At 36.0% G+C, this 72,089-nt stretch overlaps 2 protein-coding genes and 2 long non-coding RNA genes across 4 annotated transcripts; 3 read left to right on the top strand and 1 right to left on the bottom strand.

Moving 5' to 3' along the window:
- Positions 1-19,786: 19,786 nt before the first annotated feature.
- On the bottom strand, positions 19,787-30,198 carry LOC115418193 (uncharacterized). Its single transcript, XR_003935269.1, has 3 exons — positions 29,939-30,198; positions 20,163-20,169; positions 19,787-19,797 (listed from the first exon to the last, which is right to left on the bottom strand). It is a non-coding gene; the product is annotated as an uncharacterized LOC115418193 (long non-coding RNA).
- On the top strand, positions 27,675-37,621 carry LOC115418194 (uncharacterized). Its single transcript, XR_003935270.1, has 3 exons — positions 27,675-27,773; positions 31,226-31,230; positions 37,610-37,621. It is a non-coding gene; the product is annotated as an uncharacterized LOC115418194 (long non-coding RNA).
- On the top strand, positions 32,118-34,253 carry LOC115418192 (uncharacterized). The gene is made up of 3 exons (XM_030132586.1): positions 32,118-32,588; positions 33,351-33,455; positions 33,600-34,253. Exons 1-3 carry the CDS (start codon positions 32,195-32,197, stop codon positions 33,800-33,802), a joined length of 702 nt encoding a protein of 233 aa, XP_029988446.1. The 5' UTR covers positions 32,118-32,194; the 3' UTR covers positions 33,803-34,253.
- A 15,160-nt stretch (positions 37,622-52,781) lies between the features above and the next one.
- Positions 52,782-64,447, top strand: LOC115418435 (desmoglein-2-like). The gene is made up of 14 exons (XM_030132913.1): positions 52,782-52,909; positions 56,443-56,562; positions 56,785-56,943; positions 57,069-57,210; positions 57,991-58,151; positions 58,656-58,790; positions 58,898-59,083; positions 59,374-59,915; positions 60,027-60,169; positions 60,537-60,758; positions 61,207-61,449; positions 61,947-62,077; positions 62,455-62,748; positions 62,851-64,447. The coding sequence occupies exons 1-14, from the start codon at positions 52,865-52,867 to the stop codon at positions 63,958-63,960; spliced, it is 3,633 nt and encodes a 1,210-aa protein (XP_029988773.1). The 5' UTR covers positions 52,782-52,864; the 3' UTR covers positions 63,961-64,447.
- The last annotated feature ends 7,642 nt before the right edge of the window (positions 64,448-72,089 follow it).

Below are 72,089 nucleotides of genomic sequence, written 5' to 3'. Positions count from 1 at the left end.
AATCAAATTATTAAAGTGCACACTGTCTGAGTCTGTCCGATAAGCCTGTAGGCGCCGGGGGGCCGGGGGAGTGTGTCGAGCAGGCTCCAGTTAAATTTATGAACAAATCACAGTGCATGACATAGGGTTATGGTAGCATACTGCTGAGGCCAGCAGTTACTTTACAGACACACACACACCCGCTGTGAATTGGGAATAGACAGATAAATTGGGACTGATATTGTTCTTTGATCAGAAAAGAACCTGGTCAGGTCTGATATGATAGAGCTTTTTATTAACAAAAAAAAAAAGAAAAAAAAATCCTGCTGTTTTTTTTTTTTTTTCTGGGTTGTGGGTTGTGTTTAATTTTCACCGCTCTGACCCCTCAGTTTTATCAGCTGTGATACCAGATGATTACTGTAAACAAACCTCTAGGTCAGGCAAACTCATTTGGCAGGAAAAAGGAGATGAGCAGCCCAATTATTACCTGGATCATCAGTTTGTAGGCCCGTGTTCTGGTTCAGGTCCTGCAAAAAGGAAAATAAACTAAAACAGTCTTGTTACTGGGGAAGTCTTTTTTTTATCTTATCAAACATGGTGTTCATTGAAAAACAATCTCATTTAAAAAAAAAACACACATCTTTGTGTTACTAACAAATTCAGCAGACACTGAGCTACCTTTAACCAGTAATAAGCTAAAACAGTGGTTGATGCCACCTACACAGCTTCCTAATTTACAGATATTATGTCTGTATAAATAAGATAACAAGGATTTTTTGTGTTTGTTAGTGGTTTGCAATGAACTGGATTTTTTTAGTTTTCAATCTCTGCATGTATGTTTCATTCTTTGTATGTTCTGAGCCCTTGAAGAAGAAGAATAGACTTGCAATGGCAGACGAAGCAGTAAAATAGATTATATATCTGTCAAATAAAACACTAATGGATAACAGAATCACCCTCCAAATAGACTAAAGAGAAATAACTGAAGCTTTAGAGTGATGATGGATTCCTGCTTTTAGGCTCTTAGGTTTACATACAGTATAATCATAATCTATTCTGATCTGTCTTCATCCATACATAGTGGGTAACCCCACCCCCACCCCACCACCCACCACCACCATTATAATGCTACACCTCTCCCACCTCTAATAAACCAAGCCTGTCAGGTCTGTCAATCTGTCATGTGACCTGCCAACGTGTTCCCTTATCTAATGATTGACCAAGCTCCCTTTGGTGTCACAACACCCTCCCCACATTCCTCAGTGGCCTCCATACTGACAGCACATCAGCATATTGCTTATAAAAGCAGAAAGTGCTGCCCTCCCCCCACACCAATCCTTCACATTTTTATTGTGAGCCAGCTGATTATCTCCACTGACTTCTTATCAGTCCAAACCAGTGGGTGGAGGGTTAGAGCTTGACGGGGCAAACAGTCCCGGAATTTCATGAGTTGAATTTTTGGGGAGTCACCAACCATAAAAGATGGTAACATAACTTCTAAAAAAAATAATGCCCTGTTGCTGATATGTTAGATTTTTCTACCTGATATGGATAAATCAGACATGGGCATTTAATCTGAAACATTCACATAGTAAGAATACAGTTCACTGCTTTTTGTGTGCATCCACGTAACCTCCAGGTAGGTGTTGAAAGATCATGTAACTTCAGATTTTTAACAAGAACACCAGCAATTTGTTATTGATGTCCAATATAAAATTAAAAGGTGCAGGCCCAAATAAAGATGAATTCAATCAACAATTTAGCAAAAGGTATAAAATGAGTAAATGCATAAATTAAAAACAATCCCAAATTAGTAAAATCCAAATTTATTTGTGTAAAAATTACAGTCATGACAAAAGTTTTTGAAATGACACAAGTTTTGTTTTTACAAAATTTGCCAGCTACATTTATTTATTTCTCCGCCCCCCCAAAGGGGAGACAAGGGGTTGTTTTTGGTTTGGTTTGTTTCTTTGTTGACACTTTAGCAGCAAAACCACTGGTTCAATTCATACCAAATTGGGTTTATAGACTGCAAGTAATCCAGAATACATGTCATTACATTTTGGGAAAGGTAGGTCAAAGTTCAAAATTTTTAAGAATTTTTAAAACCTTCCCATTTACTTATACAGGGCGATATTTGCATTAGGGTTGGGGTTTTGGTGTGCCTGGCACCATTTGTTTATTTATTTATTTTTATTTCCAAATGATTTTGTGCTTTAGAATCAGCAAAGAATCTATTTGTGTCAAAACTTTTGGACACAACTGTAGGTGCCTGCTTACCTCAAAATATGAAAATAAATACATAAATGTTGGTCCAGTCATGGCTTACTTAGTATAGTAGAAAAAAAAATATTCATCTGCTCTGTTTTCCTTAGTAAAACAGTAGATTGTTTGCAAACCAGCTAAAACAAGGTCATAATAGAGCAGTGTTTTTCAGCCTTGGGATCAGGACCCCACATGGGGTCGCTTGGAATTCATTTGGGGTTGCCTGAAATTTCTAGAAATTGATAAAAAAATAAAATAAAATAAAAACAATTACTAATACAAATATGTCTTTATGATTCAATGTGTTTCATTATTATTAAAACACCACACATTTTTCCTAATAAAAATCAAGAAAAAAAGCAGGATATAATATCTGAGAGGGCATATCTTGAGTGACCCAATCCACTGTAATAGAGTAATAGAAAAGCTCTACTTTCTTATCTTTTGAGAAAAAAAATCTTTGGTCAATGAATTAAAAATAACCACCCATCAGTTTTTTTTCAAGGAACTCTATTATAATGTTCACTCATTCTGTTTTCTTCTGCAGATGTAACCTTGAAGCATAATGTGCATGTTATTGCTTTATATACATGAATATCTGAAAATATTTTTGTAAGTTACAAAGCATGAATAAAGTTATATTTATTTATGCAGCGAAAGTCTCAATGTTCTGCTCTGCTCTAGAAAACTGGGTTTTTTATCAAACTTTGTCAAATTACATCACATAAGGGAGTCTTCTCTCTGATCGGTTACATTACACTGTATGAGACAGTAAACAAACACAAGCAAACCACTCTCAACACTGTAAATCCACTCTCATTTTTCCTGCAAACTAAAAAGTTAGGGCAAAAATTCAGCCAAATATCAAACATATACTGAGATGAAGTTAAAAGCTGCATTTCCCCATACATTAAAGATACATTACCCAGCAAGTTGCACTGTAATAAACATGGAAATATCTTCTTTACCAAAATATAATGAATAATAAACAATAAAGAAAGTACTTGGTATTGGTTTATTGTTGTTATTTTGTTGTTGTTTTTAATTGTACAGCTTTTTGTGTTTTTAATCTATTCTTGTATTTTATTCTTTTATTTAGGTTTTATCTATTCTTCTGTATTTTTATTTATTTATTTTGTCTTTCTTTTTTAATTTTTATTTTTTTATTTATTTATTTATTTATTTTTTTTTACAATTGTTCAATGTCTTTCAATCTATTCTTGTATTTTACTCTGTTTTTTGTTTTTTTATTTATTTCTCTGTACAGCTGTTTGGTTCACTGTGTTTTTTTTAAAGTGCTTTATAAATAAAGTTGGATTGGATTGTAAAGTACATTTGCATGGTGTTGGGGTGTACTCAGCATTAACCCTTTCATGCATAGTGGTCACTACAGTGGACAGTTATTCTACAGCTGTTGTCTTGTATATTCATGGATTTTATTGTTTTAGTTTCATATCAGCCAACACAGTGGATCATCCCATACACTGACATTCATACCATTACTGTAATTTTGCTGTTCTTGATAAACCTGATCTGCACTAACATGTTTGAGTCTAAATCAATTGCTTGTTGTTATTATTAGACTGTAATTAATTTTCTTAAGCAAAAACTTTTTTTTTTTTTTTTTTTGCATATTATCTTCATAAAGTGAGCAAAAACTAGTATTAGAGTATGTTAAAATGTAACAAAACATCAGATTAGTGGCATTAAAAAAAATATTTCATACTTTTCACACAGTATGTCAGTAAATACATGTTTCTTTGCTTCAAAAATTAAATGCATGGTGTCCGGGTGAGTGGACATTTTTGCAACTCCATGAAAAATAGGTTCATAAAAAAAAAATTTCAGTGCCATTGTTTTTGTCATGCCTAAAGAGGAATAAAAACACTCAGGAAAAAATCTTGATTAAGGTTCTCCTAACTCATGCATGAAAGGGTTAAATAGGTATCCTTTATGAAACAGCAGCATCCACTGGTGAATATTTAGCAAAGAAGCCAAGTTCTAACTTAATGGAGCTGCATGGAAAAATATCAGAAAAGAAAATGTCTTTTCCTTCACCTTCTACAGAGATCTTGATTATTTTATTAAATATCTAATTAATCTAAAGCAGCATTTTCAAAACTGAACCTCCTCAAGTGTCATTTAGATCCACTGAGTCAAAATTTTGCTGCAAAAGAAATAACTTCAATCCAGGTTTTGGGTAAAAACTAAAATGAGGTTAACCCTTTCATGCATACAGGTCACTACAGTTATTCTCCAGCTCTTCTCTTTTATATTCATGGGTTTTGTTGTTTTAGTTCCATATCAGCCGACACAGTGGACACTTATGCATCATCCCATAATACATTGTAATTCATACCATTACTGTAGCTTTGCAGATCAGGTTGATAATCCTGATCTGCAGTAACATGTTAAATCGATTGCTAATTGTTATTAGACTGTAATCAACAGTTTTCATAATCAGAAAGGGTTTTTTTTTGCATATTGTCTGCATGAAGTTAGTAATAACTAGAATTAGACTATGATAAAATGTCAGAAAACATCAGATTAGTTGCATGAAAAATGTTTTTATGTCATAGTTTTCACACAGTATATCACTCTCTGATGATGGGTTTTAAATACATGTTTTTCCTTCAAAAATTGGTGTCCAGCTGAGTGGACATTTTTGTAACTCCATGAAAAATAGGTTCATATAAAAATTTCAATCACATTGTTTTTTTCATGCCTAAAGACGAATAAAAACACTCAGGAGAAAAACTGAACTAAGGTTCTCATAATTCATGCATGAAAGGGTTAAATTTAAGTCTAAGTATTAAAATGTTTTGTAAACTATAGCAAGATTTAACAATCAATCTGTCTTGGTGCAACACAGCTAAGTCCCGTTTGCAGAAGAAAAAAAAAAAAGCACAAATACAGGAATATGCAAACCTTAACTGTGGTGAGCCATCTGAAAGGCTCTGACATCATCTAGTGGCTGACAGATGAACTACAGGTGCAGGCATGCGGTAGATAAATCACACGTCCTTAAGCGACAGAGAGAAGCTGCATAAAGTCTCATAAAGTGTCTTATAATATTAGAAAATAATTTCTCAGAATGGAAACAGTGGAGATTAGAATGATGCTGAAATGCAGATGGTGGATGAACACAACACTCATTCCATCATTTCTCACTTTGAGCTCATCTGGTGCGTTTTAATGAATGTGGTTTAAGTCATAAATATATTAACTACAGGTAGAAGTGGTTCATTTCTCCGATGATTCAATGGCTGACAGATTCTCCTACAGCACATGACCGAGTCAAGGTCACACACCATATGGACCATTAGGTGTAACTCAGAGCTGAACAGAGGATCAATAAGAACGTGACTGATGCCTGAGTTTGCACTGAGTCAGGCCCTTTTCAGAATGAAACTCGGAGCAACTCGTCACTGAAGCCACCGACGCAGAAAACTGATGTCTCTATATCTGTGTAATTTATACTGGATGTCACAACACAGCATACAAGTGGAACAGAAAATGGATTTATGGCAATAATAGAACTCAACAACCTGGTTAGTGATACAAAATCATCAAGTTCACAGCGAGATGAAAAAATATATACGATGACTGTAAAATAGAGGTACCTGAAGAAAGAGAGGGGGGGAAAAAACAGTTATAAGTCAAAGTAAAACATAACTTTAATTTATTAAACCAAACAGCTTACAGTTTCAATCCATAATAGTGTTTTTACTGAGCAAATACTCCATGATGCCCTTTCAAGATATTACATTTCAAGTGCCTACAGGGTTGAAAAAGAGGTGAAGAAGGGTTTAATTCTCCAAACCAGCAGACAAATTTTGAGCCGATGTGCCCTTGAGCAAGACACTTAACCCCTTATTTGCTGCAGATGCCTGACATGGCGGCCCACTGCTACTAGTCTGCAGAGTGTGGTGTATTCCTTCATGTCTCAGCTAATGATGAGGAGGTGAGGTTCAGTTTCAGAGTGTGTTGCATGTGGGCGACACAGTGGTATAGTGGTGAGCACCCACTCCTCACAGCAAGAAGTTTCCAGTTTGACACTTAGATGGGATGGAGCCTTGCTGCGTTGAGTTTACCTGTTCTCCTCAGGGGCTCTGGTTTCCCGTGCTATCAACCCTTTAAACCACAGGTGTCAAACATGCAGTCCGGGGGCCAAATCCGGCCCACTAAAGGGTCCAGTCCGGCCCTTGGGATGAATTTGTGAAATGCAAAAATTACACTAAGATATTAACAATCCTTTTAGTTCAGGTTCCCCATTCAGACTAATTCAATCTCAAGTGGGTCAGATGAGTAAAATACTATTATAATAATCTATAAATACTCACAACCCCATATTTCTCTCTTTGTAAATGTAAATATTTTCATGTATTTACACTAAAACAAAGTAAAATTATACAAAAAATGTGAATAACCTTAAATGTTTTAAGAGAAGTAAGTACAATTTTAACAATATTCAGTCTGTTATTAAATGTTTTGTGTATTTGTAGACCTGCTGTGATCTGTAAGTTATAATGAACATGTGGAAATGACAAACTGAAGCAGAATATGGTTAAAATTACACTTATTTTTTCAGTTTGTTCATGTTATTCGTGTTGTTTGAAAGGATAGTTTGTAGATGCAAACATTTTCATAGTTTAATTTTACTTTTTTCACAATAAAACACAGAGAAAATTTTGGAGTTGTATTATTATATATCATTATGTTGTTATTTTACTGGCACGGCCCATTTCAGATCAAATTTAGCTGAATGTGGCCTGTGAACGAAAATGAGTTTGACACCCCTGCTTTAACCCTTTCATGCACACTGGTCACTACAGTGGACAGCTGTTCAAAAGTGTTCTCTTGTATATTCATGGATTTTGTGGTTTTAGTTCCATATCAGCCAACACAGTGGGTGCTAATGCATCATCCCATACACTGCAATTCATACCATTATTGTAACTTTGCTGTTCTAGATAAACCTGATCTGCAGTAAGATGTTTGAGAGTAAAAAAAACTGCTTATTGTTACTAGACTGTAATTAACAGTTGTTGTTTTTTTACACATTATCTCCATGCAGGTATGTTAAAATGTGAGAAAACATCAGATTAGCAGCATTAAAAATGTTTGTATTCCATAGTTTTCACACAGTATATCAGTAAATACAAGTTTCTTTGGTTCTAAAACTAAACGTATGGTGTCCAGCTGAGTGGACATTTTTGTAACTCCATAAAAAATAGGCTAAAAAAATCAATAGAATAGTTATTTTTATACCTAAAGAGGGATAAAAACACTCAGAAAAAAATCTTGATTAAGGTTCTCATAATTCATGCATGAAAGGGTTAAACCCAAAGCCTAAAATGGTTCGCCTGGACTTTTTTCCTTATTTTGACTAAATAGAAGTTTAGAAAATATGCTGTGAGTGAGTCTGTTTGCCCATTTTTCCAGAGCACTTTTTTTTTTTTTAGAATAGAATAGAATAGAATAGAATAGAATAGAATAGAATAGAATAGAATAGAATAGAATAGAATAGAATAGATCTTTATTGTCACTGTCACAGGAACAATGAAAATCAGTTTAGCAGCTCAGTTCTATTTAGCAGCAAGACACTTAGTGCAAAAGGGGACTGCATAGGAACCATAAAATAAAATACGAATGTCACCGTGTTAAGAAAAGTGAACTGTGCAAGGGATTCAGCATAAAATATTAATACATATGTGCTACTAAGTAATCCTAGAACTCTGAAATGAACAAAATATACAGAAAGAGTATACAAAAACTGACTCTATACTACAGTTGAGAGATATGTACAACAAATAGGATATATACAGTGGAAATAAGGTGCATGTGTTGTGGCTATTGCACTGAGGTAGGGTGAGTATTGTACTGTCCATTACTCTGGGGGTGGAGATTGTTCATTCTTGGGGGGGCACATTTAACTGCCTGTGGTGCTTGAGTCTGTTTGTCTTAGTCTTGAATGTCCTGAATCTCTTTCCGGAAGGGAGGTGAGGGAAGAGGGGGTGTCCAGGGTGGGAGGGGTCTGCAATTATTTTCCTTGCTTTCTTTTGGAGTCTGCCAGTGTATACATTCATTCATTCATTCATTTTCTGAACCCGCTTTATCCTCACTAGGGTCACAGGGGTCGCTTGGAGCCTATCCCAGCTACATAGGGGCGAAGGCGGGGTACACCCTGGACAAGTCGCCAGTTCATCACAGGGCTGAACATACAGAGACAAACAATCACTCTCACATTCCCACCTATGGGCAATTTAGATTAACCATGCATGTCTTTGGATGGTGGGAGGAAGCCGGAGTACCCGGAGAGAACCCATGCAGACACGGGGAGAACGTGCAAACTCCACACATAAAGGTCCCACCCCCCGTCGACTGGTGTTGGAATCGAACCCAGGACCTTCTTGCTATGAGGCACAAGTGCTATCCACTGCACCACCGTGTTGCCCTCTGCCAGTGTAGATGTTTCAAAATCTAGCAGTCATTTACAATATACTGTATGTTATAATACTGATAAAACAGCTTATTCTCCAGCTTCTACTACAGCCGTGAGAGAAATTACCATAATGACCCAATAAAATCTATAAAGCACAATGTCTCAGGTTTCAGAAACCGTTGGAATTTTTCCAATTGCACAAACAGCGGAAGAGTTTCAGACATCCAAACTGCATATGCACAGGGTGTGTCAGCGATTACACGTCAGGTTTTAAAGAGTTAAAAACAGGCCTTTAACCCTTTATCGGGCAAGTAACTATTTTTGGTCATTTCCACACACATTACAAGACAGTGACAGCCACAGTTACAGTGAGGACAGTGAGTCAACGCTCTCAGGTCCAATGTGGTCTACAGGGTCTGTAAGGTCCACCTCTGCATGAACAGTGAGTGTACCTGCTTTGTTAGGTACCATGAAGTAATGGTACTAATGTAAGGAATGATGTTCAAAGGGATCATGTGGATGTGGACAGGGGTCTGGAACAGCCCTGATGTTGGTCTAATGTTCTAAAAGTGATGTTCTAATGTTTTAAAATACATGTTCCTTTGACATTACATGTGTTTTTCTTGTGTTTTTAATTATTCCTTGTTGTATTTATTTATTTATTTATGCCACTTATGGGTAAGGAACCAAATATGGTAAATTCATTGATCTTGATTTTCTATGTAACAATAAACATTTTTGAAAATTTTCACAAAAGTAATAAAGCCTTGTTATGTCCTCCAGTAACACCCTCAGGTTGAACTCTCGAATTTCATGTGTGGTCTATAAAGGGTTAATGGCATCTCACTGCTTCTAGCGTATGCGTGCTAATGCTAAAGCTAGGTACTGTGTGTATATATTATGGGTAAAATGCAGAAACCAAATTTCCCCACAGAGATAATAAAGCAAGTTAACATGTAAAATCTACTGACAAATAAAGATTCATCTTCTACATCCACAATCTGTGTTTTCAGGCTGTAGAAAATGTACTTGTGATGCATTCTTTGGGTGTGGGATGTATTTGAGGTAGGAGTTAGATATACGGTATGACTGACAGGTTCATTAGTAGATTTATTTGTTTCCAAATCTCATTTCAGAAGCAACATGATAGCTCCTATAACTATGATACTTTGTCATTGCTTTTCCATGACAGAATAAAACAGCCTTAATAGCCAACACTACAGCTGACAATTTGGGATAAAATGCACACACAGGACTATAATACAGTACCTGGTAATGATTAACAAAGCAAGACTCTCATTACATAGTGTTTCCTCTGCAGGCCCCAATAAAAAAAAAAAAAACATGTATAAATACTTTCATTCACCTAAAGACACAAATGGCAGCATGCACTGAAAAAAAATAATGAATTTTAAAAATAATTATCATGACCACTTCATGTGAAAAGGGTGTGTGTAAGAAAAAGATAAAATTAAATAATGTAACATTCAGTTCACAAAGATATAAGGGACAAAATGCAATACAAAACACAATTACCACCTATGTTAAGTTAAGAATAAACGAAAGTTCAATTTAAAGGTAACTGGATATAACAGACAGTCAATTCTGAGGTCAAAATGAAAACTAATAAACACTTGGCTGAACAGTCCTAGTTTGGCACAACATTTGAAAAGAAAACTTAGAAAAAGCACAATACCTCAGAGAGAATAGCACTGGTTAAGTTCAACCCCCCAAACAAACAGGTAAGAAGTAAGAACAAAATGTATATTTCAACAATACAACTAATAATATGATTAAGTTAAACCAAACATACTCTAAACTGAAGGTAACACGGGCCAAAAACATAACTGTACTAATTTTCCACTCAGTGTAACTTTATAACTTGGAACCAAATCATAGTCGATCAAATGGTTAAAGGTCCAATGTGTGGTATTTAGTGGGATGTAAGAGGGTCTAATTACAGAAATTGAATGTAATATTTAATATTATGTTTTCTGTGGTTTATAAACACACAAAATAAGTCAAAAATTCCTGTGTTTGTCATGTTTGTTTTCATCTAGGATGGAGGCATTCATAGCTTCGTGGAGGATATAGGGGAAGTATACTTGATAGAGTCCAACATGTTGACCTGCCTTTTTTTTTTTTTTTTTTGCAGTAAATCATCTTTTTGATTTTTTTAACTATCTGACATGAAGGCCACAAACCCAATCACATTGGTCCAGCTCTAATAACCTTGTTTGACACTGTAAGAGCTGCTTTTTTCCCTCTCAATGCACCTCAGAAGAAGGTGAATTGTGCCAGAACCTTCTACTTTATTTGTGCAGTACAACAGATTTCCATCTTTTTTCATTTTATCGTGAGTGGTATCCAGGGTTAAAGTTCTTCACCATCATCTACTATATTTGGACTACAGTTTATCCCCTGAACTACAAAACCCTATAACGGACAAAACAAACACTGGCTTTTAAGGTAGGACTTCCATGTTTTTGTTTTTGTTTTTTGCAGCCACTGCATTCCTAAACCTCACTGATGTCTTCTTCTTCTGCATGTTTTTTTTTTGTATAATTAAAGGGACCTGCAAATAATCCCAGAGGGTTTTTGAAGTCACTCCAAGAGATGTGGATCAATTAATTGTTATGATATTAACATTTACTGAATCTTGAGCAGAGGTAGGTAACCCCAGCCTCATAAAGTAAAAGTCCTGCCATGCATTGGTTCTATCTGTTCACTTAACACAGGTGATTCCACTAATTATCCTATCTACCTGGATGAGGAGTTGTGCTCATCAAAACGGGCTGGTTCAGTGAGTGGTTGGAACAGCTATATGAGTAAGACTTCTACCCTCTGGAACAGTTACCCACCTCTCTTGAATCTCTCTCCGGTGAGTCCTACCCATGGGCGGCTGTAGTTCAGTTGGTAGAGCAGGTTATCCAATGGCCGAAAGGTTAGCGGTTTGGATCTTGTCTCCGACTGTCCACATGTCAAAGTGTCCTTGGGCAAGACACTGAACCCTAAATTGCTACCGGTGAACATGTGCTTTGGGCACCGTGAAGGTGTATAAAATGTGCTATATAAGTGCAGTCCATTTACTGTATTTGTTCCAACCATTCACTGGACCAGCCCATTTTGATGAACACAACTCCCCATCCAGGTAGATCGGATAACTAGTCACCTGTGTAGTGTTAACAGATAGAACTAATACATGGCAGGACTTTTACTCTATGGAGCTGGGATTACACACCTCTGATCTTGAGCCACAACTCAACACAATGTAAAATCAAATCAAATCAAATTTTATTTATATAGCGCCAAATCAAAACAAAAGTAATCTCATGAAACTTTACATATGGAGCCGGTCGAAACCAGACTCTAAGCCAATTTACAGAAACCCAATAGAATCCTCCAGGAGCAAACACTTGTGACTGGTGACAGTGGGAGGAAAAACTACCTTTTAACAGCAAAAACCTGGAGCAGACCCAGACTCCTGGAGGATGGACATCCGCCTTGACCAGTTGGGGTTAAAGAGAGAGAGACTGGGGGAGAAGGGGGGAAGTAGGGGGAGACACATGGACGCAATTGATGCACAGATAACTGAACTAGAACTGTCAAAAGTAGATCAGCTGGTGTTAGTATAATAACCAAAAACCAGAACAAAGGTCGATGACTTATACTACTACTACTACATTAACAGTGGATGTACTACCACAACAACAGTTAGAACAAATAATAGAAACATCTACCATCTATGGAACTATATGATAAATACTGTCACAACTATATGGATAAGTGAGTGATGACGACAAGACAACAATGTAATTGGCATGCGTCATCTTCCTGCGCTGCCACAAAGTTAAAGATGGGGTCTGAGATCTTAGAAAAATGGTTCGAGCAAGCTACATTTTGAAAATACTTAATTCAAAAGTCCAACCCCTTTCTCCAGACGTCCCTCCGAAGCCACACCTCCAGAGTAGTGGCATGCGCAATGCTTGTTCCCAAGGGTTCACGAGCGCTGTACAGCAACAATTCGCTGGCTGAGGCTCTGCTCTGCTCTGTACCCGGCTCCGTCCCCGGCTTGGGCTCCAATGCTGTCACGTATCCATGCATACCTCATTCAGTTTCCTCTAACACCCCCGCTCTTTCAGAACAGCCCCAGTTCAGACCTATGTGACTAATGTTACATTTCCTAGTGGTTTATGTTAGTGACAAAACAGTTTGCCGGTGAACATTCCATCCTAATATAACTAATATAGCCATTTTCTGGCTTCGCTTCCTGTGCAAGCGCTTCCAGCCTCTGGGAATGCACGATTCATGTTCGAAGAGGGGTACATGCAGAGAGGGGAAGGGGGGAGGGGTGAATGGCAGTTGAGTTTGATAGACATATCACCGTTCAATCATTTTGAGTGGGCGCTCAAAATGATTGGATGGTGTTTTTTCTGTTCCACAGGTGACTGATTTTTTTTTTAATTTTGTCTTAGAGCCTTTAATTAATTAGTTGTAATCGGGATGTGAAGGGGATTTTAAGGAATATAGTAAAGATGCTCCAGAAAAACATCTCAGATCCCACCTTTAAGTTATAACTTAATACTTACAAAAGTGGTGTTTATGTCCAAATCCAAAGTCAAGAAGGAAGTGGATGTGTATCGGGTCAGGACTTTGGAAAGCAGGTAAATTCGGAAAGAAATTCTGCAAATAATGCTTCGGGGTAGTATTTTTAACTTGTCATTTCATGTTGAATTCCATTGGTTGTGTCATTGGGTGGTGCAGTGGTTAGAACTGTTAGCCTCACAGCAAGAAGGTCCTGGTATGGGTTCAGTTCCAGATTTCCAGTTTGCATGTTCTCCCTAAATCCATTTTATTTGCATTATAATTCAAATGCGACTCCCATCTGACTCATGTGTGAACAGTCTCTGGTCCTGAAGTGACAGAATGTACAGAAGAAGACCTGATGTTACAAGCAACACACTGTAGTTATAGAAATAAATATGGATCTTGCCTGGTTCTGCCTCCTCTAGTGCAGAATTTTAACATCTGGTGCACTTCAGTGACATAAAAGTCAGATGAAATTCGACAAAACCGTTCAGACTGCAAAACATCAGACATGTATCTGATTTAGGACCACATATGAAAGTGACCTGGGTCAGAAAATGGTTGTATATGGGCGAAAGTCAGATGTGGGCCACTTTTACCTACAGTGTGAAGGTAGTGTAAATTCCCCATAGGTGTGAATGATTGTTCGTCTGTATATGTCAGCCCTGTAATGAACTGCAGACACGTTAAGGGTGAACCCCCCCTTCCCCCATCGGTCGCTGGAATAGACTCCAACACCTTCATACACCTCATGACTAATCGGCTCAGAAAATGAGTAGATGCAGCAGTGCTCAGACTGTGCAGCCACCCTCAGTTTCTGACACTTTTTGCTGTCCTTGAACCTCTCACAGTCACACAGTCTAAAACCTGAACCCAACCAAATAACCACAACCCTCTTCTGCCTGTTCGGTCCTCAGTCACAGACTAAAACAAACAGATAATTCAGTATTGAAAATACATTTGTTGCAGCCCACACATGAGAAGCTATTGTTTTGCTGTCCAGTTGTTTTCACCTTTAAAACAGAAATACTGAGCTGAAACGTCAGACCAAAAGCCCGGAGGCCAGGACTCCCACAAACCATGGATCCACGAATGGAAGTTTATTGAACGAGACTCAGAGAGTGCTTCCAATGATTCTTTTAGAGTTTGATTTCCCTGGGAGTGACTAACCTTTCAGCAAAATTTGTTTTTGTTTATGAAAAATATATTCACTAATTTTTTATTTTATTTTTTTCAGATTTGATACAACAATAACACTTGTTAGGTTTCTACAGACACATAAGAAAGAAAACAAAGAAAGAGAAAAAAAACACAAGGGTTTCATAATATTACATTATCTCTATTTATTACAATATATTTCAAACATTCATGACACATTTTGATACAAATAACAGTGAAGAACAATGATAAATTAGCATCAGATTTAGAGGATAATATCTGTAGGGGCTTCAGTGCTTCCAGGCAGTGTTTAGCCTGACGTGGACATAAAATCTTTTTATTTGCTCCTGATAGTCTTAACTCAGGTGGAAATAATCCATATGAATATAAAAATGCCTGAGGGCAAACAAACAACTCAATACTTTTAGTCAGGGTTCTGAGAATATCAGATTTTTTTCAGTTGTTCCAAAGGCGAAGAAATGATGTGCCTTCTTCTATGCCTCAGTTTATTATTGAACCAATGTATTATGAATTTATGTATGGTCCATTTAAAGTGTTTTAATTGAGCACAATATTCTCATAGACTATCCACAGATTTCAGTTACATTTCAGAATGTAAAGCTGAATATCTAAGTGGTAAATTCCATCTCATGTATTTATGACAATAAACTACAATTAATTATTTGCAAGAAAAAAGTGAGTTATTTTCCATATATTTGTAAGTCACAAAAAAGATTATTATTTTTATTATTGAGTCCTACATCTCTGAGGAAAATGGAATATCTGAGGGTTTTTTGTTTTTTTTTCTCTCGTAAATATTACCTCATCGGGTTATTTATATTTTTCAATTAACCCTTAAAGACCTGGTACTATTTTTGTGGCAGCTTCTAAATATTTTTTTTTGTTTAACCTTTCCTAAGAGATTTATAACCATTTATTATAACGTTACTCTACATTTCATTTCAGTTTTCAGTGAGTCAAGTATTTTCCTATGTTTCATTTACTGATCCTGTAAACGTTCATAAAATGTCAAAGATTATTATAGTATAGCAGAGAAAACTGAGGAAAAAGTGACTTTTTCAGCAAATATATCTTTAACTGAATATAAAAATCATGCGTCTACAACCACTGTCATTGGGTGAATCAGTTTTGCAGAAGATAATGGTGTTTCTACATTCACTATGGAGCCTCTGAATGGGTCATATCTGATGACCATGAAAACCTGAGAAAATGTATTTCACCTGAATTATTTACATCATGTATTGATGAGGTTAGTGGATTGTACTCCAGTGGCTAGTTAGTTGTATGGGGGTTATTAAACCTGTAATGATGCCAATATGCCGTCCACCACTGTGAGAATATTCATCAGTGATGGATGGTGAAATTATTTTTTTTGGTGGGGTGCAGTGTCCTAGTCAGTGTTCAGCTGCACTAAAACCACATATCACCACCAGGACACAAGTACATGCACCACTGTTTTAAAATGTTATTTAAATTAAAATAAAAATACACAGTACGTATTTTCAGTCTTATACGTAAATTACACCTGTCTATCCTTCAAACATGCACATTTTTCCATGACTCTATTATCAAAGTCAAGCATGTCCCTGACAAGTGTCCTTTCCACTGATAGTATGGACAATGCATTTAGACCAGCAGTGAAGGTAGTGATCACATGGCATTAAAAAAATAAAATAAAACAACTTAGTGATACCACACATTTCATTTCATTTATTTGGATCTCCATCAGCTTTGGCTTAGGCCATCACTATTCTTCCTGGAGTCCACACCCAACACGATTGTCTTTATACCACAACACACAATTGACCAAAAACACCCATCCACCCACCCACAAAACAAAACAAAACAAAACAAAACAAAACAAAACAAAACAAAACAAAACAAAACAAAACAACAACTAAAAACCATTCATCACAATTACAAAACAAAAACCACATACATGTTATACAGGACCTACTTCAGTTGACAGTACCTTCCAAAAAGTAGGTTTTAGCATACTTTGTAAATGGTCAGATACATTTCACGGTTATATATCAATGTAATGCCAATCAACTAAACATTAGCAGACACCGAGCATTGTTTTGCAAATAAATACTTTTTCAGTAATCATACTATATACTCTGTTCTGTGTCCGATCGATCGATGTTGCAGCACAGGAGGGTGTTTGTACTGATTTTCCTCAGCCTTCACAGGCCCGATCACCGCCAAACTGGCCAAATGAATAGAAACATTACCTATCTACTATCTACTAGGCACAATTTTGTGTCCGTATTCAAATGTTGTGAGGTGTGCTGGGCGATTTTAGCCTCTCTCTACTTTAATTCTTCATCCCTGCCACCATACTCCATTTTCAGAAGTGGTTATGCTGCCGTTCATGAAATTTCTACTGCTAGCAGATGATGCTACAATGTGAAGGCTGCACTTCACTACCACTGTATGAATTTAATCATGCTTGACAGGCCAAACAAATACATGCTCTTCTCTTCATGCCTCACATGTTGGCTCAAATTATTACCTGCACAATGCATGATTAAATGGTAGTTTACAAATGGATAGTGGTGGCAGACAAGTTCTATTTATCATGCTATTGTACAGTGGCACCACGGGTACAATGCCACTAGTTCTTTAAATCCGTATTTGTTATTTTCTTGAATGATACATGCTGGGAATTGATTCACCAGCCTTCCACACTAAAGGTAGCTGTGTCAACCCCATCCAACTATTTACTCATCATCCAGTAGTAGCACTTAGGGAACTATTTGCTGATTCCATTTCTTAGGAAGGTCTTGATTCTTTTCGGGATGTGACGTTTACTCCTGTGGGTGCTGCTTAGACTCTTCTATCTCTTGTATTGGAGGGGGTCCACTGTGCACATGCCATTTATAATGATAGTGTATTATGGTAAACAGAGAGCCTTGGGCGTAGAGTTTTTGCAAACAGGAATTTTAACCTCCTAAGGCCCAGCTATGGGTTTTCTGTCCACATTTGTGGACAAGAGTTTCACAACTTTTTATAAAAAAAAAAAAAAAAAAAAAAAAAAAAGAAAACTGTCCACCACAAAGGACATTCCATAAAAATAAAAAAAAAACAACAAAAACAACTGCATCTGAAAAAACTGTTACATCGTGGTGTTTCCAATATAGGCACTTATTTAATTTTTTTTAAAAAAAGCTTGTACTTTGCTGACATTTCCTGGGTCTTAGGAGGTTAATGTTTTTGTAAAATTATTTTAGGTAATTCCTATCATCTTCTTCTTCATGTGAGACAGGTGGGGCAGTGCCCTAGTGATCTCTATTGATGAGCCAACACTGATATTCACCACTGCTGCTCGAAAAATAATCATGTAATAAGAGAAAAAAATGAACATGGTCTAAGATAATTTGTCTTCTAAGATGGGTTTGATGATTTCTCTTCCGATAAAGATGAAGAATGACATGTCGTGTTATTAAAGGGTTTAAATGTCCAAATTGCACTGCTATTATCTACTGTTGCAGCAGAGGCGGTACAGGCTTGATGTCCAGTTAATGTAACGGGTGAAAGCTGTTCGTGGTCAGGGTGGTAATTCCACAGACGGATTAAAAGCCCTACTAAACATTGAGAGAATGACATTTCCTCTGTCGGCTGTGACATTTGTGGTGACATTTGATCGTCAGAGGTTAGCGGTGGTCTAATTCAGTCTGATATGCGGGGCCTGAGCAGATCTGCCATTTTGACCGGTGCTCTCAGTAGAGCTTCTGGAATGCAAAGACATCCTCTCAAGCTTCCAACGCTCCTGTCCTCAGTCCCACAAGACATTAGATGCGTCACTTGTTTTTCCTTATCAAAGCAATTATGCAAATCTTAACATCCACCAGGTCACCAGCAACACATCTAAGAGTCAAGATTTGCCTACATTTTGTTTCTACTAGTACTTTTATTCTGTGATTATTAAAAAAATATATATGTAATAATAATAATAATAATTATATGTGTATATATATATATATATATATATATATATATATATATATATATATATATATACACACACACACACACATATATATATATATATATATATATATACACACACACACACACATACATATTGTGCATACTATAATTTTACATTATAATATTATAGTATAATAAGCTACTTATTATTATTACTACTACTTTGCCACTTGTTTCCACTAGTACTTTCCAATGTGCAATTGCAATTTTTCAGTACTGTTTTTAATAGTTATTGTATCACTTTTTTTTTTTTTTCTTTTTTCTTGTGGTATTTCTTGTGCATATATTCAGTGTTGTGCTGCTTTTGGAACCTCAGTTTCTTGAGGGCTCTGTCCAAAGGATCTATAAAGTTCTATCTAATCTAATCTAATGTAATCCAATCTAATCTAATCTAATCTAATCTAATCTAAGACAAGCCAAGCCAAGCCAAGCCAAGCCAAGCCAAGCCAAGCCAAGCCAAGCCAAGCCAAGCCAAGACCAGTCTGCCTTGGCGGAGGTCTGCGCTCTCCGAGTGCTTTTCAAGTTTGAGTTTGTGGTCGGCTCTTTTTTAAGATTGTCAATATTTTAAGAGCGCACATGAACATGAAGATCCACAGATCCATCCATGAATGTTATTCAAAAGGAGGCCTCAATCCTCAGAAGGATCCCAGATATTGGAACAGTCCTCTGCTGAGTCCTGATAATGGAGATTTATGTAAATGAATCTTTGAAAGATGATAACTCATGACCATCCAGAAGTTTAGCAAATACAGTTTAAACAAGTTCAATAAATATAGACATGAACAACAGGAAATGTGATGAGTAATTTAAACATATTTTATTATCAGAAACATTTTTGCTGAAATTCATATGTTTTTCTTGTTTTTCTTCTTCCATACTTTATATTATTCTGATTTTGCTACAACAGCGGAACCACGACCTACCGGTATATTTGATAGGTCATGACCTACATCTGCTTTTTCTAACAAGCTTTGCTGCTTTTGCTCATGACTATAGGTGCATGTTCATGACACAAACCATTGATAAGCACAAATTAGGTATGATGATCATTTTCCAGTATCTTTGTTTGCCAAACAAAAAATACAAATCCCTGAAAAAAGCATTTCTAAGTTAACTATAACATATCTGGATCTTAATGTGTGAATGAGAGAAAAATGTACTATAGAGAGAAGTATATATTTGTTTTGTAGAACATCTGTATCAGTGTGGACAGGGCACAAATGTGTGTTCAATTCACTGAGGTAAAACCAATGTGAAAATAGAGATTTGTGGCCTCATTAGCTGCACCCATTAGCAGGTAGTTAGTGGCTGGTCAGACATCCAACAGGCCTCACCAACTTTCAACATGACTGGGCTGCGTTCATGTTACTGCATTAATTACAACATTATCTCAGCAAGTACTTCCTAAATGTGCCTTAATTTCACATCTATACTGAAACAGTTTTTTTCTTCTTTGGATTAGGAAGACTAAACTACTCCGGCTCAGTCTTATAAAGGTGGTCACCATGTTTTAGCTGATCTTGTTGGTCACAATCGACCTGCCCTCAGCTGTAGAGATAAGCAGCTCTTAGAATACTTGCTGTGTCAGTTCATTTATTAAAAAGGATTCCCCCCTCCCCCCATTAGCTTAATGCAGTGGCAATCAGATAATCTTCTGGGGGTCCAAATCAGACATCAGTAATCTATCCGCTTTTTTGTTTTTTTTTTTCCAAACCATGAATCTATGGAAGGGAAACTGCTCCAAATAATCTGTGCAATAAATCATACTATGTGTATTATCTGTACACGTCTATGTATATATAATTATGTGTGTAGATGTGTGTATATAGGTGTAAGTATCTCCCCTATCCAACCTGTGGCATGTTCAGAATGTGCACAGCTGTAAGTAGTATTTATAGCTTTTTTTAAAAATTTGTCTTTATTTTTGATTTTGCTCTTTTTTGCTCTTGTGTGCTTTGTGCTCCACTCTTGTTGCTGTAAATTTGGAATTTCTCCTTGTGGGACTAATTTAGGAATACGTTACGTTACGTTACGTTACGTTACGTTACGTTATCTCATTTGTCTGATATTATGCATGGGCAAAATGGGCTGTAGTTGCTTCAGCAGACCACAGAGTGGAGACACTGCTCTCAGTCTGAATACTGTGTCAACCATCAGCTCATGGCAAATGTGGAGTAACTTTACCCACACACAAAACCACTCCCAAGCTAAACTATAACACATATATGGTTACCACTATGCTCAGTGTAACATAAGTATGATAGCTACAGGTAATATTCCTACATACTACAGGGATATAAGTAGTAAATTTCCCAAATGCATCAGTATGATGATTTTTTTTCTTTCCCTGTTACACATATACCAATAAAATCAACCTGAACGTTCATCCTGTTAGATCAAAAATCTAACAGGATGTAACATTTTGAAAAAAAAAAAAAAAAAAAAAAAAAGCAGGGTGGAACTTCCAACTCAAAAAGGTAGGAATGACAGTTGAAGTTTGCATGCTGATTCATGTAGAAAAAACAATGCTTAAAATGTTTTCAGTGGAATTGTCTTTGTTTTTTTTGAGAAGATAAGGAAGTACAAACTAAGATGGGGGATGATGAGTTCATGGACACACAGGAAAAACCACACACTAACAACTCTTTACAATAAACATGTGGCTCTGTTTAGAGAAAATATGACTAAAGAAATCTCAGACACAGAAAGGTTGCTCCATAACACGAACAACCCATATAAGGACTCAAATATACAGCATGTGAAAGGGGTTTTTTCTAACATCAGGACATCTCTGCCCCCTTCTGGCTACTAACAAAGTTCTCCATATGTTCTGATTCATACTAAAGCAAAGCCACTCAACTGTTCTGTAATACTTTTGTGCAGAGCAGATCCACAAACTGAGGTCATCTTGTAATGTGTTTGATTTCTACAGAACAGAAATAATGCCAATGCCAATCCTCAGGCTTTTCCTCATGTTGTTTTAATATGTAAAATAAACAAGACAGATGTTCCCACTCATGTTTTTTTCAATACAACAGACAGTGGTAACTACGGGTTTTCCTCAAACCACAAGTAATGCAGGTTTATTTAAGCAGCTGTGTCTCTACAATATAACAAAGATAAGTTGAGATTCACTGGGACTTCACAAAAACAAAGAAAACAAACCAGCAACAACCAGTGATGATTTAGCTGTGTAAATCCCATATCTTACCTCATAACAACTCAGATCTAGGGGATTTAAGAGGAGCTAATTGCAGAAGTTAAATTAAAAAAACCTGTTAAAATCATTTTACATCTTCATATTTCCTTCATCTGAAGAAACAAACCAAATACTAAATATCAAACAGGTGATTTGTGTCTTTTCAATCACAGTCATGGGCGTTTGGTGGGCTATTCAGTCAGTTAAAATTGGCAAATTAATTTAAGATACCATTAAATGTATGTATTGAACCTTTAAAGGGGTCATATTTTGCTAAACCCACTTTTATTAGTCTTTGGTTCATTTATTTGTGTATTTGGACCCTAATAGTTCCAAAAGAGTGAATTTGAACCCTCCAGGTGCTGCAAAGCTATCTTTATATTCATTTTGGCAAAAATCGAGTTTCAGTTCCCTCTTACTTTATGTTTTATAACTAGTTATGTCACGACATTTGCACATATAAGGTCAAGACTTCCGACAAACATTTCTCCGAGTACGCCATAATTGTTTGTCAGCTGCAGCAGTTGTAGTCTATACTGAAAATATGTCCAAACTTCAAGCCGATTACCTAAAATGTTCTGTTGTTGGTTGTATTAACGAATACAAGTGGCTGAACGGGACAGAGCAGCACAGTCAACAACCTGGAGGGCGTGGGGTGTGAAGTGGCTCATTTGCATTTAAATGCCCAGCACTCAAAACGACCATTCTGGTGTCATTACTCAGAAATAGGGTTGAAGATGGACCTGTGGAGTTTAATGAATGAAGAATTCAGACCCAAGCATAGCATTTACAGTTTATGTAGATCATAGGGAAATGTTTTAAAATGCATAATTCCATTTAAAAAAGTAAAATATCACTCCTTTAACTGAGCCGCTTAGTCCTTGTGATGGTCACTGGGATGTTGGAGCTTATCCCTAATACAAATGGGCAAAGGTGGGGCACACCAAACAACAAAAAATCTATTCACTCTCACATTCAAACACATAAACAGTTTAGAATAAATATTTAATCTTCTAATGTCCTTGTCTTTGAATAGTGGAAGGAAGCTGGAGTAGCAGAGAACCCACAGAAACATCTACAGAACATGCAAAAATGGATTTACAAAAGATACTAAATATTATTATATGAGGAAGAAAAGCTGAGTTAAAAAGCTCAAGTATAATTTAATGGAATAAGTACAATGCATATAATAAAGGAAACTGCATTCACAGAAATAACAAATCAGGATTATAAGTCAGAAAAAAAGTGTTGATATCATAAAGACACACGATTCAAGTGTAATATGATAATTGCCTGTTACACCATTACAGAGTTGAAAGAGCCTAAGCATTAATAGGTCTGCACCAAAACTCTTAAAACAAGTAAAACTTCCACCACCTTCTTTTTTTTTGCATCAGTCATGTGCAGATGCATATGATGTGTTTAGAATGCACTGAAACATGTAAATTCTACATGTTTTTCTGTCTTTTCATGAGCAGCCTGCTCTGCTCCTACAGGCAACACGTGGAGATGAAAGTGTTAAAGGAAATAAGTATCTTTACTGGAAACTATAGTTTGCCTAATTTTACTTATCAAGGATATCTCATATCTTGGAACTTATCTGATTTCTAGAAATGACTCATGCAATTTTTTGTCACCTTCATTCACTTCTCACCTCCAGACAAGTTGTTGGACTGGAGGATAGAAATCTGTCTTGTCACATTTTCCTTTATATTTTAATGTCGTGCTTAACTTTCCTATAGATGACTGTTCCACTTTAAGGAATCGATTCCAACACATTTTATTGTTTTTGCCCTCTGTGTGGGTATACCCTGTACAAGAGCCCTCAGAAACTCTAACGTGTAAATTAAACAACCTCAGTTATTCAGTCAAGCTAGAGCATGTATTGTAACAGCTCAGCCTATTGATGTAATCACGACAACAAGACATGTGCAAACAGAATCCTGATGAAGAATAGTGTTCCAGATGCTTCCAGTGATACAGGACTTTATGAGCAGCAGGTTTTGGTAGCCTAACCTGCACAGAATACAGTTTTTATATAATTATTATTACTATTATTATTATTTTAATTATCTCTTTGGTGGGGTCCCACAAGGGTCTGTTTGAGACCCCTTTTACTTTCTATTTACATGCATCGTTGGGGCAGATCATGCAGATTTACAGCTGTGTGTTACTTAATTTAAAATTTATACTGTTCGTGCATTAAGTCCAGTATCATGTGTCCATATTGCTGACGTTATAAATGAATGGCCAAGTTTTTTACACATAAACAACTCAAGACCTGAGGTATTTATTATAACCTCACTATAGTCCAGTCAATAGCAGTATTAAGCAATTAAGTGCTAATAATGTTTATAATGAGGCCCGTGGTCTTGTGATGTACAGGTGACAAAAGTAGCCAAGTCTAGCTTTGCTCAACTGAGTCTTTCCCCTTTGATGTAGCTGATACATAATGCTACTGCTTTAATATGTAGCTGGTAAAGTGCTTACATCACAGTACACTAGTCATTGCTGCCCTTCATCTGTTACCTATGAGATTTACAATGGATTTCAAGACTGCACTTGTTTGTTTTAATGGATCGGCTCATTTTATAATTCCTCTTTTTTCACCAAATTTAGCCCTTCCCTATCTGAGGCCCTCAGCTGTGAAACTAGACAAACAAAAGTCACCTTTAACTCTATGGCTTTTTCTTAACTGTAGTAATTTTAGGGCAACTTACTTTACATTGTTTTAACTCATGCTCTGGGTTGTACACACTGCTCTTTAACCCCATAATGCCAAACGTATCATATTTGATACATGCGTTTTGAAGCCCTGTACATGATCAGTGCGATATGTTTTTTCTTGAAAAACCTGATGTATACAATTAGATCAGTGGCGGCTGCTCGTCTTTCAGAGAGGGGAAGCTCATTGTCGGCTTACATCAAAAAAATTGTCAGGTTATTTAAACATAAATTCGGTCCTCCGTTCCTTTTTAAGAAAATGGTCAGTGACCTTATCGTACCAAGTAGGCGTCTTTTCCAGGGACTAGACCAGTGTCCTCTCAATGGCCAGCAGAGCCAGGCTGCTTAGATGGCCTTGGCCCATTGTGTTGCAGGTGTAGGACTTGAGCCTTTTTTAAACAAGAGAAGCTCCTTTCTACACCTGCCGATGTAGCTCCAATTGTTGCCACTAGTGACAACAGTTTCTATAGCTGAGGCATTGCACTGTCCAATTCCATATCTTTTAGAAAAATCAAGAAATCATACAGTTTTCCCCTGTTACCCTGTAAGTTCTCATTCGAATACAGGACTTGAAGCTCAGACCTCAGTCTCCCTGAATCAAAATAGAATCAGAACTCAAACAAAAAATTATTAAATTACGTAACTGAAACAAGAAAACATTGAAATTATGTTAAATTGAAACAAGGAAGTACAATGAGTATGTTTTATTTACCGTGCAAGAAATGAACAAGTAATTTCGTAGTGGTTTCTCTCTCGATTTCACAGCAGAATGTGCGACGGTATTAAACTGAACTCTGTCAAGTAAAGGAGTAGATCTCAAAATAGCTGTCAGTCAAACGGGATTCAGCCTTTTGACTGATCCTCCAATTAGCACGTAGAAGCTCAGCGTCCAGCCGAGCTCCGCCCACAGCTCTATTCACCCCCAGAGACGCCGAGTGTCTGGGGGCGGGACAACATCGTGGCATTTATCCAATTACAGTTTTGAGGCAATAAAAAAATCTGTTCCACTCAGTCCCATTGAAGTGCATGGATGCTGAGCGTCTACGGGCAAATGCACTGAGCAGAGATTGTATGAGAAAACAGCGCAACGGGAATGTATGAGAAGTGAACAACATCGAGTCCGTTGATTTGTGATAAAGTTGATTCTGAACGAACTCATCTTTGAGATGAACGTGTTCTAACACATTTGTAGTCAATGAAATGTCAACACAATCGTACATATTTGACCATTTAATTTTCATAATTTTAGGGGAAGCTGAGCTTCCCTTGCAGTCTTTGAGAAATTGCCTCTGAATTAGATACATGCAATACACAGATAGTCCACCTGGGGGAGGAATTCGTTCACCAGAGGCCTTTCCAGTGACACTACAAGACTTCATTAATTAGGAAGGAGGCAGAAATTTTGAAAAGGAACTACCAATTTGTTAGACAGGTTTGTGTTATATTATGTTTTTATGTGTTTAAAAATAATAATATCTGATCATTGAGACCCAAAGTATCAAATACGATACAAAATTGAAAATCATAAATGGAAATTGATATTTGAAAAAAAATAAATTTGTTTGGGTCGTTCAGAAGGGCGAATAAAGGCTCCAGTTTCAAAGAACTGGAATAGTCTGTCAATGATTTAATGGTTCAGGCTTTACAGGGTTAAAACTACATACAGGTATCACAACCATGTTTCATGTCTGGTATCTGGCGGAACAAGACATTCCTGCGGTTTATGTCACTTGCTGTCACTTGCAAGTAAAAGTACAAATAAACACCCCAGCTCCCAGCAACCACAACCAGCTTTTTCCAGTAGGTGACGCAAAAACGGCTCTACACAGTTTTTGGCAACGGAAATCAGATACTACTAGGGCGTGGGTGCCTACAGGTCAACAACAAATTAGGCACTTAAAATGATGCTAGTAGAACATGTACAAACAAATGCTACAGGGCGTTTTTTTTTCCCCCACAAATTCAGAGGAAGAGAGGAAACAAGTTTTCTTCCCACTTACTTAGAATCTAGGAGTTTCATAGTGGGAGGGTTTTCATGTTTGTTTGTTTTTTTATTACTAATAGGTGTCCTCAGACCTTCATGACCAGTGGAGGATGGTGCTAAACAAGATTTGGGGGGACATAAGAGAATATGAACCCAGCATTTGTGAATTTTTTTTTCAAAGTTTCAGCTGATAATTCTTAGAAATAAGCTCTTGTTACTTCTGCAGTTCATACTCTCGTATCCCATGTGGCAAACTCTCAACCTAACCATAAGACCACCAGTCAGCTACATGGCTTCATACAGATAGAGACAAAACTTAATTTGGGAACTGCCAGAAAACTAACACTGGGTCTTTATGGGTTAAAAGTGTTACTTTATGGATGAATTCACATTTAGTTTAATCAGGAGGGGTTTTTTTTAGAAGCGATGGGAGAGCATATGGTCTATCAGTATTCTCTGTACAGTGTAGGCTTTGTGTCCAAGCCTGACCTGTGCTCTCACATTACAGTGCCACAGGTTTACCATTGCGACGGGCTTGTGTTTCAGTCAGGTGAAAGGCACAGGAGGGACAATGGAGGAAGGGACTGAGCAGACAGAAAAGAAACACACACAGCGAAATGTGAAAGAAGCTGTGTCCAACAACAAAACATCCAAAAGGACCCAGAAAAGCAGATAGATGAGATGTAGAGGAGCTGCCTCTCACTCTCTGGTGTTTCCTTTTTACACATATAGGTGCTGGTGCAAAGTTATTAAATCAACAGTGTAGCTTAGTAGTCTATGATTACATTAAATGTGTGCTTATTTGCTGTTAACCCACAATAACATGCTTTCAAAAATGCAAAAAAAAAAAAAAAAAAAAAAAAAATTAGGATTTCCAAAAAAACAGTCTTTAAAAATGTTCACATCATTCTGTACAATTTCTTCATAAGAACACAGTTTTTTTTTCTGGCTGCAGTTCTCCAGAACTGGCCTGACTTCTAGTCAAAACTCCATTAAAGTCACACAACCCCTTTTTTTCCTCCAAGGCATCATGTTGGTATAATTTTAGTACTACTGCGTACGTTTGACTCATGGTGTCAGAGTTCTGAGATACCTTACTGTATCACACCCTTCCTAAGAAGCTGACCAAAGAGATATAAATCTTATTTCAATCTGATAGGAGGTGTTTGTCTTCAAAACTGATGAACTGAAACATCCCCATTTGGATTCTGGGTAGACATGACTCCTCATCATAAGTTTTTTACTCATTAACGACAGAACATGCCCAAGAGATACATTAAGGTTTAAAGGAGTGATATTTAGCTTTTTTTTAGATGGAATTATTCCTCGGCTTGGCTGTGTGAATCGGTCACTGGTGGAAAAAAGGGGAGATCACCATCTCCCTTTTTTTCTGGGATCTCTGTGTAAAAGTGGCTAAAGTCCCTTCAATAATTGCCTCTCTCCTCAAACGTACTTGCTGTTTGCTCCGACCACGAATACGATGGGTAGCCAGTCATATTTGTGTTTTTTGCCTCTGGTTTGCAATGCAGGCCTGTAAAGACAAGAAATCCTGCTCCCTCTGGTTTTGCCCTGTGGAACCTCATTTCAGAAAAAAAACACACTGTGTTACAGTCAGTGGAGACCAGTAATTTTATCCCATTTGGCTGGTGCCATCATTTACACATATGATATTTGTCAGTTTTAAAAATAGTTTTAAGTCAAGAGAGTTTGTTGTAAAACTGTTTACACATCAGACTGTGAAAATACACGAGTCATGTCATTGGTAACATTGTGTCTGTTCGTGATCTGTTCAGAGTCATTAAACATGTCTGTGCAGCTTTGAAAGAGTGATATTTAGCTTTTTTTTTTTTTTTTTATAAAATGGAATTATGCATTTTAAAAGACTTGCCTGTGGTCTACATAAACTGTAAATGCTGTGCTTGGGTCTGAATTCTTCATTAATTCAATTCCGCAGGTCCATCTTCAACCCTATTTCTGAGTAATGACACCAGAAAGGTTGTTTTGAACGTTGGCCCTTTAAATGCAAATGAGCCACTTCATGCCCCACCCCCTCCAGGTTGTTGGCTGTGCTGCTCTGTCCCGTTCAACCAACAACTGAACATTTTAAGTAATCGGCTCGAAGTTGGGACATATTTTCAGTATGGACTACAACTGCTGCCGCTGACAAACAATTATGTTGTACTCAGAGAAATGTTCGTCGGAAGTCTTGACCTTATATGTGCAAATGTCGTGACGTAACTAGTTATAGAAGTAACAAATTAAGCAAGAATTAAAACAGGTTGTAGAAATCCACTCGATTTTTGCCAAAATAAATCCAAAGATCGCTTTGCAGCACCTGGAGGGTTCAAATTCAAACTTTTTGAACTATTAGGGTCCAAATACACAAATAAATGTTCCAAAGACTAATAAAAGTGGATTTAGCAAAATATGACCTCTTTAAGGTGTTATTATTCTGTGGTTGTATCACCAAAGAAATTGTGAGTTAATATTTAACTGATATGTGCTATAGTTTGTCTCATTTCAGATCAGACTACTATATGTATATCCTTTGGAATAGGCACAAAGACAATGATATAGTGCGCAAACGTCCAGTTGTAGAGATGCTTCAGTCTATTCAGGATTAAATTTATTGTCTTTATGTGTACATATACCAAAATTTGGGCAAGTAGTTCTCAGCTAAGTTAAATACAAATACAAAAAAACCTCAAGATAAAACACACACTATAATATATACATCATATATATAATGAAATGTAAAACGCTATGTACAGTGGTAAATACAAGCAGAGGTGTAATAGTCGATGAAATAGTAATTAGATAGATAGATAGATAGATAGATAGATAGATAGATAGATAGATAGATAGATAGATAGATAGATAGATAGATAGATAGATAGATAGATAGATAGATAGATAGATAGATAGATAGATAGATAGATAGATACTTTATTAATCCTGAGGGAAATTCAAGATATTGTTATCATTTTAGAATAATAAAATAATGTAAGTAGAGCAGTATGGTAGTTGGCACTGAGGTCCTGGGTTCATCACTGGTCCCATGTTTGGATGTGTAACTAGGTGGGTTAACTGGTCACTGTAAATTGCCCATAGAAGTGAATATGAGAGTGAATGTCTGTTCACCTCAATGAACTGTCAAAAATTTGCAGGATGTACCCAGTGCCTCCACTTAATGTCAGGTGGGATAGGCTCTAGATCCCTGCAAACCTCCAGAGGATTAAGAGGTTACAGAAAATGAATAAATGAATGAATGAATATGTGAGGTAAAACCATTTAAAATCCACCAGGTTGCTGGCAGGGTTATATTTGAGCCATGGCTGAACAGCTGTTGTGCACATCAAACATAGAAGATGATCTCTTTCAGATTAAACCTAATCTAGTCTTGCATTAGACATCTTTTATTATAAACCTAATTATAACCCTAAAGTTCTGTGAAAAGGGTGTGTGCGTAAAGATTCAGAAAGACTGACCTATATTCAGTGTTGTTTCCCAGGTTACAGAGCACAGACCCTTACCCCTTTTCCACCAAACAGGTTCCAGGGGTGGTTCGGAGCCAGTGCTGAACTGTAGTGATGTGCGGATTGATACTGAAATATCAATATCTCCGAAACCAAATCTTTACACTGTAGAATTGATTCACAAAACAAAATATCGATACTTTTGACACTTCAGTCATTTGAGGCAATACATATCAGGAATACAGTGGAAAGTAGCTGAACTATTGGGATCTGGTCCAAATGATATGCGACTGGTGGGAACTACTTCTTGTTCCACCTGGGTAAACGTGTACTGTGTCACGCTTCTCAGTCAGTCAACTCTGACTCACTCAGTTTGTACAGAGTGAAAAATGAAACAGACTAAAGGGGAAAACAGTAAATATATTACTGTTCCTTAACAAAAATTTGTGAATGAACGAAAGTGTCAATGTTGGATGCTTTTGTTGAAGTGTTACATGTTCAGTATTTTCATGTTTAATGTTAACACGTTCATGTAACACGAATTAATATGCAAGTTTTCATTTTTGTAATAGTTCCTAATAATTAATTAATAATTACTCTAATGTCTTGTATTCTTTATGAAGTTATGATTTGAAATCCACTATTATTACAGATACACAATTTTTATTTATTTTTTAAATTTTCCAGACATTAAGTGCATTTGTACAAAATATCAGTATCACATCAGTATTGCTGATACCAGCCTGAATTTTACTTGGTATTGAATCGGAAAGGAAATCCGTGGTATCGAACATCACTAACTGACTTAGCACCACGTTGTTGTTTGTCCACCGCCTAAGCACTGGCCAAACCAGTTCCAAAGTGGTTCCAAACAGATTCCAGGTAAGCACAAACTTCTGGACCTATGCTGCGTTCCAGGCCATTTTTTGAGCCCTTAAGTCACAACTTCAAATCACGACTTTGTAACATTCCAGGCAAGTCACGCCAAACTGCCTGAGCGCAAGGAATTGTAGTAGCTAGATGTGAACAAACCAGCACGGCAGACTGTATTTTATGCTCATTTACAATCATTTTTATGGCCAAGGGTGCTTGCTCTTTGCTTATTTGAGGGAAACAGAGGAGGAAAACGGCGCATAAGGCAAGAGAAGCTGTTATACCTTTCATGTTATATTATTTATATATCTGGATACATATTTGGTATTAATTTATTCTTGCAGTCAATGGACTGAAAACTAGCTAAGGCTAGAGCAGCTGCTGATTATGCAGAACATTTGCAGATAAATAATGTCAGAGCAATACCTGTTTTAATAAACAATTTGCATAAACACCACATCCATGGGGGCTGCCATTGCTACATAACGTCAGAACTTGGAACTGGGAGTACATCGATCTAGTACGAGTAAAAAAAAAATAAAAAAAAAAGTTCTAGTACGAGTTCACGGGTGGGAAGTCACGGGTTTGACTGCCATTCCAGTGCCTTTTCACTGGTTAGTGATGTGACATTCATGAGTGAATCAAATCTTTTGAACGGCTCTTTGAAATGAACAATGGGAACCGAGTCTTTGTAAAGAGCCGTTCATTTTTTTTTTTAAAGGAGGGAGTGTCTGATTGCCTGCCAATTTAGCTTCACTGGGGAGGCATTGGGCAGGAGGAAAAAGTTCGAGCAGAAAAAAAAGAGTCATTGTGCACTGCGCATGTCTCATGGCAAGAAGTTAGCAAAAAACAACAGTTTGAAGTGTGTATGTTTACACACATTTATTGTTCTTGTTTTGAGTAGAATAAAATGTTATTTCATGAGAAAATGTTTTATTTTCTTCTTCCTTTTTAGGCTACAGACTAGTCCACATAATGTACCGTGATGTTTTTGGTCAAATTCCAGCATTTGCCTAATGTCACCTATCACTGGCATTTATTTAGCCCATACATTTGAACTAACTATTCTTTTTTACGGTAAGATAATATTTACTGCCGCACCAATTAAACACCTTTAAAATGTAATGTCAGTCATCACATGTAGCCTATTTAGTCATTAAAACATTGGTGTTTCAAAATAATGCAAAAAACATAAAAGAGCCAGTCTTTTGAACGGCTCTTTTCAGTTAACGGCTCCTGATTGAACGACTCCCTTCAAAGAGCCAGAAGTCCCATCACTATCACTGGTAGAAGGCTGAAAAACACCAGTTACGGGTTACCTGGAACGCAGCATGAAACATGAGACAGACCGAGTTACGAATCAATGACGCATCCCCCATCGTCATCGGTGGGCGTGGTTACGGACCAAAACAGGAACTGCGAAAGCCATGAACCGCCATTTTTAAAACTACAACCAGCGGGTTTTTAGCTTAGTTTTTAGAGAAAGAATTATGAAAGTCAAAAACAAGCAGCATTGGACTGAGGAGGAGACCCAGTGCTTTGTGGCACTGTGGACTTCATCCGAAGTCCAAGACAAGTTGGAGGGAGCCACTCGAACAAAGCCGGTGTTCGAACAAATACAAAGAGCGATGACTGCTGCCGGCTACGACCGGACCCTGGCCCAGCTTGTAAATAAACTAAAGAAGGTAAAGAAGGAGTACTGGAACCGTAAAAGACAGCTTGGACACAGCGGCCGACCGAAAAGAATCCCATATTTCGACCTGCTGGACTCAGTTTTAGGAGACAAGCCGGTGAATCAGACCACCGGTGCACGGAACGGGGCCACAGCGGACATGGACTCGATTAAGAACGAGCCTGATGTTGAGACTGCGGCAAACGATACGGGTAAGTTATGTTCCTCCAACGCATGGTTAATAGCCCACAAAATGTCGATTTAAGAGATTAAAACGGGCTGCAAACGTTACGGAATTTAAAACGCTAGCAAGTGGTATGCTAACAACAAGCTAACGATAACGTTTCCCGTTGTTGTGCCGAATTCTGCTCCCTGCCGAAAACAGCCCCCCCTCCCTCAGTCAGCCATGAGGAGGACAATGTGCCCCAAAATCACACTCACAAACTGCTGAGAAATGCTCCCTGCTCACCCTGGCAGATTGGTTTTTCACCTTCTTAACACCATCATTGCTGTGTAGCAATTCAGTAATTAATAATATTGTAAGATATTGCAGTTATGTTTTTTATCTGTTTAATATTAAAGCATGTGCGAACTGTAAGGTAAATACAACTTTCAAAAGGTAAATCTTAAATACACAACACACAAAATATCTGAAAATAAAAAAAGATACGTCTGAAAACTGCATCACCCATCAGAATAAGCTTGTGAAGCCAAAGGAGTGAAATGACTTTTGCAGCTCACATTTGGACCTATTCTGATGTGACAAGAGTGAATTTGGTGCATATTGTCCTCTTCATGGCTGACTTAGGAAGGGGGAGCTATTTTCGGCAGCTGCTGCGAGTTGCAGTTGATGTTTCCTCAGTGGGTTCATAAAAGGCAGAACCGAACTGAGTAGTCAACTTAACTGTGCTATTGTCCACATTGGTGAAAAGATGTGAAGTTAAAGCAGGGCTCCTTTGTTTTGTTTTTTACAGAGTTGTTGTCCACGAAAGATTCCAAGTCGCCGCTGCGACCATTCATCTGCACCTCACCGACTCCATCCTGCAGTACTTCTTCCTCCTCTCATCAAATCAGATCAGGTAAGATTTGTTCAGATGGTCCAGTGCACGCAAACACCATGCAGATCATTTAAACTTCTCACACCACCTACACTAACCAAGCAAAGTATTGTTGTGTAATGGTGATGTATGTAGTAACTGTTTTACTGTTTTGCTTTTACACAGAAAAAAGAAAGCGGAATTCTAACACTGAGTTGTTGGAATATCTTGAGAGGTCAGAGGAGAGGTTTCTGGAGCAGACTAGGAGGGACCAAGACGTCACAGCGGCTTTGCTCCAAAACATCCAGAGGATGAATGAAACCTCAAGCACACTTGTTGTTCTGATGGAGCGCATGGTTTCTGTGATGGAAGGTCTGTCACAGAAATGAAGACGTTAAGATTGGACTCACCACTGTTTTTGCACAGCAGCACCTTGATTTTTCTCCCCTTTTTTTTAAAAAAAAAGAATTTTTTTAAGCTTTTTTTTTTCTTTTATTTTAGCCTATTTGTCTTTTTTTTTCATTTGTGTGAATAAACCCGTTTGAATTGCAAAAGCTCATTTTGTCCATGTTTTCCTATGCCTCATAAACTTGGGTAACAATGCTGCTCTGCTGACATCAGTAATTATGTTTACAGACTATCCTTGGACCAGATCAAGCGGTAAAAGGGGGACACATTTCATGTTCAAGAAGTTCTGTGTTTAAACTAAATAACTTATCTCCATGTTTAATACATGTATGAATAGGTCTCAGTCAGGACTTTCACAAGACATGTTACAATGTACAGAAATAAAATTTTGGGGTAAAAATGGTTAAATTACTGCTGCATGACACGGGGACTCTAACATTTTTTTTTATTTTTTTTTGCTTTACACAAATGTACAAAACATGCTGTTCTCATAAGAAATTGAGAATAAAATAAACATAGGGCTTTAGCTATGATGTAAAATTACAGTTGTGATCAATATTGGATAAAAATGTTGAAATGATAAGTTTTTATGAACACATATGTTGTGACGTGGGGAAAGCAGTTTGTTACTTAGTTCAGTTGGCAGAATAAAGACTTTGGAACTAAAACACTACAAATGTGCTAATAAACTTTTATTTAACATGCATATCACAACTGAGGTGATATATACAGCTAAGAGAGCATTTTCTGTGGTCTACATAAACTGTAAATGCTGTGCTTGGGTCTGAATTCTTCATTAATTCAATTCCACAGGTCCATCTTCAACCCTATTTCTGAGTAATGACACCAGAAAGGTCGTTTTGAGCGCTGGCCCTTTAAATGCAAATGAACCACTTCATGCCCCACCCCCTCCAGGTTGTTGGCTGTGCTGCTCTGTCCCGTTCAACCAACAACTGAACATTTTAGGTAATCGGCTCGAAGTCTGGACATATTTTCAGTATGGACTACAACCGCTGCTGCTGACAAACAATTATGGCGTACTCGGAGAAATGTTCATTGGAAGTCTTGACCTTATATGTGCAAATGTCGTGACGTAACTAGTTATAGACGTAGCAAATTAAGGAGGAATTAAAACAGATTGTTGGAATCCACTCGATTTTTGGCAAAATGAATCTAAAGATCGCTTTGCAGCACCTGGAGGGTTCAAATTCAAACTTTTTGAACTATTAGGGTCCAAATACACAAATAAATGTACCAAAGACTAATAACAGTCGGTTTAGCAAAATATAACCCCTTAACATGGACAGATGTGTAGTAATGTTCACATCTTTTGACATTTTTTTTACCTCCCTCTCAAACATCATGGTGAAATATATGGATTACAAAGCACACCATTGCACATAAATCTGGACTAAAATATTTGTACCTCTTTGATGTGATTTATTTTTGAAGTTTAAAGTGTAAATAGGACTCAGTATGTAATCATTGCACCTGGTCAAAGGCAGACTGAGCTCATGAAATCGCATTGTAGATCACCCCAATTCATATGGCATTTGGCGTGCTATACATATGCATTTTCGTCCTTTTGCATGTTATTCAGCGCTATTTGATCGCATGTCAATGTATGCCAAGATCTCTGGTTCACATATCTGCAACCGCTAACCCTCACCCTAACCCTAACTGCTAATCGCATGGTATTTTACGCAGCGTGAACATACACGTGGAAAGCTTATAATACGTACAGATAACACGCCAATTCATGATATCACAGTGTCAAAGGTGATTATTAATGTGTATGAATAAGAATAAAAAAAGAGGAATGTGTCTGAAAACAAAATTATTCCAACCTTCTGGGTAACTGTATTTCATTACAGCCATTGAACATGGACTGAATCTAGGGGCCAATTTTAACCCTTCAACAACTGCAGTCTCTCCGGTGCTGCATATTACGCTTTACAGTATTCAGACGACTGTAACTCCTGAACGATTTGTGCTATCCATAAAATTCTGAGATCCTGAACTTTCCAACACTATGTTAAGACTTTACGGCAGCAGTGTGAGACTCTATTACAAGTTCAAAGAAACTGTTTCAGAAACTTCCACATACTCTAAAAACACCTGGAAATAACAAAAAATATGACACCATAATACGGATACTGAATTTTCAAGACAAAAAAAGCATGATTGAGCAGATGTAAAATAGATTAAAGTTTATTTTTGCAATCTCAAAAAGTTTCATTATGGACATTTACAGTTGTTTCTCATAATGAATATGCTAAAAACTTCAAGTTATTTTCTTTTTTTTTTTTTTTTTACTAAAACACACTGTTTTAAGCATTTACTATATATATATATATATATATATATATATATATATATATATATATATATATATATATGTATATATATATATATATATATATATATATATATATATATATATATATATATATATATATATATATATATATATATATATATATACAGTACAGGCCAAAAGTTTGGACACACCTTCTCATTCTTTGCATTTTCTTTATTTTCATGACTATTTACATTGTAGATTCTCACTGAAGGCATCAAAACTATGAATGAACACATGTGGAATTATGGACTTAACAAAAAAGTGTGAAATAACTGAAAACATATCTTATATTCTAGTTTCTTCAAAGTAGCCACCCTTAGCTCTGATGACTGCTTTGCACACCCTTGGCATTCTCTTGATGAGCATCAAGAGGTAGTCACCTGAAATGGTTTTCACTTCATAGCTGTGCCTCATCAGGGTTACTTAGTGGAATTTCTTGCCTTATTGATGGGGTTGGGACCATCAGTTGTGTTGTGCAGAAGTCAGGTTGATGCACAGCTGACAGCCCTATTGGACAACTGTTAGAATGCATATTATGGCGAGAACCAATCAGCTAAGTAAAGACAAACGAGTGGCCATCATTACTTTAAGAAATGAAGGTCAGTCAGTCTAGAAAATTTCAAAAACTTTGAATGTGTCCCCAAGTGCAGTCGCAAAAACCATCAAGCGCTACAACGAAACTGGCTCACATGAGGACCGCCCCAGGAAAGGAAGACCAAGAGTCACCTCTGATGCTGAAGATAAGTTCATGCGAGTCACCAGCCTCAGAAATCGCAAATTAACAGCAGCTCAGATTAGAGACCAGATGAATACCACACAGAGCTCTAGCAGCAGACACATCTCTACAACAACTGTTAAGAGGAGACTGCGTGAATCAGGCCTTCATGGACAAACAGCTGCTAGGAAACCACTGCTCAGGAGAGGCAACAAACAGAAGAGATTTATTTGGGCCAAGAAACCCAAGGAATGGACATTAGACCAGTGGAAATCTGTGCTTTGGTCTGATGAGTCCAAATTTGAGATCTTTGGATCCAACCGCCGTGTCTTTGTGCGATGCAGAAAAGGTGAACGGATGGATGCTACATGCCTGGTTCCCACCATGAAGCATGGAGGCGGAGGTGTGATGGTGTGGGGGTGCTTTGGTGGTGACGCTGTTGGGGATTTATTCAAGATTGAAGGCAACCTGAATCAGCATGGCTACCACAGCATCCTGAAGTGACATGCCATTCCATCCGGTTTGCGTTTAGTTGGACCATCATTTATGTTTCAACAGGACAATGACCCCAAACACACCTCCAGGCTGTGTGAGGGATATCTGACCAAGAAGGAGAGTGATGGAGTGCTGCGCCAGATGACCTGGCCTCCACAGTCACCGGACCTGAACCCAATTGAGATGGTTTGGGGTGAGCTGGACCGCAGAGTGAAGGCAAAAGGGCCAACAAGTGCTAAGCATCTCTGGGAACTTCTTCAAGACTGTTAGGAAACCATTTCAGGTGACTACCTCTGGAAGCTCATCAAGAGAATGCCAAGAGTGTGCAAAGCAGTCATCAGAGCTAAGGGTGGCTACTTTGAAGAAACTAGAATATAAGATATGTTTTCAGTTATTTCACACTTTTTTGTTAAGTACATAATTCCACATGTGTTCATTCATAGTTTTGATGCCTTCAGTGAGAATCTACAATGTAAATAGTCATGAAAATAAAGAAAATGCAAAGAATGAGAAGGTGTGTCCTAACTTTTGGCCTGTACTGTATACATATATATATATATATATATATATATATATATATATATATATATAAAAAGCTTTACAGTATTCAAATGACTGTAACTCCTGAACCATTTGCACTATCCATAAATTCTGAGATCCTGAACTTTCCGACACTAGGTAAGACTTTACGGCAGCAGTGTGAGACTCTTTTAAAAGTTAAAAGGAACTGTTTCAGATACTTCCACGTACTCTAAAAATACCTGGAAATAACAAAAAATATGAAGCCATAATATGGATACTGAATTTTCAAGACAAAAAAAAAGCATGATTGAGCAGATGTAAAATAGATTAAAGTTTATTTTTGCAATCTCAAAAAGTTTCATTATGGATAGTTACAGTTGTTTCTGATAATAAATATGCTAAAAACTCCAAGTTAGTTTTTTTTTTTTATTTTTTTTTTTACAAAAACACACTGTTTTAAGCATTTATAATTTATGAAAATAAAGATAATTAACGGCAAGATTTTAAAAGTTCAGTTATTCCTGAAAACAAATGTGCAAAAGAATTGGCAAAAAAGAAATTTTTGGACACTTTTATTGGAAAAAAAATACATGAAGACACCTTGGCGGCCTGTTATAATGGCAGTCTTAAAAGGGTTAATGTATGTGAAAACTGCACAGATGGAAGATATATGATATGGAAACACAAAAACAGTGTAGGTTTTTTAACTGAAATATCACATTTTCATCAACCTTTACTTTTAGACAGGATGAAATCAATAAGCAAAGATGAAACTATACTGTGACAATTTAATACAGGGATTAAAAGACTAAAATCCTAAGACCAGAATAGACTCACATAGGGTGTGTCTGTTGATACTGTAAATAACAAAACTGTTCCAAAACATGTTTGAGCTGCTTCTGTCTGTGTGTTGGTTCAGACACAGTAATTGCCAAAGAGTTTCCTGTAGAACCGGTTTCTTTCTCATTACCACACACAGAACAGAGTCACCCCTCCTTTGTTCTCACCACACCCAATGGCACTCGGAAAGCTCGTCTTTTTTTTTTTTCAGCAGACATGCCATGTTAATGAGGTAAAAGGTAGCTGTGTGTTTAGTGCTCAGATGCAGTTGTTAAAATGCTGTAAGAGCAGCTCTGTTTGTGTTCAGAGTTGAAGCCATGGCTGCCATTCCACTCATATAGGGGAAAGTCAAACCTGTGGCAGCAGAGAGGCAACACAGAGGGAGTGGCAGAGGTGTGATCACTGTGACACTGTGTGAGGAGGAAAAACAACAAAACATTACCGAGAATTACCTTACAGTTTACATCTATGTCAGGCTCAGAATAATGTAATGTTAGGAAAACTTTAACCATAAAGACCCAGTGCTACTTTCGTGGCATTTCCCAAATGGATATTTCTTTCTATTTAACCTTTTGTAAGTAATTTATCACCATTAATTACAATTACCATTTATTACCTCTGCCAAGGAGGTTATGTTTTTGTCGGCGTTGGTTTGTCTGTTTGTCTGGTTGTGTGCAAGATAACTCAAAAAGTTATGGACGGATTTGGATGAAAATTTCAGGAAATGTTGATACTGGCACAAGGAACAAATGATTAAATTTTGGTGGTGATCGGGGGTGTGTGTGTGTGTGGGGCCCACTGATCTGCCTTGGCGGAGGTCTGCGCTCTCCGAGTGCTTCTCTAGAAAAGACAGCGCAGACCTCCGCCAAGGCAGATCAGTGGGCCCCCCACACACACCCCCCCGATCACCACCAAAATTTAATCATTTGTTCCTTGTGCCAGTATCAACATTTCCTGAAATTTTCATCCAAATCTGGGGCACTGATCTGCCTTGGCGGAGGTCTGCGCTCTCTGAGTGCTTCTAGTTATCCTCTGTTTTTAAGCATTTTTTTCAGTGAAAATCAGGTACTTTTCAATATTTAATTTGCTGATCATGTAGATGTTCATTAAAGCTCAGAGTAAATTCAAAGGTTATGATGTCAGAAACAGAGAAAACTGAAGAAAAAGTGATTTCTTGAGCAAAAATACCATTAACTGAACAACTGAACACAAATACATGTGTCTCCATCCACTGTCACTGATCCAACTCCATGGGTTTTACTGGTGAATCAATGTTGTAGAAGATGACAGTGTTTCCACTGTAACTACAGAGCCTCTGAACGTCCAAATGAGTCATATCTGATGACCATGAAAAGATGACAAACTGTATTTTACACCAGTTATTTACATGTATTAATAGAATTAGTGGATCAACAGGTATTAAACGGTCAAAATTTTGAGGAAAAAAAGGCAGAATTCCGTTATTAAAGTGAGAATTCCGTTATTGAAGTCAGATTTCTGAGAAAAGTCAGAATTTTGAGATTAAAGTCAGAATTGCGAGAAAAAAGTCAGAATTCCGAGACTAAAGTCAGAATTCTGTGGAAAATGTCAGAATTCCAAGAATAATGTCAAAATTCTGAGATTAAAGTCAGATTTCTGAGAAAAAGTCAGAATTCTAAGAATGAAGTCAGAATTGAGTCTGACTTTTTTCTCAGAACTCTGACTTTAGTCCTTTATACTTTTAGATCTTACGTTTACCTTTAAACTTTAAGACCTTAATAATTTTTTCCCCAGTGGCCCTAATCCTCTTCCGTACTTCACAATATGGAAAAATATGGAATTTAATATACAGGCCTGGATAAACAAGGGAAAAAAAATGTTTCCAGGCTATTTCATCGTAAAAAGTGAGGCAACATGTCTGCTCTGTGACTGAACAGACACTCTTGCACCTGGAACATCACACAGTAAGTGGTATTTATTGATGTGTGTGAGCCATGATGCCACCTTTATATTCTGCCGACAGCTGCTATAGCAGCAGCATACAGAACATGCTACAACACATTCAGCGCATAAAGTTACATAAGTATGAATACTGCAGTTACATCATACATCATCATCATCACACATCACACAATTGATTAGTACCTAAACTGACAGGAATGAAATACTACACACTCGAATAATACACAGTACACTTGTTGTCACTTGTTCTTAAAAGACTGAACATAAAAGAATCCATGTTTAGAGGAGACACCATCTGTATTCAGATGTCTGAAACAAAGCTGAGGACACACTTGTCTACTACATTTTATTATAAGTTTAGTGTAACAATGCTCTTAAGTGATTAGAGCTTAGATTAGCGATTATTACCTCCGCCAGGAGGTTTTGTGATCACTTTGTTTTGTTTGCGTGCATGCATGTTTGTGTGTGTGTTTGTTTGTTAGCAAGATAACTCAAAAAGTTATGGATGGATTTTCATGAAATTTTCAGGAAATGTTGATACTGGCACAAGGAAAAAATGATTAAATTTTGGTGGTGATCGGGGGTGGGGGGCCCATGGGGGGGCCCCATTGATCGGCCTTGACGGAGGTCTGCGTTCTCCGAGTGCTTTTCTTGAAAAGACAGCGCAGACCTCCGCCAAGGCTGATTAGTGGGGCCCCCCGTGGGCCCCCCACCCCCGATCACCACCAAAATTTAATCATTTCTTCCTTGTGCCAGTATCAACATTTCCTGAAATTCTTATGAAAATCAGTCCATAACTTTTTGAGTTATCCTGCTAACAAACAAACAAACAAACAGGGGGGGGGGGGGGGGGGGGGCAGATCTGTCTGCACTCTCCAAGTGCTTTTCTTGTTTATTTTATATATTTCTTTGTGTTTTGTTTTAGTTTGTTTTTTTCTCTTAATAGTGGGTGTGAAGGGATACTGGTTAATTATGGTTCATTCATAAAAGCTGCTCTGGCTTAGATTAAAACTGTTGTTCTCAAAATATATTGTATAAGACAACTTCCTATCACCTTTTAACTAGAACACCTGGAAACATTGTACATGTCAAATATTGCTATGTGTGTACGAAAAATCCAATAAGAAGATTTATATTAAAAAAACAAAACAAAAAAAAACAAAAAAAAACTATGCTCTTAAGCAGACCTGGGCATTCTGCAGCCTGTGAGCTACATGCAGCCCAATAGCTGACCCAGACTGACCCACATGAGGTCACTGATAAATTAAAAGTCAATGCAAATATATATCATCATAACAGAACCAACCAATTCAACAGCACTGCTTTTATTTTGGAGGATCTGCTGAATTAATGTTTTTTCGCACATACTTTCCATACTTAACATAAGGCTTATGCACTGACTGTTTTTTTCAGAGTTTTAAACAAGACATGGACTTCTAAGTATTTTTTCACTGAAGTCAGAGGTAAAGAAAAAAGAACAGAGATATACAAACAAACAAAGCAGGATGCATTCACTGGTTTTCATGTAAAGTTAATGTGGAGCTAGTTTTGCACATTTTCGAAAATGTTTTTGTGAATATTCATCAAATAGTTGTATTCTGTGCTCCACATTGTCATTGTATCATTGTACTGTTTTATTTACTGTTTTTATACAGAAATATATTGAGTAGAGCTGCAGGTATATTGATCCAGCCCTTAATAACTGTCAAAATTTCTCATGTGGCCCATTAAGTAAATGAATTGCCCAGTCCTGCTCTTAAGTGTTTTTACTGTCTTTTTACTCTTTATTGTACTTGTTTTATAGCAATTTGACAGAAACTGCTTAGAAATTTATCATTATTATTATTATTATTATTATTATTATTATTATTATTAATAATAATAATAATAATAATAATAATAATAATAATAATAATAATAATAATAAAAATAGGGAAGCATGCGCCCTGTGTTTTTGATTGAGATTACACTTCTGCTTCATTATATTCTATATTAAAACCTCTGGCTAATGATATTCTGTTCTTTTAATTGTCATGCAATATTTTCTGCTGCACTCATTTCATTCTCATTTCACCCCTACCTACCATAATAATTACATACACTGTTTTCAATTTGCATTAGCACAAAATAGAGTGTATATATATATATATATATATATATATATATATATATATATATATATATATATATATATATATATATATATATATATGTATATATATATATATATATATGTATATATATATAAAATTTGTCTTTTTTAATCCTAATTTTGTTTTACAGTCAAGTCACCGAATGTAATGTCCTGGAGCTGCTCTGTGCATTTTACATGAAGAAACAACTTTTAGAGCTTGAGGCATCAGAGTGAACACCTTAGTCAAGTGTGCCAGGAAGAGATAAACATGTCAGATTTAGCAAGTTAACAGCTGAAACCAGGGAATGTGGTGAGGTCTCTGAAAGTAAGTAGAGCTTGATTAGCCAGGCAGGAACACACAAACCCCCAGGTTAAACTTACTTACAAAAACAATCATGAATTGGACCCAGATAAGCTTTTCACCAATATTTCAATTTAACCTCCAAAATAGTTTTAACACAATTATTCTTTAAACTTGTTTTATTTATTTTTATGTAAGGGTCACTGCCATTACATACAATCTTATTGTAATGGTTATCATAAAGTATGTTTGTGATGAATGAATGAATGAATGAGTTATTGTTTTATCTCAGACAAATAAAAACACAGAACACCTGCCAGCTAAAGCAAATTCTCAACATAAGATAACAAAAAAATAAAAAAATAAATTTATGCTAGTATACAAAAGAAATGTTTAATGCAAGTTCAGTGCTATTTTCACATCAGTAAATGTTTAATTTCACTGTATTTCACTTGTGTTGTTTTTATGTTTTGACATCCATTTAGTCAGTCGCATTTGAGCCATAATGAATTTTAAGTCATTTTTGCTACATTTTTCTACATCACTCATTCCTTGTCAAACTATGGCATTGATTAAACCAACTGTCTACACAACTTGACAGAATACACAGAGTCCTGTACATAATGAAAGTAATACGCTCCTTTAAAGACCTTCAAAGGCATAAATAAATGACGTGAATAAATGACGTGATAGCGGAGAGCAAGGCTATAGAGGGGGGTCTCTCTCTTCCAAGAAAAAATAAAAATGAAAAACCGTTCATTATTATTTAAAAAAAAAAAGAATAGGGAAGAAAGCTGTGAGGAATTAATGTTTATGCCAATGAAAACTTAATCAAGAAAAATGCAGATATCACAGTACAGGCACCGGATGCATGTTAAGAGAAGGGTTTTGTGTTTGATTCATATAACAGTGTATTGCTAAAAAAGTACTAAACTGATGGTGAAGGCACAATGTAACACAAATTAAGACACATAAACATAACATAAATTTAATATTTGCTTTCCCATCACTGAATTATCTGTTGTTATATATAGGCTTACACTGATTCACACAGTAAGAGGATATTTTAGTCACTGTATTTTTTATATTTGTCATCATGTTTCATATGATGTACATGTTGGAATCCCTGATCTGTCAACCCACAGAAAAAGCACCGTTGTCAAAACTTACATGGAAAAGAGAAGGATACAAAAATTCCGCGGGCATTTTTCCTCTGAAGTGTTTAAGTTCTGACAAAACAGCTGTTGCCATGGTAGAAGACTCACACCTTGTTTCATCCGTCGTTATCTCTTGGTTCATGTGCCAAACTGCCAATGGCACAAACAGTTCTTACGACACGAGACACACCTGTCTTCCTGTGAAACCTTTTCACACCCTGTCTTTGCATGTTTGGAACTTCTTGTCTTTGACTTTTTTATTTCCCAAACCCCAGGTAAAAACATCTTTAATTACAGTTTCATAGAACAGTAGTAAACAACTTTAAGGTGGATACTGGGATGATTTTACATGCATAAAACACCTCTCGTGATCCCCACAACACCCAGAAAAAACACAAATTCCAGGTTTTCTCTAATATTCCGACTTTTACTTTGGATTTTTTGCTGTTTTGTGGTCCTGGTATTTGGCAGATTTGATAATATTTAATGAAAAACTATAAATTTCCCCATAATATTTGCAGATTATATGTCTAATATTTATTTAAAAAAGAAATACACAGGTTGTTGGATTTGACATTACACCCAGACATTACCAAGAGAAAAGTGAAATATGCTCATAGTGAGGTTAACTACAATAATCTTACCATATTGTCTTTATGCTATAATTCCCACAAAATCATTAAACTGGTTAATATCCACCTGGTCACCAGTTACATTTCAGCCATTTCGCCTTATTCTAAACAGAAATATTAGAATATCTCACTTTCAGTTTAACCCATAAAGACCCAAACACCCACCATCGAACAAAACCATCTACTGATCTAAACTGTTTAATACCTGTTGATCCACTAATCCAATCAATACATGTAAATAATTGGTGTAAAATACAGTTTGTCATCATTTCATGGTCATCAGATATGACCCATTTGGACGTTCAGAGGCTCGGTAGTGACCATGGAAACACTGTCATCTTCTACAACATTGATTCACCAGTAAAACCCACTGAGCTGGAGTTGTTCTTTTTTTTTCTCCATTATTTGATTTTTTGTGTGTTGTTTATCATTAATATTATTATTTTTCTATTGTTTGATTTTTTATTTGTGTATTGTTTATTATTATTATTATTTTTGTTCCATATGTTTTGTATTATGTCTGTGTCCGAAATAAACTAACCTAAATCTAAATCTAATGACAGTGGATGAACGCGCTTGGTTTATGTTGACTTAATGATATATTTTTCAGAAAAAAGTCATTTTTTCTTCAGTTTTCAGTATTTGTGATGTGATAATAATTGAATTTACTCTGAGCATTTATCAACATCTGCATGATCAGTGAATTAAATATAAGAAAATACATGATTTTAACTGAAAAAACATAAAATACACAGGATGATATAATAAAAAAAAGCTGATAAATCACTGAAAAAAGGTTAAAATAAAGAGAAAAAATCATTTGGGAAGTGCCACAAAAATAGCACTGGGTCTTTATGGGTAAAGATTAATATCTAGATAGATAGATAGATAGATAGATAGATAGATAGATAGATAGATAGATAGATAGATAGATAGATAGATAGATAGATAGATAGATAGATAGATAGATAGATAGATAGATAGATAGATAGATAGATAGATAGATAGATAGATAGATAGATAGATAGATCTTTCACCAAAAAGAAGATGCTTAGTGAAGTTATTTTGCTCCCCATATAAGTGCATCAACACCAACCAGGGGTGAAGGATGAAGAGGTCAACATGTACAGTACAGTAATACACCAGAAATATAAATAAATCGCAGTTATTGGAGCTGCTGTGTTGTTTCTGTGATTAGCTAAATGAGGGATTATGATTAAACCTGTCAACACTTGTAAACACACTTAAAATCTGCCAAAATAACATAATGGGATAGATTTTCAGACTGTTTAAATAACAATATGCTAAGAGGTAATTATGGGATTTTCCTTACACAGAAAACTATTGTGCTCTAAAGCTTTAAAGCTCACAGTTATGTATAATTAAGGGAATGGATACTGTAACGGACAGGTCAATGGTGTCAATGTCTACCGGATGGTGTTTGATGTACAGATAGCTTGGCTTCTGACATAGACTTTTGGAGCTTCTGTTTATTGAATAAAACATATTTTTTTCCCTGATAGACTGCACTATTTTAGTTATAGTTGAAAGGTTGCACCAGAAGTTTACAGTAATTCCAGTACGCAACCTACATTACAATATATTAGCATTAACTCTTAGAATAAACTTTCCCAAACATAGGGTCAAGACTTTTTTTTAAACTGAGTCACCAAATGCATTCGAATAATAAGACGTGTGAATTATTTTTCCAAATTAAGAAACAAAAGTATTCCCTTGAATAATTTAATAAATGTTTCCCATTGAAATGTAGGAAGAGGTCTCAGTCATAGACATAGAGTTGTGGAAAAAATTATTAGACCATCAAAAGTCATCAAAAACAATGGTTATGCAATCAAGTACTAACTCCTGTGTGTATCATGTGACTAAAACAGACAGAAAAGAAAACATGGAATGCCGAAAAGCACTGTTTTTGTCAGTACAATGCCATAGATATTGATGTAAGAACTGAAGTGATTTTGGTTATTGTCAAGAAAACATGGAAAATGTCTAGATATCAGCTCTGAAATTCAACTCTTATGAGCTATTTTTGTTGTTATTATTATATTTATTCAAACAAATGTACCTTTACTTGTACCAGGCATTAAAATGAACAAGAAATTGAAGAAAACAAGGGTGGTCTAATCATTTTTTCCACGACTGTATCAAGTAAAAATGCAAAATGACAAAAACAGCACAAAAAAACAAAACACAAATGAAAAAATGTAATAATACAAATCGATGCAAGCAATGTAAAACATGTAATTCATGACACATTTCTGTAAATTTTCATCCCAAGGACATATTTATCAAGCTGAAAATGTTTAAAGGCCAGTAATGCTATTTATTCAGCTTGTGCATCTAATAATTGTCTTCTTCAGTCTCATTCTTTAATTCTTTCAACTGCTACTTGAAAAGCTCAAAATTGCAATAACACAACATATGTAAACACCTGTTTATATTCATGTTTTTAAGTGTCACACCATCATAGCAACACATTAGAAAAAATCATCAGTCCAACATTATACAAATTGAGTATAATACATTAAGATAACAGTAAAGTAGATAGTGACACAGATGAAAAGAAAAAATGACCTAAATACAGGGGTTGGACAAAATAATGGAAACACCTTAAAAAATCAACAAAATATAATTTAATATGGTGTAGGTCCGCCTTTTGCGGCAATTACAGCCTCAATTCTCCGAGGTATTGATTCATACAACTTGTGAATTGTTTCCAAAGGAATTTTAAGCCATTCTTCAGTTAGAATACCCTCCAACTCTTTTAGAGACGATGGCGGTGGAAATCGACGTCTTACTTGAATCTCTAAAACTGACCATAAATGCTCAATAATGTTGAGGTCTGGGGACTGTGCCGGCCATACGAGATGCTCAACTTCATTAGAATGTTCCTCATGTCATTCTTTAACAATTCTAGCTGTATGGATTGGGGCATTATCATCTTGAGGTGAAGGTGTTTCCATTATTTTGTCCAACCCCTGTATATTTATGCTCTTGACCAGAAATGTAGGCTAAAGAAGAATGTTCATTGTCGCTAAACTTGCTAATCATAAACTTTAACCTAAGGTGAAAACCCAAAATGAAATATATATTCCAAATGTGCTGTGTATGTGTCAAAAAATGCCCCTGAAAATGGTATAAAACCAACAAATCCCACATCTCCTTGTCAAAAAATGTTCAACTCAAGAAAAAAAAAAACCCTGTCAAATTGTCAAGTATTAGTGTGTATGTAAATATAGAGAGTGTTGTGGCACAACAAAACAACAAAAGCAGAAAAGTGACGAATCAGGTGTTGCAAATGTACCAACTAGAAAACAAATCTTGAACCACTGGGAGAGGTTTAACAATCTTATAACTATTAATTTGCATTCATGTGTTTATGATTAGTTTCAGTTAAATTGAATTAAATACATGTTCACAAAGCAGCAGGGGCACACCATGACCGCAAAGTGAATTCACAGTTATTTGTTATTGTTGGTTATAAGGTGTGACACACTTATAAAACTCACAGAACATATCTTCTCTGGGTGTGCCACTGCCACCTTCAACGCACGGGAAAGGATGAGGAAGTACGAACAAAACTGACAGTGAATAGTTTACATATGTCAAAACAGATATGGGGATATGAAATTCATAAATGAGACACTGAAGGATTGATGTGAGTTTTATGATGAGAAAACAGTAAAATCCTGCTGAAATGTACCCCATGAGCTTCTCACAAATTTCACATATAAATCAGATGCTGTGTTTTACTTTAGATAGGTAAGATAAGATAAGCTTTATTTGTCATTGTACATATAATAGGATACAACAAAATTTCATTTGGCATCACACAGGTCGGATCAGCAGTATAAAAAGCAGTAAAAATTAGATAAAATTAGATAAAACAAATAGAAATTATCAGATCAGCGGTATGATACTGTACAGTAAGTGCAAGTCACTTATGGACTCCTGTCTATTAAGGAAAGAGACATTACCTATTATGTGTTTTTCCATATCAATATTTATCATTTCACTATTTTAGTTCACTTATAGTAAAAGTTAAAGTGACCCAGAGGGTTAAACGAAACAAAAACAACCTTGTTACTGTTCCTCACACCTACTCTGTGTCGTGTAAAAGTGAGTTCAGCCCACTATCGAAACGTGTTCTGATGTTAACAGCAAAAAGTCAAGGCTTACTTTTAATTCATACTGTTATGTTTCATCTCTTTATTTTAACAGTTAGCTGTAAACTCGATCTTCCTTGCTAAGTAAAAACATTCCTTTTCAGTTGATTTATCTTCTGTATTTTTCATCATTATGCATTTTGATGAGGATGACGCTGAAGTACTGAAGAGTGAGCTACTTTTAGTGATAGAACCACAGCATTTTAAGTACTTTTACTGTTTGTTTTTAGATTTTCCTTTGCCTACATTTTCTTTCTAGTTTAATTTTTACAGACACAACAATGAATTAATTAATGACTTTTAAGTTACTATAATCACAACTTGTATATAGTGAACTGCAGTCACTTTCTTCTTTTCCATCAGCTTTAATAAATACCTTCACGGAAACCTCTCCACTTGTTAGTCCTAAATGTGTGTATAAACTGTGTGTATATAAGTAGACAAAATACATGGCTTATTTGTGAGGAAAATGGGATGTGTTATAATGGATTAACACTGTCCAAGCTGACTGTAGAATAGTTTATAGAGTTTGCAATATAGGGACGCAGTATGGATATATTCAACTCCATGAGGATTAAGTGTTAGTCTCCTTCATGAATTTACAGCAAGATGAGTATTAAGTATTCTTTTATTTAATGAAGGAAAAAAAACTAAATATTCAGTGTTGTTCTGTTCTTTCTGTTTGTAGTCACCATTGTTTCAAACAATATCAGAATCAGAATCTCTTTATTGTCATTGTACAAGTACAACAAAGTTGAGGTAGAGCTCTCCAGTTTAGTGCAAGAAATTACAAGGCACAACAAATAACAGTATGAAGGCACACTTATTCACATCAGAAAAATAAAAAGGAAGTATTGCAACTAGGAATGTTTGTAAAAAATAAATAAATAAATAAATAAAAAATTGAATCTACCTTTACAGAATATACCTTTCTGTTTGACTTGACTCAGTATATGCTATAGTTTATTTGCTTGTCTTTCACTATTATTATCATTATTGTAGAATAGAGGAAATATTCATCTGAATCTGACCTTATTTCATTATTTCATGACATCATTATAATTTTCTCTTTCCATGATTTGTTTATTGTCACTAAATGTGTCTCTGCAGCTGCAAGAATCATTAAGTTTTTGTCATATATAAATACAACAAAGCAAGCATTATAAACAAAAGAGGAAGAGTCCAGTCAGCAATATAAAACTAGTATTTGTGCAAAAAACTACTTCCACAGTGGTGAGATATTCAGAATGTGCAAATATTCAGTATCATCAGATATGTAGGGCTTTTGGCCTCTTTTAATACCTTTTAATTTCACTCTAGTAGAATGAGGTGAATTATACTGGATAATAGTTTCATTTTGGTGTTGGTGTTATGTATGACATGCGATGAGAGATGCATTCCATTGAGCTGCGTCGCAATTAGCTAGAAGTTTGTTTAATGTCTTTAATGTAAATTGAAATGGTGGCACAGTTTCAGCGGGATAGAAAAAAAAAATGTTTTTTTTTTTTTGTTTTTTTTTCAGTGATTTCGAAACTACTTAAATAAATTCATCCACTTCCTATTTATTTTATTTTAATTTTATCATTTTTCTGAACACTTCCGGTCTCGAGACTATCCCTGCTGTCCACGCGCGAACACCCGTCTATTGAAACAGGTGCGTCTTACTTGAATAATGACTCTAATGAGCCTTTATTTCCCACGGCCTCAGGTCAGGTATTATTTAATGCACACATAATTCCTTGATTTGAGAACACACACTAAGTACTGGGTTTCTTCATTGGTTTATCCACTGGTGTAAATAAAGAACAGCCTGTACCTGGACCACCATCTGGCTGTATTTTCTTTTTTTTTTTTTTTTTTTTTTTTTTATTGGCACAAAGCAAATTTACAGAACAAGAATGGGATAAACATTACAAAAGAGAAATACAGAAATACATTTGAGACATGGTGGAATGATTAAACACAACTATTACAACTATCAGAAACAAAAAACAAACAAACAAAAATAATAATAATAATTTTTAGACATTTGAGGTGTAATGAAAATATTGAAGCAGAAAGAAAAATAAAAAAACTAAATCAGACTGGACAACAGAGCACAAAGGACTAGGCAAGATATAATTAAAACAGCAAGGATTTAGATGAACTAAAATAAAGTTTTCTGGCTTTTTTTGACATATTTTCAATATACTTAAGAGATTTGTAATACTTAATAAAATAATATAAAAACAAGTTAAAGGAGGGGTTCGTATTTTTCCACTTACAAGAATAAATATGATATTTACCCAAAATAATAATAATAAGGTTAACTATATCTTTGACATTAACTTCTAATGAATCCAAGAAAATAAATAATATCACATAACGAAAAAGATGGAATATTTTCAATTTTTAAGGACAACCAATCGTGAATATCAGCCCAAAAAGAAATACTGTGTGAACAATTAAAAAACAAATGATCAGTGGTTTTGGCTTCAGATGAACAGAAAACACAGGGATCCACATCAAAATTAAATCTTTTATGCAAAAAATCATTAACAGGGTAAATTGAACATGCAATTTTGAAATGAGTTTCTTTAACTTTGGGAGCAACAGGACACCAAAGATAAAAAGAAAAACCTTTTTCCCTCAGGGTGGTTTCTATGTTTCACAGAGTAACAGTGTTAAAGTCACCAAAGTTTTTATGTTTAAAAGCTAGACAGATAACTTTATTGTTGCATCTTTTATCTAATAAATCAGTGTCATTAACTTTCAAACAAGGTAAAAAAGGGAACATATAAGGGGCAGGGCATACTACCTTGGATTATTTTAAGTAACTGTGTTGGGATTGCTTTGCATATTTTAATATATTCTTTTCTTGAGCTATTTATATTGTATTTTTTAGAGAATTGTTCATATGATAACACTGGTCTACAAGGAAAATGCTTCCAGAATAAAAGTAATGAAATTTTACCACATGAGAGTCACTGATAAAGAAAAATCAAGTCAAAAATGCTGGTTGGCTGAACTTTCCAAGATACAGCCTTGGATCAAAATGTGAAATTCAATAATGGGTTTGACTCAAAAGGAATATTTGTCTCAGAGCTACAAGATCTACTTCAAAACACTGTCTGCACATTAGAATACATTCACTTTACAGGTTCTATTTAGTGGAAGATTTATAAAACTATTATATAAATGTACATAAACCAATATATATGTGTAATAACACTTAACCATATACCTTGAAAACATCAGCAAACCAGCACTTTTGTCATTTATTTTCCAATTAATCTTATTAAAATACATAACATTTAGCACATTTAATCTCTGAAGCAAATAATTTCTAAAAAAACTTGTAGACCAGTGTAACAAATGCCTATCTGTGTTCAATAAATCCAAAACAAATGATAAACCATTATGAAGCCAATCAGCTTTAAAAATTGACTTTCTAGTTATAGTAATGAATCTGTTGTTCCATAAAATAGTGTTGTGTGAGGAGAAGTTATGGGTAAATATCATTTTGCTAAAATTCAATGCTTTTTTTGTGGAAATTCGATAACTTCATAGGAATTTTATTCCACCACCTGGCTGTACTTCCTGTCCTCGTGCCGACGGACAAACCTGTGTGCGTCATCATACGTACGTAGAAGCCCTGCCCTTTATAAACCTCCTCCTCTGGTTCTCCAGCTCAGAACAGGTTAGGAACTCGAACCGACAACACCAGGACTAAGGAATATATTACACATTTAACCCCACACGGATACAGGGACTTTCCAATATGGTTCGGGTTTTTTCACCCTTCTGTGTTTTGGTGCTGCTTGCTGTAAGTACCAGCCGAGTTTCCTGTTTCTTTTCCAGACAAATTACAATTTACATCTTCACAGTAACTATACTTTCGCTAGTTAGTTACCACAAAGTAAACTTTTGTGCCTTTAAACGTGTAATACCCCAAAAGATGGGCCGCGTTTAATTTACCTGTAAATAGATAAAAGAGTAGAGCCAGAATAGGCAGAAAAATAAACACATAAAAAAAAAGGATTCATCCAACAATAGTAACGGAAGCAGTTCTTTAAATTGATTTTTACGACTTAACCTACTAGTTACGGCGTTGACTCAAGGAATAAATGCTTGGTTGTCATGGCAACTCAATAGAAGGCTGTTTTGTCTTCAGTTTCACAACTTACATTCTCACTTTTCTCGTTGTGCACATTCCTGTTGAGCTAATCATGTCAGAGAGAACAGAGTATGACATGAACTCACATCTTGGAAGAAAAATACAGTTTAATACTTTCATTTTAGTGAGTAAAAAAAAAAAAATTCAGTTTAACCCTTTCATGCACGAATTATGAGAACCTTGATCAAAATTTATTTTCATGAGTGTTTTTATTCCTCTTTAGGCATAAAAAAAAGCGATTGAAAATTTTGTTATGAATCTATTTTTCATGGAGTTCAAAAAATATCCACTCACTTTGACACCATGGATTTAATTTTTGTAGCAAAGAAGCATGTATTTACTGATAGATCATGTGAAAACTATGAAATAACAACACTTTTAATGCAGCTAATCTGATGTTTTCTCACATTTTAACGTACTCTAATACTAGTCATTACTCACTTCATGGAGATAAAATGCAAAAAAAAAAACCAAAAAAAAAAAACCTTTATGTTAAAAAAAAAACCCAAACAAACTGTTTAATAATAATGACAAGCAACTGATTTACACTCAAACATGTTACTGCAGATCAGGTTTATGAACAACAGCAAAGTTACTGTAATAGTGTGAATTGCAGTGTATGGGATGATGCATAAGTGTCCACTGTGTTGGCTGATATGCAACTAAAACAACAAAACCCATGAATATATAAGAGAACAGCTGTAGAATAACTGTCCACTGTAGTGACCACTATGCATGAAAGGGTTAAGAAATGCATTTGTTTCATTGAGCTGCATTCTCACTACGCTGTAAATTTGGGTCATTCTGTAGGAGCATTTGTCTGTGTACGTTACAGAAATACGACACCTGAGGGATACAAACTAACACAAGGTTTGTTCAGTTGGGCCACAGGGGCCGAAGGGTTACAAGTGACACATATTTTCAGTTCACATTCATTGCTACTTTTTTTCTGCACACATGTTTAATGGAAAATTTATTTAAAATTGCATTTAAATTTCAAATTAAGAACAAGTATAGCATATATCACATTTATGCAAATAGTCGATTTGTGTTAAAGCTAAAACTTTTGGCCACTACTGTACACCTTTTTGAGAATGAATTTTGCAGTTAAGTATATAAGTTAAATTAAGTATATAGAAATATACTGTTGAACGTAATTTTGGAATCTCATCAAATGACTGTGACAATATGATTTATTCTGGATTGACAAAGTGTAATTTGGACTCTGTATGTAATCATTGAACCTGGTTAAAGGTGAATACTGATGCGTATAAATAGGAATAAAAAAGAGGAATGTGTCTGAAAACAAAATCAATCCAACTTTATGGGTAATAGTGTATATGGAAATGAATCCAAGCCAAAAATTTGGTTAATTAAAGTAAATAAATGCATAAAACTGATGCTGCAAGTTGTGATTTTGAACTCTGATAAGTATTGCAATGTTTTAGCACAAAATAAGTAAATAGATGAATAAATGAGTGTAGAAAAATTTGCAAAATGGATTGCTTTTTTCATGAAAATAAAGGTAACGCCAATGAAGGTCTGTACCTTATGAAATTACATTAAGTTCCAAGTGCAGTTGTGGCCAAAAGTTTTGCATATGGCGCAAATGGATTCCTTACTAAAATGTGATTTATTAATCATTAAAAGCCTTTAAATCCTAGCTATATGATATTATAACTGCCTTTTAGTGTACCTCACATGAGGAATAAAAACAAAAACCCAGCACAGTCTATGAAAACAACACTTGTGTCATTCCCAAAACATTTGGCCACAAGTCTATTCACATCGTTGCCAGTGTTATTATGTGATTTTTATGCCACATTATAATCTGTTTTTGTTGTGCTATCATTAATATTATATAACTTTATGGTTCAGTGCCAAAAAAATGACATCTTGGTGTTTTGTTTTGTTTTTTAATCTCTAACAGACAATTAACAACATAAACTGTCTGTCTAGATGAACTCAAGATAAAAAATCAAAATATGTTTTTATTTAATAAAACCTATGAAGTGAAAATACAGTATCAAAAAACAATATATGCAAAATGTGTCAAATGCATTATTTATCAAAAAGAGAACTGTAAATAAAATAAAATGGTATGTGCACAGTAAATATATTACAACTAAACAAACGTAGTGGAACTTTTTTTAATCAAGAATTCTCCATAATCTAAATTTTTTGTCATTTTTCAAAAACCTGATTAATCTATTTAATCCTAAATACATACATTAAAAATTATACTGTATTATACTTCATTTTACAAACAAAATGATGTTAAAATACCCTTAAGTCTATAATTTGTGGCACTTAATTACATTTAATGTGTCATTTGCCCAATATAGAACATCTCAGTAACATATACAGTTTTTTGTGTAGTTAATAATTGTTTAAAATACAGGATGTGATCATTAAAAGAGGATTCAATACAGATTGTTATATAATTAGAAAATAAACAGTAAAATAAGAGAGTTGAAGACTTTCACACCTTTTTTGTCATCTCACTGCTACATGAACAGGAAATGAATTACCACATTTATATATTTACAGGTTGCAAAAACATTAGCCTTATACCTGTTTTCAGTCTTGTGTGTTGACATTAACTTTATTTTTCAGAAAAAAAATTACAATTCTGAAGGCCTTTATCATAAGAAGCAACAAAGTGACAATGAGCTGTGCCAAAATGTATAAATTAAAATGTTTCTCGTTCAGTGGGTAAATCTAACTAATGTGGTTGAAATGTCATATAAATTTACATTTCTGATCTGATTTGACTCATTCAACAAGTTTGTTTGTTGGAGTTTTTGTAAAGAACAATTTTTACTGCAGCTGGACAGTCGTGGCCAAGCGTTTTAGGAATGACACGAATAGATTTGTTTAAATGTGATTTATTTGGCAATAAAAAAAACGATATAATTCTTCTAATTGTTCTTCAGTGTTTCTCAGAAATATGTGAATAATAAAAGAAAAACTTAGGCATATTTTTTTGCAAAAACAAAACTGGTGTCAGTCCCAAAACTTTTGACTATGACTGTACTATTACTAATATTTTGCCTCGCGTTCCGTATCAGTCTATTCTCTTGTAATAAATACTTAAATTATTAAATCCTCACAAGATGATTTCTCTGTTTGTCCATTGTGATATGATTATTGTCATTTATTGTTTTGTGTCATGTTTCCAGGCTGTTGCTGTTGCGATTACAAACTCTGAGCCTCTTGTAAGAAAAAGAAGAGAGTGGATTCTCCCTCCAAAGCCACTAGTGGAAAATAAAGACTATACCAAAGAGGAATATATAGCAAAGGTGAGTCACAAATTTCTAAAATAGTCTAGTTTTATTCTGCAGTAATCCAGCACTGAGAATCTAAACATTTACACATCAAAGCCGAGTAATGTATTCTCTTTTGTCACTAATAACTGCAGTTTTCCTGTGCCAGTCATTAGAAACATTTTTAACAAGGATGTATCAACTCTGGCCACTGTTTTTTCCTAGTGATCTTAATTGCTTTTCTGTTTTGTGTTTCAGATTCGTTCAGATTGGGAAGATGGGAGAGGCAACATCGATTACAGTCTGGAAGGCGCTGGTGCAAGTCAGCATCCCTTTCATGTGTTTAGAGTCGACCCTAAAACTGGATTTATACGAGTAACACAAATACTTGACAGGGAGAAGATCGCTACCTATAATGTGAGTATTTACAAAAGAAACAAAACTGTAAAAAAAAAAAAAAAAGTCTTTATGTCTCTACACAGATGCACTGCTTTAAAACTAAAGATGAAAACAACGTATGCTTTTATTTTCTTTTGTTTCAGCTGTCAGGTGTTGCCAAGTTCATTGATGGAAGTCATGCAGAAGAAAAAATTGACATACGAATCAAGGTTGTGGACGAGAATGACAACAGTCCGGTATTTGAAGAGATGAAGCCAGTTAAAGTGAAAGAGCACAGTCGAGTAGGTTAGTATTGGAAGAACATGTCCTTCCTGCTAACATGAGACTAATAATAATAATAATAATGATAATAATAATAACAACAACAACAACAACAATAATAATAATAGTTTAGTTTAGCAGCACTTAGCATCACAGCTCAGTAATAACATGGTAATAGCTTGGGGATATTTTGGTAATTCCACCCTAACCCTAATGAGTTTTTGGAACATAAAGGAATGTGTATTTCTGCATTATAATATGATAATTACTAATTTTATTTTTATTTACAAGACTGTTTACCTATGATTTCTGGAAGTATGACATGGTTATTGCTTTGGCAATTGCTTAGTATAATGTTAGCATTACCTTTGTTTTACCATATTATTTTTTAGCTGTATTGTAAAGTGACCTCTGACGACATAGAAAGCTTTATATTTTTTTGGTAAATGATATTACTTTGGGGCTCTATTCCATGTCCTAACTACCTTTTAACCACTCTATTTATTTAACAGTTATTGAAAACTAAAAGTGCTAGTGTAACAAAATAATTACATTCATTGAAACAGAAATTAGAATGAAAATTGATGGTAAATTAGCAGTTAGATGTTGTAGTACACCATGGTCATATTATTATATTTTAAGTTGCTATTTAGAATTCATATGAATATTGAAGTCTTTGTTTCATGACTCATTTTTTTTCCTAACATTGCAATGAGAATAGATGAAATTATGCTGCTTTCTGTCATCAAACAGCATCACAGTTGATAAAATGTAATATTTGGCCTTTTTATTGTTGTTTTAAAGGAACTGAAGTTACGAAAGTCAAAGCAACTGATGCTGATGAACCAGGGAATGAAAACTCTCAAATCGCCTACACACTTGTGAAACAGACTCCAGATGATGACATGTTCTATATCAAAAGAGATGGAACTCTCTGTGTTAAAAGGGACACCCTTGACAGAGAGGTATGGACTTCACTAGCATATACACACAGGCAACTTTATTTAATATTTTACAGTGAGATGTGACTATATCCGTACAAATCAGTCAAAATGCACTCATATTTATGGTACCATACCATCTGTAGCTTGACATTTTAGATGCACCTATTTGTACTGGCTTTCAATACAAGTATATGTACCTATTATTTAATTTATCTACTGGTTGTTCTATTTTAATTTGTATCTGTTATCAGTTTTAGTATATGTTCATTGTTATTTTCACTATTTTATTATATTATGCATTTTACTCGTATCTTTGTACAGCACTTTGAGCACCTTCCATTGTTTTAAATGAGCAGAAGGGGTCGTACAAACCCTTTGTTGCTGCTTTAGTGTTTAGTTTTGCACTCAGTGGCTGTAATTTCTTGACCTTTTTTTAACCATACAAGATGTACCCATACAGCAATGCTTCACAGATCATCTACTTTCATAATTCATTCTGACTTTGTGATGTTTTTGTTGTTTCAGACAACAAGTCAGTACCTTCTGACAGTGAAAGGTCAAGACTTAAACGGCAGCCCAATGGGAAACACTGGAACAGCCACTGTTACCATAAACGTCATAGATGTGAATGACCACCCTCCCGTTCTGGAAAAGAATGAGGTAACGTTTTATATGAACACGTTCAAGGCTTATGTCGTAAGAAAATATGTACTATGTTATAAGAATCCTGGCACCATCTCCTCATAATTTTTTTTTTTTTCCTGCAGTATGATGGCAGAATCAAGGAAAACACATATGGTGTGGAGGTAATGAGACTCAAATCACTGGACGAGGATCAGGTGGGAACTAAAAACTGGGAGGCTGTGTATGATATCATCAAAGGCAACGAGGCCGGGTACTTCAGCATCAGAACAGACCCCAAAACTAATGAAGGCATCCTGATGCTCGACAAGGTAACAGTAACCTTTCTGCTATGTTTTATAGAAGAAATATAGTCCTACCACATGTGAAGAATGATGCGAAAAGCTGTGCTCATCATAAAATTTATTAACACATCAATGAAAATCATTTATCTACGGCCAAAAACACAATACATTATCTTGAACTTAAACTTTATAATATGTGTAATTGGAACATTAGTTTTCTTAATACTGAATGCCAGTATTGAGGATTACACACAATGCAAAGTATTTGTACACGCGAAACTCCCTATAATAATAACACTGATGATGCTCCTCCACAGGCTGTTGATTATGAAGATGTGAAGGATCTCGACCTTGGAATAATTGTGAGGAATGTGGCTCCACAATATGACGGATCTACAGATTTCGATCAAACTGGATTTGGTTTCGGACCAGGAGCAGGTGTAGCAGGTGTTGCCGGCGGAGAGGGAGGAGATGTAATAACTGGAGCTTCCGCAGGTGGAGGTGGTGGTTCTATAGTAACTGGGGCAGCTATCCCTGGAGTGGGTATAAGTGGAGGGGCAGGTGTAGAACCTGGTGTAAGACCCGGCACAGGACCTGGTGTAGGACCCGGCACTGGACCTGGTGTAGGACCCGGCACAGGACCAGGTGTAGGACCAGGCGGAACAACTGGTGGCAGTACAACACCAGTTAAAGTGTATTCTGTCAAAATAAATGTGGACAACGAGCCGGAGGGGCCAAGTTTTAACCCAGAAATCAAAGCTATTCCGATCTCAGAGGGAGGAGACGTCAACATTGACGACGTCATAGGACTCTACCCTGCCATAGATGAAGACACTGGGAAACCAGCTGAGAATGTCCAGTATGTACATCAATATTAACAAATGAGCACAAGTGCAGTTAAAATGTTGTTGAAAGTTTAATGTCTATTTAGCTGGATACTCTCACCAATAATAAGTCATTCCTGTTGTAGGTACGCAAAGGGCTTGGACCCTGCCAACTGGCTGATCATCGACCCAAAGACAGCTAAGATCAAACTGAACAAAGTTCCTGACAGAGAGTCTCCATACCTGGTCAACGGGACATACTACGCTAAAGTTTTGTGCATTTCACAAGGTACATTCTTTTGCAGCTGCAGATGTTTCATTCATTTCAAGGGAGTGACAGCATAAATAGAAGAAAGGCTTCAGTATTTAACCCATATACCAATTAGTTTGAATATAAAGTAATAAGTAAAAGAGTACTACATACCTACTTCCTACTGTACTGCAGAGAGTTTTGAGTAAAAATATCCTAAAACATTGAAGCCACAAAATATTAGCCACATACAACACATTTAACAGGAAAACTCATGTATCTGTTTTCTGCATCTATTATGTACCAACAGGAGAACAATGCCTTTGTATCTAAACCTGTCTGTGAATGGACGATGGATCTGTGAAGGATGATCTCTATTTTTTTTTTTCTGTTTTTCTACACACAGACATGCCCGGTAAAACAGCCACCGGTACCATAGCGATACAGGTCAAGGACTTTAATGACCACTGCCCCACCCTGACCAGTAACATCCAGACTATGTGTCTCCAGCAAGACGCAGTTATTGTGAATGCGAAAGATGAGGATGATGTCCCGAACGGAGCTCCTTTCCAGTTTAACATCATCGAAGAGGGAACTCAGGGCAAATGGCAGGCGGAACATTTGAATGGTGAGCATTGTACACTGCTGACATGAGTAGTTTTACATGTCACAGACACATAACTTTAACTGAACACAAAAACTAGTGTCTACAACTATTGTCATTTTGTCAAACTACAGGGGTTTTATTCAAACGTTTGTTTCAAATTTGTTCAGAAATTTTGCAGCTCCAAAGCTGAATTCAACCATAAGTATTAGATCTTGAATAACATTTAGAAGTAAAACATTGGGATCCACACTTTATTTTCCAATTTTCCAATAAGAATCTACATCAGCATAGGACATATGAACTAGTCCAAGGCAAAACAACATACAAACATCAAATGCCACCCACCCAAAGACTCAGAGAGGAGACAAAAAAAAGGGAGGAAAGAGGGCACACAGTTAGACTGTCTTATGATGAAAAAAGTAGGGATCTGCACTTTTTAACAGTTTGTATTAATCATGTTTTCCAACAGCCACTGCAGCCATCCTGAGGGTCCATGAGAACTTGTGGCCTGGTGAATACGAAGTGGAATTGGAAGTGACAGACTTGCAAGGACACAGCTGTCCTGAACCACAGAGAGTGACGGTCCAAGTTTGTACCTGTGAGGATGGAGTGATGTGTGGAAAACGAGGAGCCCATGGTCAAACCAGCAAATCGGCACAGTTAGGACCTGCAGCCATTGGACTGATGTTCCTGGGTCTGCTGCTGTTACTACGTAAGTAGAAACAGATGCTCAGTTTGTGTCTATTTTAGCATTGTTTTACATGTCAGTTCATGCGTAAGAAGACATTCCAGTGAAGCCAGACAAATTTTAGGACATTTACAAATGTTTCTCCATTACATAGTTGACCCACCAGAGGGCACTATAACAACACAAGCCCCATCTGTATGATGTCAGCGGGATACAGTGATGCAACAAAGCTTCATGCTAATAAGTTGTGGCTGCCTTAAACTATGTCCTTCCAGAATTGACGATTACATTACTAATACACTAGACCCAACTTAATTTACTAAAACTACCTAATGGACTGCTGGATTAAAACCACTTTTTGTGAAGATTTAATTCCGCTAATAATATGTGCTGTCTTTATACTGTACCTTTAAATACATAAAGTGAAAACAGTAATTTTTAGTATTTACCACTCGGACCGCAATTTGAGAATCATTAAGCAACAATGTTAGACTAACATCCTCTTGTTTTTATTTTCACAGTCCTCCTTCTGCTGTTGCTCTTCTGCCGCTGTGGGGGTGTTGGTGGTCTGTCATCTGCCTTTGCTGACATACCTTTTGACACCAAATCACATCTCATTAACTACCACACTGAGGGCCAGGGTGAGAACACGGTATGAACATATTTAAATTACTTCTTACGCATGATCTTCACTGTAGTTGACATATACAGATACACATAATGATATACAATTTCTCACTCACTTTCTCACAGGGTAGCATAGAATTAGAATTTTAGGTCTTATAATGTCTTAAATATTGACAGGTCCAGGATTGGACAAAAGAAAGATTTTAGGGTCTACTGGAATTAGTCACATAGAGAGTAGTACTGTACTGGTGTTAAGCAGTATAATTTTGTATGCAAATAATAAAACCTGTCATGTTAAGATTCTACATCATCTGCTCTAATTTGCAAGTGCTTTTTTACCACATGTAATCTGACATATTATTCATTCTCAGTTGTAACATTTTTATTTCTTGGGTTCCACAGGATGTTCCACTAATGAATGTGCCAGTCGCAGTGGAAATGGGGTCTGCTAGTAAAACTTTAGCAGTACCAGTAATGACAGAAATTGGATTAGAAAGATCTGTCATGGATGGGATGCTTGTCATGGATGGGATGCATTCCATGGGTTCTGGTTATGGAGCTGCCACCATGGAAGGAACATGGAGGAACATTGCCAGTGGCAGAGATTTTTCCTATGAGTTTGAAGGCAGAGAATCAAGAGGAATGTTTGACCACATGGCTCTGCCAGACCACTTCCTGGAACAGTACTACACTGAGGTGGGTGGAAATAGACTCATTTCGGTTATTGCAATAGTAGCTTTAATGATTATCATGGAAGTTCAACAAAAATGTAACTGGGTTATTTTGTATGTCCAACAGAAGTTATCAAGAGGAATGGACATCCATGGAGTGAAGGACAGTCTCTTGGTGTATGACTATGAGGGCCAGGGTTCCTCTGCTGGCTCAGTGGGCTGCTGTAGTAGCCTGGGCGCTGACAACGACCTGCAGTTCCTCAGTGATCTCGGACCAAAGTTTAAGACTCTGGCTGAGGTGTGCGGTGGTAAGATCTCAACTGAAGTCAAACCAGTGATCACTCCACTGCCCTCCACCTCCATCCACACTGAGATAAAACCAGTGATCCCTCCAATGCCCAGTGCAACCATCAACACTCACACCTCAGTGTCCACTGTGGTGTCCAACCAACAGCTGCCCCCTCCACCCAAGCCTGAGACGACCATATCCAAAACTGAGCGCACAGTGGTCAAGGAGACATCCGAGCGCTCTCAGATAGTGAAAGAGAACACAGAGTCAGAACACAGAGACAGTGTAAGAGAACGGGTGAACAGAGTGAACGAAGGCATGACAAATCAAGGCCAGGTGCTTATGCTGCAGCAGCAGCAGCCTGTCTACTACACCACCACCCCTATGCTGCAGCCCATGCACTATGTAGTCCAGCCACAGGTTCCAAACACTGTGCTTCTGGCTGAAGCACCAGCCACTAACCTACAAGGAATGGTGCTGGTTAATGGAACTCAGACCGTCCCCACCCAAGGTCTGGTTGTCCAAGGTCAGACAATGATGGCCACTGGCCAAGCTCCTGGACCCAGCATGGTGCTGGTTGACAACAGCCAAGTCCAAGGGGCCACAACCAACTTGGTCCACACTGGTCCCCTGTCTGGTTCCCATTCTATGCTGGTAGTGGATGGAGCAGTTCCATCAGGGTCCAAACAGGTGCTGACGGGCAGTCAGACCTGCCTTGTGCAAGGAGCCACTTTACAGCCAGGGGGGCTGTCAGGATATCAAAGAGGGCTTTCAGGATCTCAGAGAGTTCTTGTGGTTGAAGGGTCACCACGTTTGAAGAAGGACTTATCTGGCTCTAACAGACTCCTCCACAGTAAGAGCAGCACATCCCTATCCTCTGCCACAGTAAACACACCACCCACCTACCGAAGGGTGGTGGTGCAAGAGACCAAAGAAATTACCAAATGACAAGGATTATAATGACAACAGTGAACTTTTCATAGCTGGCGATGGGGCTATCCCTGGTTTAGGAGCAGATTGAATCATTGGAGGACTCAACTGACAATGGAGAGAAGACAGGAAAACCCAAAATCAGTGGTCTCTCTACGAACACTCGTCTCCAGTACATTGTTTAATATATCAAGGAAAGGGAAAGCAAATTTTAAAAAAAAATTGTATATCAAATACAAATATACTACACACCAAATGTTTTTATATTGCTGTCTCTTTCATTTCCTCTTTGTGCACTGACTCAGAATGTATACACAGCTTCCATAATGCATTATTTAAGGGAATGTAATGCCATTACGTCAGTGGTGTTTAAACTTCAGCTGAGCTCCACATTTATGTGATGTTACATGACTGTTACATATGTTTGTTACATTTGTCTTATGGCATGTGGGGTTTGTTTTTATCTTTATGTTGTTTTATACTACTAAGAATAAAGTTTTGTGAAGGAAGAACATAAGTTTTTATAGTTTTATTTATTCTAATTACATCATTGTCCCTGCTGAGTTTCACTGGACATTACATTATTCCATTGTGGTTGAACTGAATGGCTGTAACTCAACACAGGAGGCCCATCAAGTTTAAGAAGTGACTGATCCAAAATGGTGTGGACATGGAGCCTTCATATCTGACAGTAGGTCAGTGGGTGGGCTTTTCCCTCCCACCTCCACTTCTATCCTAATCTCATAATTTTTTTTTTTTTTTTAGGTTATGTTTTATGTTATTTAGTTAAGTTTATTTCAGACACAGACATAATACAAAACATATGGAAGAAAAAAAAAAATACACAAATAAAAATTCAAATAATGGAGAAAAAAAGAACACAACAACAAAAAGAAAGGAAAGTAGGAAGAAGCCACTGCTTATCCAGTCCTACCCCCCGATTCCAGTCCTCAGACTGTTAGTGCCTAATCACTTGATATACAACATAACATAAGACTGTCATGATCCTAACTTGCTATGAAAGAAAGTATAGTGAGAAATGTGTTACATTACCTCTGAAGAAGCTACACGTCTCACATCACACATGACAAAAAAAGAAAATACCTTAGTCATTAAGTAAATCTTAACATCAACATTTAATATCAGACTTTTTCTCTTGTAAGGAGTGAAGTGGGAACATCTTGGATCACTGATCTCAAAACTACATTAATCCACTAACCCTAACGCAAAACATTTGTAGATGGATTTGTAAGAAAAAAACTGTTCTGTACAACTGTGATGAAATTCAACTCAGTTTGCTTCTTTTTCTACAGCCCACCATTAGCCTACATATCAGACATTTTGCATCAAAGGGCTTTAAAATCTGTACAATATACAACACCGTATATTTAGAGGAAAAATGTCACCTGAAAATCCTTCAATAACAAAATGTCTTTTATTTCTCTTTGTAACTATTACTTCTTAGTCATACCACTTGTAAATACTAAGATGGAATACATACAGCATATAATTAGTCCCACACAGACCAACCTACGCTTTGACTATCCCACGTATCCGATAAAAAACTTATATCACATTTATTTCAACATTTTCTCACAAATCGTCACTGAGCCTGGAGTTTAGTTTTGGCTTTATTTAGAAAAACAAATGAAACATTGAAAAGCGTATGAAGAGAAACAATCATACAGTTTCTCTCTGTATCATTTTATCCGATTAAAGGTATTTAATGGAGCGTGTGTGAACTTGCTGCTCTCAACACAAGACCCATCATCAGATCAAGTCTTGAGAGCAGATATACACACCAGGCATGTAACCACCACAAACCACACACCCTGTTGGTTTTCTCTTCTCTTATTGAAACACAGATACACCCACAGCTTACCTGACTCTAGTCTATGGAGAAAAGCATTTTTATTCTGAATATTAGACAAAGATATAGAGGTTATCAGTCTCGATCCAAGTCAGAACATGAAGACCATGTAAGAGAATGATGGTAATAGAGGAGACGAAGTGTAAGTGTAAGTAAAGTATAATACCTAATACAGCGTAAAGGCCCAACCCAAGAACAAACATCCTGTAGAGACGCTGTTTTCCATTCAAAGCCCTCTCATTACACAGGATCGTTGACTATTAATCAATTATGTTCTGTCTGTGATGGATGACTCATCCATGTCCAACAACAACAGGAAACCTTGTTGCAAAAACAAAACAAGATTTTCATGAACAAAGTAAAGAAATCTCCTGATTCGTTTTGTTCGATGATGTTCTTCCACAGCAATCATTCAGAGCTCACGACTTATCATACATCTTTCACATTAGACATTTTAACTTTTTGGAGCGGACCTGAAACTCACCAGAACAAATGCAGTCACAGAAAAAATTATTAGATCATCAAAAGTCATCAAAAACAATGGTTATGCAATCAAGTACTAACTCCTGTGTGTATCATGTGACTAAAACAGACCGAAAAGAAAACATGGAATGCCTAAAAGCACCGTTTTTGTCAGTACAATGCCATAGCTACTGACATAAGAACTGAAGTGATTTTGGTCATTATCAGGAGAACATGGAAAATGGCTAGTTATCAGCTCTGAAATTCATTATATTTGTCCAAAAAATGTACCTTTGGTTGTACCAGGCATTAAAATGAACAAGAAACTGATGAAAACAAGGGTGGTCTAATAATTTTTTCCATGACTGTAGCTGCAGGTTATAACTTACATTATAACATGTTACTAATATCATAGTAATACTACATTAAATATAATCAGGTTAATGCGACAGGTTTGAGCAGGTCAGGATCAGATTATCTAAAGCAGCGTTCAGGGTCACATACAGTCCAATATTATCTCAAGTGGGTCAGACCAGTAAAAAAAACAATTTTAGTGAAAAAAGTAAAATTAGGTTATGAAAATGTTTACATAAACAAAATATTGTTTCACAAAAAATGTGAATAAACTGGACAAATACGAACATGAAATGTCTTAAGACAAATAAGCGTAATTTTAACAATATTATGCCTCTTGTGGGTAATTCATTTATCAGACAGGGGTAGTTGTTTGTTTACCTGCTTGACTAGTTTCAGCTACTTCCTGTTGCCTTCGTCAGAAACAACTACCCCTGTCTGATAAATGAATTACCCACCATAGTTATATCTGGAAGACAGTATGAACCTTTACCAGTCAGACAGAATATTATGCCTCAACCTATCATTTAAGTATCTGCATTACAAATCACAGTGGATCTACAAAGTGCACAAAACATCTAGTAACAAGTATAATATTGTTAAATTTCTAGACTTTGGAATGCGGAAATGTCATTATTTATAGGTTGTTATGCTATTATTTGACTGGTCTGACCCACCTGAGGTCAAATTAGTCTGCATGTGGAACCTGAACTAAAATGAGTTTGACACCCTTGACATCTTCAGTGTAATTTTTTCCATTGGATTCCAGATTGAAACCTTTGACAGGCTGGTTTTGGCCCCAGATCCATACATTTGACAACCCTGATCTAAAGGGATGCTGATTGGATATATTAGGTTAAATAAATGCAGCCTCTTTCATGACCATGATACATGTCTACTGTCAGGTTGTTTAGGAAACGAGGAGTAACTCAGCGCATCAGCTAAGGGTTTTTTTGTTTGCTTTTTTAGGCCAGACTGTGTATATTAACCCTTTGATGTATGAATAATGAGAACCTTAGACAAGATTTTTTTCCTGAGTGTTATTATTATTTAGGCATGAAAAAAAAAAAAAAACAATGTGATTGAATTTTTTTTTATATGAACCTCTTTTTTGTTGAGTTACAAAAATGTCCCCTCAGCTGGACACCATGCATTTAAATTTTGAAGCAAACCAATATCAGAAAGTGATATATTGTGTAAAAACTATGAAATAAAAACATTTTTAATCCATCTAATCTGATGTTTTTCTCACATTTTAGCATACTCTAATACTACTTATTTCTCACTACATGGAGATAATATGCAAAAAACACCTTTTTCTGTATGAAAACTGTTAATTACAGTCTAACAACTAACAATTGATTTACACTAAAGCATGTTAGTGCAGATTAGGTTTATCAAGAACAGCCAAGTTACAGTAATTGTATGAATTGCAGTGTATGAGATGATGCAGAAGCGTCCACTGTGTTGGCTGATATGCAAATAAAACAAAAAACTCATGAATATACAAGGGAACAGCTGTGGAATAGCTGTCCACTGTAGTGACCACTATGCATGAAAAGGTTAACACTGAGAACCCAAAAGAACTAAGGGTAGAAAATAAGATATAGTCAAATGTAAGACCATAATATATGTATTCATCTTACTTTGAAGGGAACATGTCATTTCTAATGATACTCTTTCGTAGTAAAATGACTATTACTCTGTAGTTCATTTAAAGCTGTTAATATTAACGTCTTATTTTTGGCAATGGCTAAAATAATGTTTTCAGCTAGAATCCTAAAGCTGGTGGAAAATCCCTCTGTCTTTTGCTGAAGGGAACTGGAGTCAAACACACGCTGTGGAGACGGTTTGCATCACAGCAGCTCCTCCCTGTTTGTTGTGTTTAGAACACACGGTCAGACTGAACACGAACATGGCCCGACCTGTCCTTATTTAACCACCTTCATCATCAGTGCGTTTTTTGACAAGCTATTTGTTTAGCTTATTGAGAAAATAATCACACTAACAACAATAGCAATATAAGTCACTAAGATGTAATGTGTGCATTTTGCAGATTTGTCTCTGAGATTTTGACTTTTCAGTAGTGTAAGTCATTATTGGTGACTGCAATAATAATAGTAACAGTTAGATGTGATGGATATATTATGATTTATTTTCAAGTACTTTGCCTACTATAACTGAAACTGCATGTGTGGTAGAAATATGGTGTAGATGCACTGATAAGGCAGCTTTTGGTTTCTCCCACACGTCTGTGCCAAAAGAAGGTTTCTGTCAAAGCCTTTCCTCTCATAAGCCTTAGTCTTATCATAATGAGATCAGAGTCTGTTAGGACGTTTTCTTGTCAATACCAGGACTCAGGTTTGCATCATTTGAGTACTGGCACTTTTCTCCAGCGATATTTCAGGGGTCATTGTATACAGCCACAGAAAAAATGATTAGACCACCCTTGTTTCCTTCAATTTTGTGTTCATTTTAATGCCTGGTACAGCTAAAGGTACATTTGTTTGGACAAATATAATGATAACAACAAAAATAGCACATAAGAGGTTAATTTCAGAGTTGATATCTATCCATTTTCCATGTTTTCTTGATAATAACCAAAATCACTTCAGTTCTTACATCAGTAGCTATGGCATTGTACTGCCAAAAACAGTGCTTTTAGGCATTTCATGTTTCTTTTCTGTCTGTTTTAGTCACAAGAAGCACACAGGAGTTAGTGCTTGATTGCAGTTCAGAGTATTTCTATGAGTGAACTATAAAGGGTTAGTGAAAGGCAGCTCTTGTAAATATTCCTGTAAATTGGTAAATATTTTTCTAGGGGGATTCTTTGTTCTTGCACTTCAAGGTAGTAATAGTAATAATAATATGGCTGTGATAATAGCAATATGATGATTGTGGTTATAGTAATAATAATCAAATTATAATAGCAATAGTATTTATGATAATGATCCATCAAACTGTACAATCACATTCGGGGGGAGGAGAGAAGATGAGGAGGAGATAGAACATTGGGCAGCTGTTCTGTCTCTGCCCAGAGGAACTGTGGTGCAATATTTGTTTTCTGACTGTTGGTAACTTAGCTCTCTCACCACTGCTTATTATTATTATTATTATTATTATTATTATTATTATTATTATCATTATTATTATTATTATTATTATTATTATTATTATTATTATTATTATTATTATTATTATTATCATTATTATTATTGTTATTCTTATTCTTATTCTTATTCTTATTCTTATTCTTATTATTTACACACTTATATTGCTTGTATATCATTGTTATACCATTACTATTATCACTTTGTTAATGGACAGTTTTAGAGCTAACATTTGCTCGTTCACAAGTTCCGGGGCAGAGCCTGGAGGTGTATGTGAGCCGGCTGGTAGCTGGCACTGGTGTTTTTGCCTCCGAGGTGCGCGCGCATCACTGTTGTTAGTAAACATTGAAACTCATCTATAGACAATTTTAATAAAAAGTACAAAAAACAAACAAAAAAGAAAAAAAATTAAAAAAGACACAAAAAAAAAAAAAAAAAAAAAAAAAAAGCACGAACCAAAAAAAAAAACAAGGAATAAAAACAAACATACAAAAAAAAAAAAAGTTTTTTTAAATGCTGTACTTAAAAATAAAGGTGTCCTCCGAAGAGGGGTGGTGGTGGCGGGAAAAAGTAATCACAAAACCAAAAGTTAAAAAAAAGACTTTTAATAAAAAGTACAAAAAAGAAAAAAAAGAAACACAAAAAAAAGAAAAAAGGGAAAGAAAAAACAACAAAAAAAAAGAAAAACAAAAAAAAAACAAAAAACATACCAAAAAAAAAAATGCTGTAATTTAAAAGTAAAGTTGTCCTCTAAAGGGGGGGGTGGTGGCAGGTAAAAGTTAGTGGGAAAAAAAAGAAAAAAACAAAACAAAAAATAAATAAAAAAGCAAAAACAATTGAAGAAAAAACATACCAAAAAAAAAAATTTTTTTTAAATGCTGTGCTTAAAAATAAAGTTGTCCTCTGAAGAAGTGGGGTGGTGGCAGGAACAAGTAAGTAGAAAAAAAACAAACAAAAAGTTAAGAAAAAAAGACAATTTCACTATAGTACAAAAAAGAAAAAACATAAAAAACCAACAGAAAAACAAACAAAACAAAAAAATCTGCTCATGGGGAAAAAAAGAAAAAAAAAAAAAAAAGAAAAAAAACAAACAAAAAAGAAAGAAAAACATTTTCTTTACATAAAAAAACAACTAAAAATTAGAAAGATGGTGTAATTAAAAATAAAGTTGTCCTCCAAAGAGGGGGGGTGGTGGCAGGAAAAAGTAAGTAGAAATAAAGAAAAAAACAAAAAACAAAAAAGTTTAAAAAAGACAATTTTACTAAAAAGTAAAACAAAATAGAAAGAAAAAACATTTAAAAAACCAACAAAAATGTTAAATGTATAAAAAAAATTGCTGGTGGGTAAAAAGAAAAAAAAAACAAACAAAAAAGAAAAAAATAAATAAATAAATAAAACCCCCAAAAAACAACCATAAACCTGTTTTTTTTTGTTTGGACACTGGTCTGGGTCATCAGTGGTAGAAAGACACTGTCTCATCACGTTAGTCAACGTGTTGATCTCTATGCATTTTTCTGCACCTGATCAGGAATGCCGTCTACAGTTGTACGTTTGTGTTGTGGTGTGCCAGTGGATGTCACAGATTAGAACCTGGGTCTTATTTTGACTGTGCTGCAGCAAAGACAGCGATGCAGATCATCTGTAAAGGAGGAGGCCTGTCTGATGGAGCCGTTCATCCATCAGAACCAGTAGATCCAGAGGTCAGTCCAAAACCACTTCCTGTCTCCTCAAGACCCACATTTACAAAATCACTTCCTGAAATCACTCTTCCTAATCCACACAGTGTCAAATGATTCTGTCTTGATATTTCTAGATGTAGGTGTAAATGACATCGGAGGAGACGTCAGCACTGGACCTATGAGGGAGACCAGGACCAGAACCCAGAACCTAGACCCCAGACCAGACCCTCCCACAAAACCCAAAATGACCCCTCTGCCTCAAACTGTAACTACAATACACCACACAAACGTCATTTCTTGTGTCTTTGTGTCTTTGTAGTAGAACCCAGAAGGAGGTTCAGTAGGTTTTATAGAACATGTCATTGCATGGATTGGACCTCACTAATCTACTGGTTCTTAGTGGAAGATTGTGTTTAACGCTTTAGGGGTCTGAGACTATTTTGGCTGTTGTTACGCTCGGTCTAGGGGTTGCCGAGACGCAACATGATTTGAGACTCCCCTCCCTCCATGTCCCTTAATAAAACAGGAGCAAATTATCAAAAATGACCAGCAACCATGGAACTGCAGTATGAGATATTTATTTACAAAAAAAGAAAAATTAAATCAGGTAAGGGAATCATAATATTCTACAAACACAAACGAAGGAAACCAAAATACACCAATCTTACCAAA

The sequence above is a fragment of the Sphaeramia orbicularis genome, chromosome 4, assembly GCF_902148855.1.
Source record: "Sphaeramia orbicularis chromosome 4, fSphaOr1.1, whole genome shotgun sequence".
Classification (NCBI taxonomy): Eukaryota; Metazoa; Chordata; class Actinopteri; order Kurtiformes; family Apogonidae; genus Sphaeramia; species Sphaeramia orbicularis.
The sequence above is the reverse complement of the archived record's forward strand: the minus strand, read 5'-3'. Positions and strand labels throughout refer to the sequence as shown.

Bases quoted from the DNA above. Each gene is read 5' to 3' on its own strand.
- LOC115418435 (XM_030132913.1), top strand. From the start codon at position 52,865: ATGGTTCGGGTTTTTTCACCCTTCTGTGTTTTGGTGCTGCTTGCT. The intron at 57,211-57,990 runs GTTAGTATTGGA...GTTGTTTTAAAG, and splicing joins GAAAGAGCACAGTCGAGTAG to GAACTGAAGTTACGAAAGTC. The intron at 58,791-58,897 runs GTAACGTTTTAT...TTTTTCCTGCAG, and splicing joins CCGTTCTGGAAAAGAATGAG to TATGATGGCAGAATCAAGGA.
- LOC115418192 (XM_030132586.1), top strand. From the start codon at position 32,195: ATGAAAGTCAAAAACAAGCAGCATTGGACTGAGGAGGAGACCCAGTGC. The intron at 32,589-33,350 runs GTAAGTTATGTT...TGTTTTTTACAG, and splicing joins GACTGCGGCAAACGATACGG to AGTTGTTGTCCACGAAAGAT. The intron at 33,456-33,599 runs GTAAGATTTGTT...GCTTTTACACAG, and splicing joins CTCTCATCAAATCAGATCAG to AAAAAAGAAAGCGGAATTCT.